General features: G+C 42.5%; 1 protein-coding gene across 4 annotated transcripts; it reads right to left on the bottom strand.

Moving 5' to 3' along the window:
- Positions 1–8,148: 8,148 nt before the first annotated feature.
- On the bottom strand, positions 8,149–35,451 carry SGCG (sarcoglycan gamma). 4 transcript variants are annotated; one of them, XM_081952686.1, is made up of 8 exons: positions 35,323–35,451; positions 26,091–26,288; positions 23,719–23,820; positions 20,518–20,605; positions 19,536–19,661; positions 13,435–13,519; positions 9,983–10,106; positions 8,149–8,334 (listed from the first exon to the last, which is right to left on the bottom strand). In XM_081952686.1, the coding sequence occupies exons 2-8, from the start codon at positions 26,283–26,285 to the stop codon at positions 8,164–8,166; spliced, it is 891 nt and encodes a 296-aa protein (XP_081808812.1). In that variant the 5' UTR covers positions 26,286–26,288; positions 35,323–35,451; the 3' UTR covers positions 8,149–8,163. The 4 variants fall into 4 exon arrangements, with proteins under 4 accessions (XP_081808812.1, XP_081808813.1, XP_081808811.1 ...); XM_081952687.1 differs by lacking the exon at positions 35,323–35,451 and adding an exon at positions 29,140–29,326 and having other exon boundaries at positions 26,091–26,285; XM_081952685.1 differs by lacking the exon at positions 35,323–35,451 and adding an exon at positions 29,140–29,324.
- Between the last annotated feature and the right edge of the window lie 19,012 nt (positions 35,452–54,463).

The raw sequence follows: 54,463 nt of genomic DNA, 5'->3' as shown, positions 1-54,463 counted from the left end.
GGTTTTTGGAGCCTAACCATTTGGCTGGAAGCCTTTTTTTCTCCTTCCAGACTCACAGCTTCCAGGCCCCGGAAAAGACAATGTCACTTGAACAGTCTGAGGTAGAGATCTATACCTGAATTTTATCAGCATATTGATGATACTTCACCTATGCTGATAGACATGTACCAGAGGTTTCCTGTAGATTTTCAATAGAAACTGGGAGAGCAAATTGAGGATGAGGTAGGATTTATTACAAACTGACAGCATTAAGCAGCAACAGAGAGAACCCAGTCATCAAAGCTCCCACAACCAGGCTTTGGGGCTGAGCACAAAGGCTGAAACACAACATAGGAAAAACGTGGAAGCTGCTTTCCCCAGGAAGAGCTCATCTCCTGTCCTCCACTCTATGTTCCCATACCTACCATATGTTTCGGAGTATAAGACACACCTTCCCCCCCTAAAAAGGGTGAAAATTTGGGTGCATGTTATACACTGAATATAGCCCCCACCCTTTGGCCTCTGCCTCCCAGCAATTTTCTGTGTTTCCCCGAAAGTAAGACAGGGTCTTATTTTCTTTTGATCCCCAAAATATTGATTGGGTCTTATCGGGGGGAGGGTTATTGTTTTGGGGGTTGCTGGGTGGCTGCTCTCTTCGGGCGTCTGAAGAGTCAGGCACAGCATCAGGGGCAAACAGCTGTGTTGCACTGTCGCAGCAGCGCAACATACCAGCCATGAGGTGACCACGCTCACGAGCAGCCACCCGGCAACCCCCCTTCCCAGGCGGGTAGAGCCCATTCACGGACCCAGTGATATCCCAAAGGCGCTAAGCCACGTGGTGCTCTGCCCTTCCCCCAGCTCCTGCGGCTTGACTCTTTAGGGATACCCTTAGGTCAGTGCATGGCGCTCTGCCCGGATGGAAAGGGAGGTTGTGTGAGCGCCTGTTCCGTCCCCAGCTGGTGTGCCTCCTAACCTCACCATGCCCTGGCCCAGCTCTCCCTGCAGGGCCACTGTGCCGCCACTGCGACGCTCTGAGCATAACCTATTCTCTGGCTTCCAAACTCTGGAAATCTGCAGCCGAGTATTTCAGCAGCGGCCGCTCTGGGAGTACGCTCTATGATTGTGGGCTGGCTGAGGTAGAGCGTACTTCCAGAGCGTACAACCATTGAGCGTATTCCCAGAGTGGCAACTTCCGGAAGACTTGGCAACCTACCTCTGTGCTTTGGAAGCTGCAGAAAAAGCCATGTGGTGGCGGCGGGCGGCGGCGGAGATGCCCTAGCTCTGCAGGGAGAGTTAGGCAAGGGTACAGCATAATCCTACTGCCCAATGAGCAGAAAGTCATATACACAACATAAATAACAGCTTTGGGAAATTATTTTTAAATTGAAACACTCTTTGTTTGGATTATTGAGATGTTTAGTCATCTTAGTGTTCCCTTGGCAGGTTACCAAAATATGCAGATTGATCAAAGTTTCTTTTTCACATTTCTGTTAAAGCTTGATAAATAAGGAAGGTCTTGAAACAGTCCCCTGAAAAATATCAGTAGACTTTGGCAGTAAATTGCTATTTTCCAGGGCGCTGCTCTGGAGAGTCCAAAGAAGGGTTAAACACAGCCAATCTGCCCAGAACTGAATTGAAACTTTAAGCCACGCCTCTGGTGCCGACTCTCCTCAGATTTTTTCAATTCAGCTAGCCCAGTAGACGCGCTTTAAGATTTTCTCCAGTTCTAAGATTGATTCCTTGGACTCTCCAGAGGAAGAATAATTTTTTAAAACAGTATATTTAAGGATTTTTAGAGCAGGCTGGTGAGTTTAAATTTAAGTTTGTTTTTTTCCCTTTTTAATTGGGTTTTTCTCACCCTTTCGGCTCTCCTGGAGTCCGGGGCTTTGCTCTGGCTCCTAGAAGCCGCAGGCAGCTGTTGGGGGAAGCGCGTGGGTCGGAGTGCCGACGCCAGCGCTGTTGGGGCACCCCTACTGGGGGCCGATTCCCACTGGAAGCCCTCCGTTGCAATTTGTGCTTCTAGCAGGTCAAATTGCTGCGTGGGCTTCCAGGGCAGCCATTTTGGCTTCTTCCCTCTTTAAAATTGGCGCGCAAAGCTCCGGTGAGTTCCGGCCGCCATTTTGGATTGCGCAATCTTCCGGCTTTACTTTTAAAAGTTTTTGCTGCAGCTGCCTGGTGCCTGGCTCTTTTCAGGAGCCGCGTGGAGTCAGACTTGCCCGGTGTGACCGGCGACCTGGGCCCCAATCCAAGCAAGTGATAGCGGCGTGGGATCGTGGCCTGCTGGGTCGCCTCCTTTACTCTCCTGCAGGCGCTGGGAGCGAATTCTGCTCGCGCCTAAGAAATTCCAAGCTACTTCAGGCCTTGCAGTTTCTCTGTCTCCTCTGTTTTCCTTTCTGGAGGTGGTGAGTGGTGGTTTCCCATCCCCCTACTGCCCCAACCAGTGATTGTTACCATGGCAGATCAGGTCCCTGAGACTTCTGAGGGTGTCTCTTCCAGAGCCCCTGTAAGACAGGCCGGGAAAGCTGCCAGGGAGGCCATTAGAGGGAGTAAGCCTTACTCCAGGCATGGCCCCAAGCAGGGCTCAGGCCTAGACAAAGATGCATTAAGGCGACAGAAGGCCTTAGAAAAACAGTTTTCCAAAGCCCAACAGCAGGCCCAATCTTCCCTTTCGGTGTCTCCTGGGGAGCCCTCCAGGGAAATTCCTCCAGCCCAGGGAGGCCCCATTTCTGATAGTGAAGAAGAAGGGGATTCCTTGGCCATGGCAACTTCTCCAGGCCATTCCATGGCTGATCAGGCTGATCTCTTTGCCTGTCCCTCTGATATGGAGGAGGGACCAGCTCCAATGGGGCCCTTAGCCCCTCAACAGCCGATCCCCGGGCCCACTCAAAGGGTTCGCCCCATTGAGGCCCAAGGGCCTAACCTATCCACTGAAATGCAGGAAATAATTAACAGGGCCATTTCCCAGGGCATTGAGGCAGGCATGCGAAAAGGTGGCAAGCGCACTCGCAAGACCCACCATTTGCAACCCCAGGAGGATTCCAGAGAGATGACTCCTAGCCTTCCACCTCCGTCCCTGCATTCTTCAGTGGCCTCCGATGAGTCAGACTGGGAGGAAGAAGAGGAATTTCTTCCTAGGCAGGAAGCTGAATTCTCTGGGGATGAGGCAAGCCCCGCCAAAAAGCCGGCCTTTTCAGGCTTATTTAATTTGGATAATTTCAAAACCATTTTAGATAAGGCTAAGATCTCAACTCACATGGGGTCCACCACCCCCAGCTCAGGTGGTTGTAGACCCTGATGATCTATCTGGGGATCTCTTTGAGGAACCCATTTCGGTCCAGGAAATAGTTCCTGTACCCAAGATGTTCCTCAATTTAGTTCAAAGACAGTGGGCGCAGCCAGCTACCATGGCTACCCCCAGCAGCCATGACAAGAAGCTATATACGGTGGATGCCAGCCTGGAGGAGCTGCTCAAGCTCCCTCCTATCGATCCCCCTGTAGCGGCTCTTACCTCCTCTTCTGTGCTCCCTCCTGACCTGTTGGAGGGGCTCAAGGCTGAGAACAAGAGAACCGAAACTGCTTGTCACAAGACCCATCAGGCAGCTGCATGGGCCATTAAGTCCTCCGCTTCAGCCTCCTTTTTCTCCAGGGCGGCTCTCCTGTGGCTGAGGCAGTTGTTGAGGAAGATACCTGCCAAGGACGTTAAAGTCAGGCAGGATATCAATAAAATCATGGCAGCCACAGAGTACACTGCTGTTGCCACTCTGAATGCTGCTAAGTTTGCCTCGCGTGCCCTAGCGTCTAATGTTACTTCCAGACGCCTCCTATGGCTTAGGCACTGGAATGTGGATATGCGTTCCAAATGGAAGCTTGTTACTGCCCCCTTTAAAGGGGACAAGCTGTTTGGTGAGGTCCTTGATCCAGTCCTTGTGGAAAACAAGGACAAAAAGAAAGTGATGCCATCAGTCACCAAAAAGCCTGATCGTAAAGGTCCTGGCTCTTACAGGAGGGAGGCCTTTCGGAACAATGAGCCCTCCACCAGCACCGCCCCCTATCATCGGGCGTATCCCCAGCAGGGTGAGCGGTCTCAGGACCGTCAGTCCTTTCGAGACAGAGGTCGCCAGCAGCCCTTCTCCAAGCGGCCATTTCGGGGGGGCTCCGGCTCCCGACCCTTTAGGAGGTATAAATGACCATCACAGGTCAGCTCCCATAGGAGGGCGGTTGCAGTTGTTCCACGCCAAATGGGAGCAGACCACGTCGGACCAGTGGGTTCTTCAAACGGTCCGCATGGGTCTCACTTAGAATTCGCCCCCCCCTCCCCGCCACTTCATCCGGTGTCCAGTTCCCTCAGGGTTAGTCAAAAGATCCCTCATGGAACAGGAGATAAGGCACCTCAAGGAGATCAGGGCCATAGAACCTGTCCCAGCAGGCCAGGAAGGAAGAGGGTTTTACTCCATCCTGTTTCTGGTCCCCAAAAACTCAGGAGGGTGGAGGGGGATATTAGATCTAAAGAGGTTCAATCACCACGTGACATATCGCAGGTTCAAGATGCAGTCCCTCCAGTCCATCTTGGGGGCATCAGGCCAGGCAATATACTAACGTCCATAGACCTCAAAGAGGCCTACCTCCACATCCCTATCCGCAAAGCCCACCGCAAGTTCCTGAGGTTCTCTTACGCGGGCCTCCATTACCTCCGGGACCACGGGTTCACCATCAACCTGGAAAAAAGTCATCTCGTTCCCACGACCAGACTGAAGCATCTAGGGGCCGTCATCGACACCACCTCGGGCACGGTATCCCTGTCCCCGGAAAGGGTGGCCAGCCTTCGGGAGATGGTCGTTCAGGTGCAGCAGTCACGTCTAGTCAAGGTGGTTCAGCTCTCACAGCTCCTCGGCAAGATGATCTCGTGCCTGTCAATCGTGCCTTGGGCGAGACTTCACTCCCGTCCCCTTCAGTGGCTCCTGCTTCCATATCAAAGAACAAACGAAAGCAGCTCAACAAGACTGATTCCAGTTCCAGCATAGGTACGTCGCTCTCTAAGTGGTGGTTGTCTCCGGCCCTGTTAAAGGGGTCGCCATTCAAGGAGCCAGTCAGGCTCACCATCACAACGGATGCCAGCCTGTTCGGTTGGGGGGCCCACTGCCACAACCAGCTCGCACAGGGCATGTGGTCCCCTTCCGAAGCCGCTCACAGCATCAACTGGCTGGAGCTGAGGGCAGTCAGGCTTGCGCTGAAGCACTTCCAGAGCACCGTTCAGGGCCACCACGTGCGCATCATGACAGACAATGTCGCCACCAAGGCGCGCATCAATCGACAGGGGGGAACGCGCTCCAGATCCCTGATGAAGGAGGCGGAGCTCTTGGGTCGATGGGCGGAGAGGTATCTCCTTTCTCTTCAGGCGGAGCACATCTCGGGCACGAGCAACACCCAGGCGGACTGGCTGAGCAGATCCACAGTCGACCACTCGGAGTGGCGTCTACATCCGCTGCTGTTCCAGCAACTGTCCCAGAGGTTCGGCCTCCCGCTGGTGGACCTGTTCGCCACCGCGGCCAACGCGCATCTTCCGCGGTTCTTCACAAGGTTCCACGACCCGAGGGCGGAAGGAGTCAACGTGCTGCACGGCCCGTGGCCGAAAGGTCTGCTTTACGCTTTTCCCCCGCTACCTCTTCTTCCCAGAGTCATCAGGAAGATCCTAGCAGAGGAGGCGGAGGTGCTGCGGGTAGCACCGTACTGGCCCAGGAGAACCTGGTTTGCAGACTTGGTGAGTCTTCGATCACACCACCGTGGCGGATTCCTCCACAGGACATCTCTCTCAGCCAGGGGGCCCTTCAACATCCAGAACCCCAGTGGCTGCAGCTGGCCGTCTGGCACTTGAGAGGGATCTCCTAAGCAGAGGCAAGTTGTCAGACAAGGTGATTGGCACCATCCAAGCGTCACGACGGCAGTCCACGACGCGTATCTACGACGCCACTTGGAAATCCTTCGCCAGCTGGTGCACGGCTCATGGTACGTCTGCGCTTCTTGCTTCGGTTCCTGTCATCCTGGGCTTCCTAACACCCTGAGGCGCCAGGCGGCAGCCCTGTCAACCATCCTCTCAGTTGAGGGCTACGCATCTCTTGGCCGGAATCCGACCATCCGCAGTTTCCTCAGGGGAGCGACCAACCTGAGACCCCCAGTGGTCCACAGATACCCATCTTGGGATCTCAATGTAGTGTGCGGTCCCTCATTGGGCCCCCGTTTGAGCCCAGTAAGATGGCCAGTCTCAGACACCTCACATTCAAGATGGTTTTTCTGGTCGCTATCACGTCTGCTCGTCGCATATCAGAACTGGCTGCCTGTCAGTCAGAGAGGACTTGTGTCTCATTCGCAACGACAGAGTAATCCTGAGGCTGGACCCTTCCTTCAGTCCAAAGGTCAATTCCGGGTTTCATCGGGCGCAGGAGGTGGTCCTTCCGGATTTTTGTCCGCATCCTCGGCACCCGAGGGAAAAGCGCTGGCACATGCTGGATGTGCGCAGGACTATTCGCAGATACATCAAGCGCACGGCCAGTTTTCGGAAATCCGAATCTCTATTCGTCTCCTTTCAACCAGCTTCTCAAGGCAAGAAGGTCTCTTCATCTACCATCGGCGGATGGCTGCGAGCCTGCATTGCGCTTGCCCACGTTTTACAGTCCGTTCCTGTGCCTCGCAATATCACAGCACATTCGACTAGAAGCGCCACCACCACAGCTGCCTGGTCTACACAGGCACCGATTGAAGAGATCTGCAAGGCAGCCACCTGGACTTCTCTGTCTCCATTTGTCCGAAATTACAAACTGGACAGTTTTGCATCGGCGGAAGGGGCCTTTGGGAGGCGTGTTCTTCAGGGCATCCATACCAGCGGAGCGACCCTGATGGCTGAGCCTTCCCGCCCTAGTGACAGTTAGCTTGGGCATGTCCCTTCTTTGGACTCTCCAGAGCAGCGCCCTGGAAAATGACCATTGTCTTACCTGAAGGGTCCTTTTCAGGGCGCTGCAACGGAGAGTCCACCCCGCCCTGGGGTCTATTCTCCGCTGCTGTTTGTGAAGTCACAGTGTTGTTTGTTGTTTCTGTTATTGTTGTTGGACTATTTTTGACTTGTTCCATATTAGACTTCCAGTTGAAGTTTCAGCGCGCAACTGTTCCACGTCTTCATTGAATAAATCTGAGGAGAGTCGGCACCAGAGGCGTGGCTTAAAGTTTCAATTCAGTTCTGGGCAGATTGGCTGTGTTTAACCCTTCTTTGGACTCTCCGTTGCAGCGCCCTGAAAAGGACCCTTCAGGTAAGACAATGGTCATTCTATCACTGATGACCTTGGAGTTCTTACAGAAGGAAAATAGGTGATTCATTTAAACAAGACTTTAAATTGTTAAAACTCAACAGGCACAGTGAACAAGATTAAAAATATCTGCAATGAAAAGAACAATAAAATAGCTGCCAGAGTGGATATGGCTGTTTTCTTAGAAGACGAAGATAATAAGACTGAAAGGAAAGCATCCTATTCAAGAACCTGAATTCTTTTGTACTCAATTTTTGTTAAATACAGGAGGTAATTCTCAATTTATGTTTATTTAATGACTGTTTGAAGTTACAGTGGAAAAATGGATTTACGATCCGTCCTTGAACTCAAGACTGCTGAAGTGCTCCAGTCATGTGGTCATGTGATCAAAATTTGGGTGCCTGGCACCCAGCATGTATTTATAACTCAGATCAGATAATCACCATTTGGGACCTCCCCGGGGGGCTTCCAACAAGTAAGTCAATGGGAGACCCTGAATTTTTTTTAATGATCACAATGATTTGCTTAAGGATCACAGCAAAAAAAAAAAAAAAAAACCTCATGAAATCGGTTGTGATTCACTTAATGACTGCATCACCTGGCAATGGAAATTCCAGCCCCATTTGTGATAGACAAGTTGAGAACTACTTGTAGTTAAGAAGCCAAAGTAACAAAGCAGAAAAGATAATATAATCAAGAAACCTAAGACGAAGGGAAAGGAGGAGTGCAAGCTACAAATGACAAATCATGTTTATCCACCTGATATCTGATAAAACCTAAAATCAGTCATGTTTTCCAAACAATTGAATTACATTATCCAAATCTTCCATTTGGTGGTTTTACAAACCAAGCAAGAATGCCAAGGAAAATCCAGTTGTGTTCTGGTGCTTTATTGACAATCACGACTGTATTGTAAGCAAGTAGAAACTATATCAGCCACCGATAAGTATAACCTTCCATCTGGGCAAGCACAAATTTCATAGAGTCCTTCAGATGTCCCGGATTCTCCATTTGTTCCTTGAAGCAAATCCGGCAGTAGCAAATTTTGAGCATCAAAGATCTGCAAGGAAAAAGCACACAGATCTACTTTGTAGTTGTAGTGTTAACAGAGAGAACTCTTGCTCTACAACATTTACCAGGTAGAACTATCCAACTGGTTTCAAATATACCCCCAGTAACAACTTCAGTCTATAAAGGAGAGAGAAATGTTCAAAAACCACTAGTAGAATACACCCACTCTTTCCTTCGATTCATTACTGAGCAATTTGATAGAAGCTTTACTATGAGTTTGCAAATGAAAGTTCAAAGTCTCCTTTACATTATTCAATATGAGCTAACATAATATTTTATGTATAGCCTGGGAAATCACTCTGAAAGCACTGTCAAATTGTTGATGTAAATTTCCTTTAGGTGGTGCCCACAAACCTAGCAAAGTATTTCAACTTGACCCTTCAGTTAACCCAAAAGAATTGTGTTCCAATTTGTAAACATTTCAGCACGCTGCTGCTTTCCTTGATTTAAAACATTTATGTCCCCCATTTCTTCAAAGAGCTCAGAGACGAAAGAGGTATATTTTTGCCACTTTTGTTTTATTCACAGCAAACATGTCAACCTGAGAAATAGTGTTTGGGTCAAGGTGTTCTATTTCAGTATATTAAGAAGACAATATTGCCTGTTCTTAATGGAAAGCCAATCAGCACCTTTTGTTGCCTGCATAATACTTTATACACATAGAAAGTTTCTATTACACATTTCGAATGCATTTCTAGTGCATTATCCAGGGGGCTTTTATTGGTAAAGCAGAGATTCTAAGGGTTGATAATAGGATTTTAAGAAGATGATGTGCCATTTCATAAGTTGGCTACTGCAATGAGTGTCACTGGTTACAAAATATTAATTCACCAGAAGACAAACTGGTGAATTTGTTCCCCCTTAGCCTCCCAATCACCTTAATTTATTTCTGACTTTTTAAATTTTATCTCTCCATTCAGCATTACCATAGCTTTATACTGCTCAATCAAATTGTGCAAAACAGGAATCTTTCACTGAAACTGTTCAAATCTCTCTGTGCAGCAAATGTAAGGATTTTTGAGACATGAAACATTTGGCAAAGTAAGGATTTTAACATGGGAAATTAATAACATTAAATAGAGAACACTGCATTTAAGGAAAAAAAATATCCCTTTGAATACTATGTCACCTCTCACCCACCTACCTCCTGAATACTGTTGACATTGATAATATCCTAAGAACATCTTAAGCCTTTATATAAATTATATATTTCTAAAGGATCAAATAACCTTTGTTACAAATCTGAACTTTTCAAGGTCAGTAGCAATGGTGAAATTCAAAATGCTTTTACTACTGGTTCTGTGGGTGTGGCTTTGTGGGTGTAGCTTGGTGGGCGTGGCAGGGGAAAAATACTGCAAAATCCCCATTCCCTCCCTACTTCTGGAGAAAAGATATAGCAAAATCTCCATTCCCATCCCACTCTAGGGCCTGCCAGAGGTGGCCGGTTCACCGAACTACTCAAAATTTCTGCTACCGGTTCTCCAGAACCTGTCAGAACCTGCTGAATTTCACCCCTATGGTAATCTTTATTTACTGGAACTAAAACTGATAGTTTGACTCGTGTAGCAATCACTCCCCTTGAATACCAACTGTAAATAGGAATTGTATTGATGTTAAATAAATCTTTAACATCTCACCATCCCATTGGTACTATGGAATGCGATATCCAAATGAGAGAGCCCGATAAGATCTCCATTTTCTGCTTTAATCTGAATTCCTTTTGGAGCATTCATGGTGAGAGATCGGGTTGGTGATTCAAGTCTGAAATCAATCATAAGAAGCGTTATCTTAAACAGTGCAAAAATGTATCTTCTATTTCAAAAGATGCATGTCTCTTCAAACAATAGCTGGGTTTTATAATAACATCTTCAAAGTGATTCTGGAGGGAGATTTCCCCAATGTGATGTCATCCTGCCCTCTTAGATTCTTATGGTAAAATGATAATCTCAACATTAATTTTCCTAGGAGAATTAATTCTTAGGAAGTTCTCCATGCCTGATCTATATCATTATCTGTGTATAGCAGCAATTCTCAATCTAAGCAACTTTTAGATGTGTGGATTTCAATTCCCAAAATTCCCAAACCAGCTGGTCTATAACATGGCAGCTTAATCATCTGGCTTGACTGAATAACTTTATGATTGCAAAGGGTCAAACATCCCTTTTTAGAAACTAGACTCAAATTACATAATTTGCTATAATGGGACGAGAGGTACAGTCGCGGTAGGCTTGTATATATATTTGGAAGCAGTAAAAACCCCACTTTGAGTAGCTGGCACTAAAAATCAGTTATTCCAATTTTCTATTAAATTGGAAAGTACATCAGCCGTGTTAATGTTATTATGCAAATGACACAAACTGCATCATTTATTTCACTTTACATCATTTTACAGATTTGACAAACTATGTAAATGCAACAGGAATTTTACTACTTGTGTTTGATGTCCGTTGCACTGAAGTAATTACTAATCTTTTAAAACCTAGCCCGCAAATTTATTCACAAATCCTTAAACCTCAAATGTCAAGTAAAGCTATTTGTTATTTAAAAAAAAAATCATTTAGACAATAGTCATAACAACATGTACTGCCAGAAAAGAGGCCAGAAAAGAATTGCAAAACTTTTGATATGTTTTCTAGGTTGTTTGAAAACTTAACCGCAATGAAGTTGTGCGCAATCCAGCTTTTGCCCAATGGATTTTTATGGGAGAGTTAATACCTGTACATATTTTAAGAAAATAATACAACATGTGGATTTGTTAGAGGTGACTTGCTTTTATATACCAATTTGATTTGCTTTTTAATACAGGAACATTACCCAAAAACAAATGGATGTTTTGTTTGGATGGAACAATTTTTCAAGATAGCATTATTATTTTTTTCAATTTGCAAACAACAAACAACCGCACAACCAATCAGAGACAGTACTGACCCTCAACCAACCCACGCACCCCCTCCAACAATTCTCTGTTGACCCTGACCTGATGTAATCTCATCCCAAGACCCATCCCAAGACCCTCACTTGAAATACACACACCTGAAGCCCTTATGAACAGAGTGAACCTTCACCCTCATCCTACATCCAAGCTACGGATAGTCGCACTATTGCACAAGCAACAAGCTTGAGCTGAAGGAAAAATATTAGACATTTGAACCTTAGAAAATATGGACCAAGTACGGAATAGAAATGATACTGATGTATCTTCATCCAGGGTCCCCACAGTTTTTCAACAATGAAGAGTCATTGTTTATATTTATCTGCTGTTTCATGGAATCTACTGCTTTACATCTTACAAGTAATATATAAACAATCATTCACACCATTCGGTCTTCAATTAACTGGCTCTGTTTGTTTAGGGTTGGATATCTCATTTTATTCTTTTGAAAATTTCTAATTTTAGCACTGTATGTATGTATGTATGTATGTATTGATTGATTGATTGATACATATTTTAGTATGTTTACATATTTTCTTGTTACCATTTCTTGCATATGATTTTATACATGCACACACATTGATCAAGTTTTGGTTTAGTTAATGTATTAATGTATAAAACAAAACATTCTAACATTTTAAGTAAATAAGGATCACTAGAAGGAATTCGGGTGGTTCTTGACTTAACTGTAAAACCACAATTGGGACCACAATTCTGCTGCTAAGCAAGACAGTTGTTAAGTGAGTCATGCCCAGTTTTATGGCTTTTTTGCCACTGTTAAGGGAATTACTGCAGTTGTTAAGTGAAACTTAGTCATTAAATGAATCTGGCTTCCCCCATTAACATTGCTTGTCAGAAGCTGGCTGAGCTGGTTGCAAATGGTGATTACACGATTCTGGGATGGGGATGGGATTCAGCTGGTTTGGACTGGTTTGGGCGAACCGGATGCTAATTTTACATCTGGTTCACCAAAACGGTAATTGCAAGGACTGACTGGCCCTGCCCACTCCACTCTGCCCCTCCTAGAAGTCTCCATGAAGCCTGTTTTGGATGTCAAGTAAGTGCAGGGCCCACGCGGAGGCTCTGGGAGGGTGAAAAATGGGCCTCCATGAAGTTCCAGAAGTCCAGAAACAGGCTCGTTTCTGGCCTCTGGAGGCTGTGGGAGGCTGTTTTTGCCCTCCCAAAGGCTTGAGGAAAGCCTCTGGAGCCTGGGAAGGGTAAAAACACCTGCCTGCCATGATGCAGGAGGTTGCGTTTGCCGCGCATGCATGCACAATTGAACGTAATTAGTCAGAAAAAAAGGAAAACAGTTGGGAAGCAGTAATTCAAACTGCCGCCCCAGATCAGCTGGGTTTCGGAAACTGGAATAAAGGTAAGTATTACTCAGGATCGGGCAGGCGGGCCCACTTTTAAAAAAAACAGAGAACTGGTTCGCTCTCTGTTTGAAGGCAGCACTACCAGTTTGGGAGAACCGGTCTGAACCAGTAGGAACCCACCTCTGCTCCTTTTCCTATTGGGTTCTTTTTCTGTATATTATTGATTACTTACCATGTTTTTCGGAGTATAAGAGGCACCCTTTTCCCTCAAAAAAGAGGCTGAAAATCTGGGTGTGTCTTATACACTGAATACAGCATTTTTTTTGCCTCCAGAAACCCCGCCCCCTTCACCAAAATGGCCGTGCAGAGCCTTAAGGAGGCTTTCAGAGTGCTCCTGGAGGCTGGGAAGGGCAGAAATGAGCAAAAACCAGGCATTTTCTTTGCTCAATTTTGCCCCCCCCCAGCCCCCAGGAGCACTCTATAAGCCTCCTAAAGGCTATGCATGCCATTTGTTAAAAAACTGGCCCATTTTCATGAAAAACGGGACATTTTTTGCTTGTTTTTTGGGGGGATCACCCCCCCAGGAGCACTCCACAAGCCTCCTAAAGCCTATTCATGCCCTTTTTTGAAAAAAAAACAAAAAACAACGGGTCGTTTTTGGGAGGCCTGCTGACTGCAAAACCTTTTTTTAAAATTTGCCTCTTCAAAATCTTGGTGCATCTTATACTCCGAAAAATACGGTATCTTACTGCTCTACAAATGTAGCGTTACTAAGGAATACAGCAAAAAAAATTATGAAAACAATAATCAACGTTTACTCATTTTGGAGAGCTATTCTTACTTAAGTGTTAGATTTTTGACATCCTCTCCCACACCGTGAACAAGTGGTGTTTCTACAGAATGTTCGCAAAGGGCACCTTCTGGACCTGAAGCAGAAAAAAAAAAATGATTGTCACTTTTAAATGTCAAATTAAGTGCATTACTAGTGGAAAACAAGTTTTTCGTCACCATTGAACAAAATATCCAAAGCTAATTGAAAGGACATACTGTCTTAAGCATCTAAGATTCCTCCATATTTTGAGTACTTTGATATTTGTCCTGGTTTAAATATTTGGGATTCTAATGTAACACTATGGACTTTGGAAGTTTTGCTAAGCATTAGAATAGCACATGTTTAAGTAAAGGTAAAGGTAAAGGTTCCTTCGCACATATGTGCTAGTCGTTCCAACTCTAGGGGGCAGTGCTCATTTCCGTTTCAAAGCCGAAGAGCCAGCGCTGTCCGAAGACGTCTCCATAATCATGTGGCCAGGATACTAAACACTGAAGGAGCATGGAACGCAGTTACCTTCCCACCAAAGGTGGTCCCTATTTTACTACTTGCATTTTTATATGCTTTCGAACTGCTAGGTTGGTATAAGCTGGGACAAGTAACAGAAGCTCACTCTGTAATGAGGCAATGGGGATTCAAACCACCAAACTGCCAACCTTTCTGATCGATAAGCTCAGCGTTTTATCCTCTGAGCCACCGCGTCCCTTAGCACATGTTTAAAAGATGTTAAACCCAGACATTCAAAATGTAATATTCTCATAACCGAAACGAAAAATTAAAGATAAATGGAGAAGAAATATTGGATATAAAAGTTACCAGGCAGTAAAAATCCTGCTTAGAGGGATAACCTAATTTGAGCAATTTACCCACTGGGTAACAAAAAGCTATGTAACTTATACATACTCCTCGACTTACAAGCACAGTTGGGACCAGAATTTCCATTGTAAATCATTGCCATTGTAAGTTGAGTTGGACCTGAATTTACAACAATGTTTACAACAGTTGTTAACCAATTGCATGGTCATTAAGTGAATCCAGCTTCCTCAATAGGGTTGTGGGGTTTTTTTTTTGCCTAAAATTGGCAACAACAAAAAAGGCCAGAAATTCATATGATGGCACAATGCTGTAACTGGTCTTAAGTCAGTGGCGGATTAAGGCTCACTGGTGCACTAAGCACTGACAAATCTTGGTGCCCCCCTCCTTTGTACATACTGTACAAATCTTCATTGGTTTTTTTTCTTTCTCAACTTTGTGGTGCCCTCTTAAGCCTGGTGCCCTAAGCATGTGCTTAGTCTGCTTAATGGTTAATATACTACTGTCTTAAGTGTGAGATGGTTGCTAAGTGCCCCAATTACAATCACATGCAGATCCCAAGTTATTTTTTGGGGGGGAGGTCATTCTAACTGTAAATTACCGTTAAACAGAGGGTCAAAAGTTGAGGACTTCCTTTAAAAGGGCCTCCCCATTTGCTAGTCCTGTTGACCTGACCTACCTGTTAGCTAATATGGAACTATGTTAACCTATATGTAAACTTGTTTGGCTGAAAACCACAAATTGTTTTGTACGTGGGAAAGGGACTGAATCAGACAACTGTAACTGATTCAGTTCTGTATCTTTGCTCATTCATTGTACACTTCAGCCTACCACTCTGTTACGGGCCAATATGTTATGATCCCTTATTAAGAGGCTGTAAGAGGGTGTTTTTTTTTTAATGAATTCCCTCCATAATTTGACAATGGCGCATTTCCTCCACCATTCCCCAATCCTCAGAAGCCAATTTGCAAGTGAGTTAACACAGTTTTAGAAGTAAGGTACCAAAGGTGATAAAAATCTCTCTCTCAGAAATCTGTTTGGTTCATAGATAGAAGCTAGTTTCCAAGCCAAAGAAAAACTGTTGTGCATTATTGTCAGATCCAAAGATCTCATATGTCTTTCACACTAGATCATTCAATATGTTGCACAAATAATTTTTTTAAAAATTAGAAATGGTGGTAGATTTTAGGAGAAATCCTTCCATACTATCACCTCTTACAATACTAAACAACACAGTATCAACAGTAGAGAGCTTCAAATTTCTAGATTCTATCATATCTCAAGATTTAAAATGGACACCTAACATCAAAAACGTCATCAAAAAAGCACAACAAAGAATGTTCTTTCTGTGCCAACTCAGGAAGCTTAAACTGCCCAAGAAGCTGCTGATACAGTTCTACGGAGGAATCATTGAGTCTGTCATCGGCACTTCTATACCTGTCTGGTTTCTGCAACCCAACAAGACAGACACAGACTTCAGAACTGCAGAAAAAACAATTACTACCAACCTGCCTTCCATTGAGGACCTATACAGTGCATGAGTCAAAAAGAGGGCCCGTGAAAATATTTACAGACCCCTCGCATCCTAGACATAAATTGTTTCAACTCCTACCCTCAAAATGATGCTATAGAACACTGCACACTAAGACAACTAGATACAAGAACATATTTTTCCCTAACACCATCACTCTGCTAAATAAATAATTCCCTTAACACTGTCCAACTATTCACTAAGGCTGCATTACTATTAATCTTCTCATCATTCCTATCACCCATCTCCTCCCTCTTATGACTGCAGGACTATAACTTTGTTGCTTGTATCCTTACGATTTATATTGATATTGATTGTTTCCTGATTGCTTATTTGTACCCTAAGACTATCATTAAGTGTTGTACTTTATGATTCTTGACGAATGTATCTTGTCTTTTTATGTACACTGAGATCATATGCACCAAAGACAAATTCCTATCACAGAGGTCGCGGGAAGCCCCTTTACAGGGGAGGGCAGAGGAATTTGGGGAATATCTGCAGGACAAAATCGCTCAGATCCGGAGCGAATGGGTCCCCTTCAGTGATCGTGAGGAGACACCGGAGGTGAGTCTTGAGGTACCTATCTGGGAGGAGTTTGACTCTGTTGCCGCCGAGGATATGGACAGGCTACGCGGGCGACTGCGGGCCACCACATGTTTATTGGACCCGTGTCCCTCCTGGCTTGTACTGGCAACCTGGGAGGTTACACGTGACTGGCTCCTGGGTCTGGTGAACGCCTCGCTGGAGGAGGGGTTCCTGCCAGCCTCCTTGAAGGAGGCGGTGGTGAGGCCCCTACTTAAGAGGCCTTCCCTAGACCCAGTTGAGTTAGCCAATTATCGTCCCGTCTCCAACCTTCCCTTTTTAGCGAAGGTTGTTGAGAGTGTGGTGGCGCAGCAATTCCCTCGACACCTGGAGGAAATTACTTATCTAGATCCGCGCCAGTCCGGTTTCCGGCCGGGCCACAGCACAGAGACGGCTTTGGTCGCGTTGGTGGATGATCTCTGGAGGGCGAAAGATGGGGGTTGTTCCTCCATCTTAGTCCTGTTAGACCTCTCAGCGGCTTTCGATACCATCGACCATGGTATCCTGTTGCGTAGGCTGGAGGGGATGGGGGTGAGGGGCACCGTTTTGCGGTGGTTCTCCTCCTTCCTCTCCGGTCGGACGCAATGTGTGTTGGCGGGAGAGCAGAGATCGACCCTGAGGCCGCTCACGTGTGGAGTGCCACAGGGGTCGGTCCTCTCCCCTCTCCTGTTCAACACATACATGAAACCGCTGGGTGAGATCATTCGAGGATTCGGGGTTGAGTGCCATCTGTATGCAGATGACACTCAGTTATACATCTCTACCCCGAACCACCCCAACAAAGCCGTCGAGGTGATGTCCCGGTGTCTGGAAGCCGTGCGGGTCTGGATGGGCGACAACAGACTCAGACTCAACCCTTCCAAGACGGAGTGGCTGTGGCTACCGGCGCCCCGCTTTAGCCAATGTGTTCCATCTCTGGCCATTGGGGGGGTACAACTGCCCCCGGTGGATAGGGTACGCAATTTGGGCGTCCTCCTAGATTCCCGGCTGTCGCTAGATGATCATGTGACGGCCGTGGCTAGGGGGGCGTTCCATCAGGTTCGCCTGATGCGCCAATTGCGTCCCTTACTGGAGCGGGACGCCCTTTGCACAGTCACTCATGCCCTAGTGACTTCTCGCCTTGATTACTGTAACGCTCTCTACATGGGGCTCCCCTTGAGATGCACCCGAAGGCTCCAGCTGGTCCAGAATGCAGCTGCGCGGGTTATTATGGGGAGTACTAAGTATTCCCATGTAACACCTCTCCTGCGCGAGCTGCACTGGCTACCTGTGGCCTTTCGGGTGCGTTTCAAGGTGTTGATTGTCATCTTCAAAGCGCTCCATGGCTCGGGACCTAGTTATTTGCGGGATCGCATTCTACCCCATACATCCCTGCGACCAATCCGCTCTCACAGAGAGGGCCTCCTCCGGGTACCATCCGCTAAACAGTGCGGGCGGGCGGGCGGTGCCTAGGAGTAGGGCCTTCTCTGTGATGGGCCCAACCCTCTGGAACGACCTCCCCCCCGATATTAGAACCACCTCTGATCTCCGCTCCTTCCGCAAGAAACTCAAGACCCACCTGTTTCGAGTAGCAGGTCTGGCTTAATTACAACCATAACTGTAACTGCATTTAACATCTATTCAAACCTTCCTGGATGGCTTTTTAATTTTTTAAATTTTATATTGGGGTTTTAATGGGTTTTAAAATTGTTCTTAATATTTAATTGGTTTTGGGATTTTATAACAGACCGTGTGTGTGAGTTGTTTATGTTGCATGTCTTATGTCTTATGTTATTTTATTGTTTTGATTACGAATGGTCTGTACACCGCCCCGAGTCCCTACGGGGAGAGGGGGCGGTCTATAAATTAAATAAACTAAACTAAACTAAACTAAATTCCTTGTGTGTCCAATTACACTTGGCCAATAAAGAATTCTATTCTATTCTAATTCAATGCGGCACTTCACTCATCAGCCAAATAAATGATTTTGCAACTTCAGTATTCAACAGAGCAATGTTGCCTAATTTTGACTGATAACTCTACGTCCACATCCCATAATTTTCTTAGCAACAGCAGAAATAATCTGCTATATCCTTGTTCTGGGAAGATTTTTCAGATTTTCCAGTGTTGCCAGTGGTTTTCCATCCAAGGATTAACCAGATCTAGCCCTGTTTTTTTCCTTCTTTTTTTTAAGATGCTACCCAGCATCTATTTAAAAATGAATTACAAGTAAAAAATAATAATTACCAATTAATCAAAATAAATAATTTTAGACCTCAATGTAAAACACAATTTTGAAGATGTTTAATGTAACATTTTAGCTAAAAATATCAGTAATAAAATATTCAATGTTCTCTTAAATTCATTAATAAACAAACTAGCCGATATTCCGGCATTGACCAGGTATTTACCATATTTTTCAGAGTAAAAGACCCACTAAGATTTTGAAGAGGTAAATTTTAAAAAGTTTTTGCACTCTGCAGACCTCCCAAACCCTCTGCACGCCTCGTTTTTTGTGAAAAATGGAGAATGCAGAGAGTTTGAGAGGCCTAAAAAGTGCTCCTGGGGGCTGGGGGGGGGGGGAGGCAAAAAAGAGCAACAAAGGCCATTTTTGCTTGTTTTTGTCCTCCCTAGCCCCAGAAGCACTTTGCAGGCTCCCTAAAGGCTAAGCCCGTCCTTTTTTGTGAAGGGGTGGAGTTTCGGAAGCCAAAAATACTGTATTCAGTGTATACGAAAGGACCCAGATTTTCACCCCCTTTTTGGGGGGGGGAGAGGGGAGAAAGGTGCGTCTTATATTTTAAAAAATATGTTATTTATAGGGGGGGAAATGTCCAGACCAAATGTAATTTCTAATGTTGGATTTTCTCCCTTACCAGAGGGAGTCCCTTGTGGAGTACTATGAAGCCGTTACCATGGCAACTCCAGTGTGCTGCACAATAGAAGCCATTTTAAGCCACAACAGGCTGTATCTTAACAGAACACACACCCCGGGTTTGTAGGGGTGTCTTACCCCCACAATATTTTTCTCCAGAGGGTAAGTCATCTGTGTACCACATTTGGTTGAAATTGCTCAAGGATTTCCAGAATTATGCTGGAACATACACACACAGAGCCATTTTTATATTACTGTTATTTATATAACCAGTTTCAGATTACAGTCTTCATCTTCACAATAACATTTTTTGTAGTTTTAGACTTGCAAACAAACCTGTGACTCGAAGTTTCTCTGTACCAATTGCAATGTCACTATCATGCGCAGTAAAAATAGGTTTTTCATCAAGATTCACAGAGTTGATCTGAAATTGTTGACTATGAAAGTGTACCATATCCGGATCTAAAAAAGACAAAACATTATAAAATGGACTTTCTTTGTTCATGTTTTAAAAATACATACTTAAGTACACATCCTCAATGTTGCAATATATAATTATATAATTGGGATGCTAAATTTGTAAACGTATACTCAGTAATTTGTGAGTAAGACTCATTACATTGATCAGTCGATACATATATTGAACTACAATGCAAGATTAGCATCTGGTTATGTTCTCTCTTTCTGGTTCCTTTGATCAGAAAAAGCAGTGTGTTCTAAACTGAATGGAAAGACAAATTATGTAGATATCAGCATGCAAAAATATAAACCTAGCTCTTTGTGAATATATACAATGTGGATAAAGTAAGCTAAATTATAATTCCAGATTTTATATAACTTGAAATTCTTAATATGCAGCATCTTGTCTCTTTACACAGAATCTTTAATCCAAATGGCTGTATTTCGAATGATGAATTTATATCTAATTTATATTTTTTTATAATTTATATAAATTGGATATTAATATCTTCCCAGGAATTAAACCACTAAAGAGAGATTTATAAATGAAGGCAAATTATTCATATATTCATTTTTTGATAATGGCATAAAAATATTTTTCTTTATGTCAGGTATTTGACTAGCCAGGGCAACTGACATATATATATATATATATATATATATATATATATATATATATATATATATATATATATATATATATATATATATATATATATATATATATATATATATATGATATTATATGAGATCATAAATATATATCAGATATTGTGCAGGATCATAAAAAGATACACATTCATTTCTTTGGATATAAAACTTTCAAAATCCAAACTAAAGCAAAATATATTACACCTACCTACGCTTAATCTGCTTGTGACATTTCCATCACTATTGCGTGCATTCAAAGTCACATTATGAGAAGACTGCAAAAGTAAGGGTGAATCCTAGGATTAAGAGAAAAAAGAACGTAAATATTTAAGACTTTTGGATAGACCTTACTGAAAAGTAACAAACACATTCATTTTTTTCCAACTCTTACAATGATATATGATCAGAGGTTCGGCCCGGTTTGGCCGAGTAGGCCGCCCACGCATCCAAACCGGTTCTATTGTGGGCGGCACCATTTTTTCTGCTTCTGCGCATGCGCAGAACAATCTCCATTGCAGAAATGTAATCCTCCCCCCTTTCTTTCTAGGTGTAAATGCGCACCTGTGCTGGACCGGCAAGTAATGCCGGAAGCAACTCACCTCTGTATATGATGTATATCTTACATAACTTACAATGATATATGTTATGTTATGTTATTTATGTTATTTATGTTATGGTATGGTAAGGATAGGATAGGATAGGATCCGTGATTAGAGTGCAGTACTAAGACTACTTCTGCTGACTGCCAGTTGCCTGCAATTTGGCAGTTCAAACCTCACCAGGCTCAAGGTTGACTCAGCTTTTCATCCTTCCAAGGTGGGTAAAATGAGGACCCAGATTGTTGGGGAAAATATGCTGTGACTCTGTAAACCACTTAGAGAGGGCTGGAAAGCACTGTAAAGTGGTATATAAGTGCTATTGCTATAGGATAGGATAGGATGGGATGGGACAAGCAGGACTGCTAATTAGAATTCCTTACAATGCTTGGCTTTATTCTTTTGTGTGCTGTAGTTTCTCTTTTTTAATCTTTCTATATTTCATGTCTGCATAGTTCTTGACACTATTTTAATATCCTGTCAGGAAATTCTGAGCATTTCAACTGAGCGAGGGCATTTCCAAAATTAAGCTGAAGTCTAATATCTGTGAAATCTACCCTTCTACTTTCCTTTGCTCCACAGGGAAAAAACAGTCTAAGAAATATTCACTACCATCCTACATTTTTGCTCTGCCTTACAGACATGGAGCACAAGAGACCTTGTAGGAAGAGAAAGAATGCTGGCATCTGAATACCCATTGAGTATATCCTGTTTGAATTATTTGTGGGAATATCCCTACCTACATTTTACTTCTTTTACTAAGTGCCACTTCAGTTACTGCCAGTGTTCTCATTCCTAATGGCTCACTGTAGCATAACTCTTGATCACAGCTCTTACTTAATCACCAAGTGTGTGTTTCAATGTCACACCAATTTTGCATCTACATTTACTTCACCTGTCACCATGGTTCTATAAAAAAACAACCTGCTGAATTTAATCTATATGTTCCACAAATCCAATCATTAGTTAATATAAGGCCCAAGTAAATCATCCCAGATTTGATTTGAATTAGATATCTGAGAGTCAGCAAAAACATCCATTTGCATTTAAAATTCAAGATTCAGTAACATATCATTTCAATTTTAATCCCTTTGATATTTGATTTGAAAAATAGTTCCCCTATCAATTGCAATGGAGAAGTATCAACATGCCCATAGAAGCTAAATGTTTTTGGAATAGGAAGAGCAGAATTCCTGTGAAAGGTCTTCAGCTGAAGACCTTCAAAACTTTCACTACAATATTTTTTTGAAATATCCCCCCCCCCCCTCAGATGTAGCAAGTCCAACCCATCTTAAACCTAAAATTTACAAGACAACCATCTGCCCTGTTGCACTGTATGGCAATGAATGCTAGGTAGCAACAACAGGGACCAAAAGCTATTTCCATGCTATGGAAACGCGAATGCTCTGTTGGATAGTGGGCATCTCCCTTCTCGACCACATCACAAATGACACCATTTGACAACATTTTGATGTGGCACCAATTATAGAGAAGATGAGAGAAGGCCGACTCTGCTGGTATGGACATGTCCAGAGAGCAGCACCTTCCACCGTGGCCAAGACTGCCCACCAACTAGAAGTCAATGGCCGGCGACCTCACAGATGTTCAAAACGGAGATGGCAAGATACCATCAACAAAGATATGCAAGCCATGGGCCTGTGCCCTGGAGATGCAGCTGATTGTGCAAAGTTAGCATTCAATGATCCAAAAAGCGGACCCTGCACCTGGGGGAATATGCTAGGAAGAAGACAACGTAGGAGGTCTGAGGATAGTACAGGAAAATACAGCACTATTCAAATGATTGTGCAAAGAATTTCAATTGTGCTGAAGCAATGTGAAAACTGCCCTGTTCCAAATTCATTTAAAAAAAAATCTTTAAAGGGGAATATCTTGCTTTTCCACTTGCTTTTCTGGGGTGCTTGATCCCTGGGCTTTCTTGAATGCCAGGAGAATTGGAAAATCCCCCCGTTGGTAAGCTCGGTCATTCCTGGGAAAGACTCCCTCAACACTAGCAGGTCTCAGCTGCGTTAGGAAACAGCATTTTCTAAAAACAGTTAATTTGGACGGGAGTTTATAACCTTTAGCTTGGTTCACTTTTACTGACAGGTGTAAACATACCCTAACAATGCAGAATTTAAATGTTAAGGTTTTTACATGAATGCATTTTCATTCTATCAAAGAATACATACTGATTTGCCTCTCCCATATTGCAAGAGCTAAGTTGAATGCTCATTTGTGTTGGCAAGATAAGCACAGATGTGTACTATTCCATTAGTAGAAAACCAAAAACGTTAAAGTTATGGTTAGGAGCTGCAAATTGAGAAGATGAATGATGACTAGTTAAATTTTACCTTGGCGGCACAAAAGAGCCCTAGAAATACAAAATATGGGGAAAAAACATATTGACTAGCTATGCTACTGAATCAATCCAAGAATTAGCATTCTTTGTGTATTTTGTTGAAATGGAAAGAGAAATTACAGAACTGAATACTACTGGAACAATGCCAGAATCAGCAGGAAAAAAACATCAGATCTGTGCTGTGTTCAAAGTAAACACCCCGAAGTATTTTCAGGCATGTGGTATATATTGCTGCTTTGAATCAGGTCTCTCCTTCAATTTCAAAACAAAACTGCTTTGAAGGGCCGATTTTATTGAAATTCTATCAAATCAAAACAGGCTCTGCATAACTCTAGTAAATATGACTTTTTTTTCCAGACAAACCACCGCACATTTCTATGTGTATTTCCTCAGAAATAAGCCTTGTTAAATGGGATTTGTCTCCAAATAGCTGTGCATAACATTGTATCGTTACCTTTCTAGAGTGAATTTCTTTGACATGTAATGGATATAAAAATTCAGACTCTCCTTCCAGACGAAGCCCATCGCTATTAACCTGTAGGTATCCCATTCCAGTCTGCAAATGCAAAACACATTTTAAATATTAGTTGTATAAGTCATTGTCAAATTCTTTTCAAAGATGCCACATTAATCTTTTCCCAAATACTGAATGGTTTATTCAAGGCAGACATCCCTGATGAAAAAGAAATTCAGAAGATAAATATGTTTTGAGTGGAAGAAAGGTGATCATAAAAACATCTTTTCACACAAGGTTTTGATCAGGGGTGGTATTCGTTTACTTTCCCTACCGATTCGCAAATGTGAGAGCATGCAAGTGCACGCTCGCTTCGCTTGCATGTGCCCCGTCCATGCATGCGCTTGGCCTTCCACGCATGCACTTTGACCATGCGCGTGGCTTGCACGCAATGCATGTGGCTTGAAAATGTGCCTAAATAGAACCAGGGTGGGTGGGCAGGCCCACCTGCCATTTCCACTACCTGGTTCAGGCGAACCAGTTCGAACCGACTGAATATCACTTCTGGTTTTGATAAGAGCCATCTGCAAGCATATCCAACCAAGAGGGACTGCACTTATAAAAAGGTGCTGCACACAAGGACGTCTTCTCCAGTCCAGATACCAGCAATGTGTACACAAGCCCTCTTCAAAAAGCTGTAATTCAAAGAAATAATGTAAGTTGCATGACAGCAAGGCTACAAGTTGTCCATTTCCTCTTCTTCTCCTTTTGGAGTAACCATACATTATTGTTATTTGAAATGGCGCCATACATTCATCATTGTTGGCATGCAACTAAATCTACATGGTATCTCTCCCATTAAGGATTTAGATATTTGAGCACTTCATTAGTAACACTTCATCAGATGAAACATCTCAGTAACGGACTCAGAAATGACAAAGTCACATAAGAATTGAAGAATAAATTTCAAATAATACCAGTCAATGAACACAATTCAAAGCATGTTAGCAGTGCATTAAGTAAGGCTTACTCTAAAGTATATTTAAGACTGCAGCCTCTGGCTGAGATTATATACCAGCAACGGCGAACCTTTTTTGGCTCACGTGCCATAAGTGTGGGGAGCGCAGGGGAGTCGTGCAAGGGCGTGCCGCACCCATAATGCAATGCGTGACCCCCCCCAGTGCGCATGCGCTTATGAGAGGCGCTCCCCCATTTTTTGCATGCTTTTTTCATCCTTTCCAGGTTCCAAAGGCTTTATAGGAGCCTGGGGAGGGCAAAAACAGCTCCCCCCCCGGAGGCCCTCCAGAGGCTTCAGGGACTTCAGGAGGCTTTCCTGAAGGCTCCAGAGGACTAAAAATGACTCTATGAGCAAACTTTGCTTGTAGGGCCATTTTTAGTCCTCCGGAGCCTTCAGGGAAGCTCCTGAAGCCTCTGGAGGGCCTCCGGGGGGAGACAGAGCCTGGGGAGGGTGAAAATGGCTTTAAAAAAGGCTGAACTCAGCTGGCCAGTATGCGCATGCGCGCTGGCCAGCTGACAGGGCAACACCTCACGTGCCCTGACAAATGGCTCCATGTGCCACCTGTAGTACGCGTGCTATAGGTTCACCATCCCGGTTATATACTATACTAAGTGATGGTTTCTTTAACATGGGTTTACAAATCAAAACGATTGACTATGAGCAACTCAGTGATTTGCAAAGTACACAGCTGGGGGAGATTCACACATCAGGCTAAAATGAAATTTAAAAAAACACATAAAGAATTGGTGTGATATACAAACTCAGCTATTGAAATAAGATAAAAGCAGGGGGAAATATCACATTTGCTGCAAATAACTATGTTAAAACTAGGTATTGTGTTTTTGTTGTTTTTTATATAGGAATTCCCCAGGATCTGAAACTTATTTCCAAAATTCTTCTAGGGCAGTGTTTCTCAACCTTGGCAACTTGAAGATGACTGGACATCAATTCCCAGAATTCCCCAGCCAGCGAATGCTGGCTGGGGAATTCTGGGAGTTGACGTCCAAACATCTTCAAGTTGCCAAGGTTGAGAAACACTGATCTAGGGTAAATACACTGAAGGATCAGTTCGGTAAATACACTGAAGGATCAACCGGTTCTTTCCAGCATGGGTGAGCTGGTAGTGGTGGCTGCAGGAGGCTCCACCCACCCACCCCGACATAAGGCACGAGCACTCTGTATGCGCAGAAAGTGGTGCGCATGTACAGACATTAGCGAACCGGTAAGGGAAGGGAAATGAATCTCACCTCTGTGAAGGATGTTTTACAGAGCAGAGAAAACCTCAGATGTGACAGTAAGAATATAAGCAAAAGCAAGAGCAAAAACCCAATTAAAGTGGGGGGAAAACACTTACTGATGAAAACCACATTACTTTAAGAATCCAAATTGTCAGAGCAAGATTCACAACTAGGATGATGATCAAGAGGAGGAGAAATAAATAAAGGCAGCGTTTTCTCCAGCCGTAAATGCCAACATTGTAGGCATACTGAGGGTCTGGTCTCTGTACGTCAGTACCTGGGGTTGCTGAAATATACTCTTCACGTACCATCTGCTACAGGGGGAAAAAATGATACAATTAACCAAAAAATAAATATTTCAAACAGGGCATTCTACTTCCAGTTTGAAAACAGAACCACTGTTAATTAAAAGTAGATTTCTAAGAGGTAAGAATTTAGCACGCTATGTTGTTCTGCTGACCCTCTCCCAAACAAAATAGTGAGGCATTGCTGATTAATAAAACATGAATTATGCAATTTCATTTAATAATCGTTATCTCATTCTACAAGCAATTAAATACAATACAATACAATACAATAGTAGAGTTGGAAGGGACCTTGGAGGCCTTCTAGTCCAACCCCCTGCCTAGGCAGGAAACCCTATACCGTTTCAGGCAAATGGCTATCCAACATCTTCTTAAAGACTTCCAGTGTTGGGGCATTCACAACTTCTGGAGGCAAGCTGTTCCACTGATTAATTGTTCTAACTGTCAGGAAATTTCTCCTCAGTTCTAAGTTGCTTCTTTCCTTGATTAGTTTCCACCCATTGCTTCTTGTTCTACCCTCAGGTGCCTTGGAAAATAGTTTGACTCCCTCTTCTTTGTCGCAACCCCTGAAATATTGGAACACTGCTATCATGTCTCCCCTAGTCCTTCTTTCTATTAAACTATTTAAAATATTTAAAATAAGGTATTTAAGGGCAAAAAAAAGTACAAATAATTCAGGCTGGCATGGAATAAAAAGCAACAAAAACTTAGGTAAAGTTTCATTTGAGTCAGTCTACAGATTGTCCTCGCATTATGACCCTAACTGGGATTGACAACTCTGCCAAAAAGCAATGTGGGGGAAATGTCAGGTGACTGTTTTGCTTAACACTGGCCATTCCAGCAATCACAGCTGCTGTAGTTCAGTGACCCTCACACCATTGTTAAACATGCATAACATTAGGATGCAAGTCATTTCTTGAAAAAAGTAAGGGACTTTTTATATTCCCTAATATGTATATTAATATATCCTGGAAACAATATATTTTGATAAGAAGGAATCTAACTATTTGTGTCACTAGAACATAGAACCTGATTCTCAGAGTTGGGCATGCCATTCCCTAGATCCGCGATGGCGAACCTTTGGCATGCATGCCAGATGGGGCACTCAGAGCCCTTTCTATGGGCACGCATGCCGTTGCCAGCTTCTCTTCTGGTTTCTGATGCATCGGCCTGCTGGTCTTTGCAGACACCGGAAAACGGCCTGAAAACCGGCCTGAAATCAGCCGAAAAAACAGTCTGAAAACGGCCTGAAAAACAGCCTGAAAATGGCCCCCAAATGGCCAAAAACATGTGCACACTGGCCAGCTGGTTTTTGGTTTCTGCACTCCGTCACAAGCACATGTATGCACATGAATGCGCGTTCAGATTTGGGCACTTGGTGCTGAAAAGGTTCTCCATCTCTGCCCTAGATAAAACATTAGGGACACCAGTATACATATGTCTGAATTAAGCATCTATTTGGTGCCCAGGCACATTCAAGAATTAAATATCAGAAACTTATTGGGGCTCACTGGTATGCAGTTGGCCTTCCAAGGATGCAATATTAGGTACAAATGATTAGAAACATTTGCTAGTATTAAGAGAAGAACCTATAGATTTACTGCAGCCTTAAGTACTATGTTTCCCCAAAAATAAGACAGGGTCTTTTTTTTTTCCCCTGAAATAAGCGCTTAGCTTTATTTTCGGGAAGGTCTTAATATTTTTGAGGTGCAGGAAGAGGCGAGTATGGTCAGCTCATGGCTGCTGCTATGTTGCAATATTTTTGGAAAAGGCTTATTTTGGGGGGAGGGCTTATTTTAGCGCATGCGCTCAAAAGCCTGATTGGGTTTATTATCCGGGTAGGTCTTATTTTCAGGGAAACAGAGTACTGCAAACCCAGTCCTAGATATTCAATTGACCTTTTACTGACGTTGTCCAAACAAAAATAAGTTATGAGGTAGCATTTTAAAAAATAAATCATTAGGGGGGAAAAACTAAATTATAACTTACTTCCCTATTATCCCAGTTGATCCCAGATGAATTTACATTAAGGGAAGTTTCTTTAGATTATTCCTAATGAATTCAGGAACTGTGATCCACTAATGGAAACAAGTTTCCTTAAGTTATAATATTAAAGTGCAACAAGTATTTGTGCAACTAAAACGTAACTAATGCATCATGCAAGCTAGTTAACATGACTGACAAATAATACTCAGTCTCCATGAAAAGACAGCTGAAATTATATGATTATATATCGAAGACCTTATATGGCAGAAGTATCCATTATTAAGTAACATGATCATTCTTTTCCATAAAAGATCAGCCTTGCAGTTGGAGCATGGAAAAAAAAAATCCTGGAAACAAGCAAGGAAAAGAGGCAGCTCATTGCATGAAAAGCACACTATTCCCCCCCCCCCAAAGAAATAACATTTGTAATTTTGATATTGCTATTTATTTCATTGCACATATGCAATGCCAAAGACACAAAGTTAGAGCCAGATGTTGCCACATTTACACAGTTACTATAATCTAAACTACAAAAATAACTTTTCATTGCATGAAAAGCACACTATTTTCCCCCCCAAAGAAATAACATTTGTAATTTTGATATTGCTATTTATTTCACTGCACATATGCAATGCCAAAGACACAAAGTTAGAGCCAGATGTTGCCACATTTATACAGTTACTCTAATCTAAGCTACAAAAATAACTTGTGAGTTGTGTTTCAAGTTAATATAATAACAACCCAACAGTAGGGGAAAAAAATAGAGGGGCTGCAAGAATTATCATTTAAAAATACCACAACTTATTAATCCTTTATATTAATTGTTTCATAATTTATAACACCCATGCAAATAATGTTTGTCTAAAAGACTTACCTTGGAAGATTTTAAACAACAATAGCAGAAATTGCAGATCTAACTCGGATCAAACGCCTTCAGCCTGACAATGAATTTCTACACTTGTACCCACAGTGGAAAATATTTTAGGCGTGGCTGAACTTGTTTACATGTTTGGTCACATTTCACATTCCACCCCCTTTCACTAGCGGCACAGACAGGGCTAATTTTACTCTATGACAAACTAGCTGGTGCTGCACTAATGCTTTAGGAGGTGAAAGGCTGGGTATAATTCGCATTTTCAAAATAGCACACACCTCTTATTAGAATGTTACTCACACTACCCTGAAGAGGGGAGAAAAATACTATCAAACTGTTAGCTATTAAAAAAACCACTTAATTTTGCTCATATTCAGTTTACTGAAATAAAAGTTCAGAGATTGTTGTATATGTACAATAGCAGCACACAGCTTTTGAGGAAACACAAACATGCAAGTAATTTAGAACAGGGCTCTCAAACTCCTGGCCCATGGGTCGGATGCGTCACATGCTGGCCACACCCACGCCCGGTTTAGTGAAGGGGGAAAATACATCCATCACGTGACTCACAACATGAGTTTGACACCCTTGATCTCGAAGTATATGCTTACCCAAAATAGGTAAAACCAAGGCTAAGAAATAAGTAAGCTCCGGAGAAAAACTATATCTGATTTAACTGAAATATATACTGAATGCAATTACCCTACAACTATTATTTCCTAATTTTCTTGTTTTGTTAAATTAAGATTTGTCAATAGTGAGAAACCTTCTCAATTTGGAGCATAGTGCAAATGGCTGGGCTAGGGGTTTCAAACATTTATTTATTGAACAAACTCATGCAGTCTTTATTTAGGAAACTCACTCGGAAGGCTCACAAGAGTTATATAAAGCATTAAAATACAATAAAAACAAGGAAGGATGAAAGGAAGGGAGGAAGGGAGGGAGGAAGGAAGGAGAGCACATGCTATCAACATTTAAGTACACATTTTCCCTTCACTCACAAACACATAAAGTATGCACAGAGAGACAAAATGATCTTAGCTTTTTTCCCTTTCTCTAAGCCAGGAGTGAGAATCTTTCAGTGGCAGGTCAGGATATCCATTTTGGGCGGTGGCTGCAGCTGTAATAATTGGGTAGATAATATAAAGTGGATAAAACCAAGATTTTCTGTGGGTTTTTGCCTGGAAAGGCTGTTGGGGGGGGGGAGTTTGTGAGTTTTTCTATGAGCCAATACTACAAAGGTTTTCACACAGTGAATCACACCTCAAAATGTCAGGCTGCTAAGTCTAATCTTTAGCAATAACTATAATAAAAATAGCTCCAGGGGCTGCAAAAACAGACTTCAGCATTTTTAAGAAGGACATTGGAAACACAAGAATCATTCCTTCTCAACAATTTATTAGTTTTCTACTCCCATTAGCAGCAGGAAAATTATAGTGCGGTTTGCTCCAACAATTGGTAGGCTGACTGGTGAGAACTCTTTTCTGCTACTAATGACACCCTATAAGGAAGATTTCTTCCTGCCAATTCTATTATCTTTTTGTTTATAGCTCTCTAATTGCTGGTAACTAAACAGGGTACTAAACAGCGAATGCTGGCTGGGGAATTCTGGGAGTCCGGACATCTTCAAGTTGCCAAGGTTGAGAAACACGAGTACAGAATCATACTCAAAGGCCTACATATTTTCATCGGAAGGAAAACGGTGAAAGGTTGTGTTGAAATGAAAGATGCCACAAATCTACATGCATGTCAATATTATGAAAAGAGTTGAAAAGAGGAAATGCAATAACAGTAAATGCAAGGAAACACAAGTGGAAGTGTAGCTTGTGGGGGGGAAAAAACCGTAACACTCCTGTTCTTCTGACCCACAATCTAAATACAGTATTTTTTAGAGTATAAGACACACCTTTTTCCCTCAAAAAAGAGGGTGAAAATCTGGGTGCGTCATATACATTGAATACAGCATTTTTGGCCTCCTGAAACCCCACTCCCTTTGCAAAATGGCTTCGCATAGCCTTTAGGAGGCTTCCAGAGTGCTCCTGGTGGCTGGGGAGGGCAAAAATGAGCGAAAAACGGGCCGCTTTTTGTTGGTTTCTGCCCCCCCCCCCAGCCTCCAGGAGCACTCTATAAGCCCCCTAAAGGCTCTGCGTGCCCTTTTTTGACAAAAAAATGGGCTTGTTTTTGTGAAAAACGGGCCATTTTGGGAAGGTTTGCAGAGTGCAAAAACTTTTTTAAAAAATTTCCCTCATTAAAATCTTGGTGCATCTTATATTCTGGTGAGTCTTATACTCCAAAAAATATGGTAGGTCAAAAACAGGATGCCAGTCCTGATGAATCTTATTTCCCTTTCATTGGGAACAGTGGGAAAGAAAAATAAAAGCAAAGTCTATAAATGGATATTTAAAAATAAAAATAAAAGCTGCACCCCACTTTTCGCTCTTCTGGTATTAGAGGTGAAGCAGAGACAAAAGTGATTCCTCTACAAAATGTCTTCATTTCTACTTGACTCCCAACGAAGGCTTCCAAGAGTCAGCAAACCGAGGCCCCTGTTAGGTAGTTCCACCTTCCATTTAGTAGCCCTTGGAAGTGACTAAAAGAGTATCACGAAAATTGGATATTGTGGTGTTGGAGTAAATTTTTGAGAGCCTCTTGGACTGCAAGGAGATTCAATCAGCCAATCCTAGAGGACATCAACCCTGACTATTCTTTGGAAAGACAGATACTGAAGCTCAAATACTTTGGCCACCAAATGGGAAGAGAGGATTCCTTGGAAAAGACCTTGATGTTGGGAAAGATGGAAGGCAAAAGAAGAAGGGGACAGCAGAGGATGAGATGATAGTGTCATCAATGCAATGGACATGAGTTTGGGAAGATTCTGGAAGACAGTAGAGGACAGGCAGGCCTGGCATGTTGTGGCTCATGGAGTTGTGAAGAGTTGGACACGACTTAGTGTCTGAATAATAACAATAAAATTGGGTAACAATTTGGGGTAGACAGTGATATATTAACCATTAGGCAGACTAAGCACGTGCTTAGGGTACCAGGCCCAAGGGGGCACCACAAAGTTGAGGAAAAAAAACCAATGAAGATTTGTACAGTATATACAAAGGAGGGGGACACCAAGATTTGTCAGTGCTTAGAGCACCAGTGAGCCTTAATCCACCACTGGGGGTAGAGCAGTGGGGCACCAGGGACTTTTGGGCACCAGGGACTGCTTCCATGGAGAGAGGTTTTTCCGCGGACCAGAGGGGGTTTCATAAAGCCACGGATGGGGCTTTATCCTTTGCACAGCCCACTTTCTGGCATGCCTCAGCCTGATGCTGGTCCACGGACCGGGGATTGGGGACCTTGGAAGTAGAACATGAAAATTGAATTCCCCTGCCCACTACTCACTTTCTACTAGACAGGAAAATATGTTATAAGTTTTTTTTTTAAGTGTTACTTGGCTGCACTTTGGGAGAAGGGCTCCCATCTTCCCAGCAGCCTCTGAAGAAAACTCTAAAATGTACAAAACAGTCCTCTAGGCCAATAAACCCCTACCAGAAATGTAATTCAAAACTATCTTGTCATTAACTGCAATTTATAGTTACATTTTGACTTAGCGTTTTATATTTATTTATTTGTTTGTTCGTTTATTAAATTTGTTTGTCACCCATCTTACTGCAAGGTGATCAGCTAGACCTGTGATGGCGAACTTATGGCATGGGTCCTACAGGTGGAGCCATATTTGGTGGCATACATGCGTGCACTGGCCAGCTGATTTTTCACATTTCAGGAGGGCCAGGAGAGGCTGTTTACACCCTCCCCAGGCTTTAGGAAAGCCTCCGGAGGCTGGGGAGGGTGAAAAACGACCCCAATGGGCCAACCAGAAGTTTGGGAACAAACTTCCGGTTGGGCCATTGGGGTGGTTTTTTGCCCTCCCAGGCTAGCCGAAAGGCTCCAGAGGCTGGGAAGGCTGACAAACAGCCCCAACAGGCCAACCCGAAGTTCGGAAATGATCCGTTTCTGACTTGTGTGGCAGCCATTGGGGTCGTTTTTTGCCCTCATTAGACTTCAGAAAAGCCTCTGGAGTCTGGGGAGGGGTTGCACGCGCACGTGTGTGTGTGTGTGTAGGTTTTGCACACGCATGCACAGTTGGACAGGGAGATTGAGTGGGCACACACGTGTGCGCTCAATTTTGGCATGCCGTAAGAAAAAGGTTCGCCATCACTGACCTAGACATATATATGTAGTTTCCACCGAAGCAACTTAGAAATTATTTGCCCTTGCCTTCTTCCTGGATTTTCTCCATCTAGTTCAGGGGTAGTCAACCTTTTTATACCTACCGTCCACTTCTGTATCTCTGTTAGTAGTAAAATTTTCTAACCGCCCATCGGTTCCACAGTAATGGTGATTTATAAGGTAGGGAAGTAACTTTACTTTATACAATTTATAAAGCAGAGTTACAACAAACCCCTACCGCCCACCATGAAAGCTGGAACGCCCACTAGTGGGCGGTAGGGACCAGGTTGACTACCACTGATCTAGTTCACAGCCCTGGCATTTTATCTACCTTTCAAGTTGTAATCATTGTTTGTGCTTGCTTAACATTTTCAGAATCAGTTAGGTGCTACCATCTGCTCTTACCACTTGAACATAAGCATGCTTTCTTTTAAATGTGAAAAGCAATGGGCATTGCTTATCACAGCACAATTGCAGTATGATATTTTTAAGGAGACTAAAATACTTAGAAAAGGGAAATATTCACATTTTCTTAGACACTCCGCACAGGGAATAGCCATAGAACTAGATGAGAAAGCTTGGCCTAAAAGAACTGGCCACAGAAATGACCAACAGGTTTGCCAGAAGATGATTTGTTAAATGAGGAGCAGAATCATTTTAACTTTTAGAGCTCCCTGGACAAAAGGGAATAAAAATGTAGCAGAGATGCAAATACTTTTGATATATTAAACTGGAGCAAAGTTGTACATACCACCTTAATCAAGGGTAAATACAAAGATTGGGAATGTGTTGGACTACATTGATCTTCCCAAAATCTGTAACTAGGGTTTTTGTGTTAAGGAGCACCCAGGAATAGAGAAGATTGTGCTGGACAGGGGGGCATTTACAACCTACCATCTATTGCTTTATAAATCCTTAGTAAGGCCACACCTGGAATACTGCATCCCGTTTTGGTCACCACATTACAAAAAATATTTTGAGACTGTGGAAAAAGTGCAAAGAAGAGCAACGAAGATGATTAAAGGCCTGGAGACTAAAACACATGAAAAATGGTTGCAGGATTTGGATTTCACTAATGTAGAGAAAAGAGGGATGGGTGGGGGAGGGACATGATAGTAGGATTCCAGTATTTGAGAGGTTGCCACAAAGAGGAAGGGGTCAACTTATTTACCAAAGCACCTGTAGGCAGGACAAGAAACAATGGAGGAAACTAATCAAGGAGAGACGCTACCTGGAACTAAAGAGAAACTTCCTAACAGTAAGGACAATTAATCAATGGAACATCTTGCCTTCAGAAGTTGTGGGTGCGTCATCACTGGAGCACACAATAGATACAAACTCAAGGTAAACCGCACCAAACTCGATTGCAGAAAATACGACTCCAGCAATAGAGTGGTCAATGCCTGGAATGCACTACCTGACTCTATGGTTTCTTCCCCAAACCCCCAAAACTTCAACCTTAGACTTTCTCACCCCATTCCTAAGAGGGGATGGGGCGTACATAAGGGGCTTACATAAATGCCTAAAGTCCCTGTCCTACTATCCCCATTTATTTGTACCCATTTCCTGTGTTCTTATTCATGTTTATTCTTATTCCCCATATCTTATACATAAGTGACAAACTAAATAAATAAATACAATTAAAATCAAAACACTAGACTAGACAGTCCCTTGTCTGAAATGGTATGGGGTCTCCTGCTTGAGCAGGGGGCTGGACTAGAAGACCTCCAAGGTCCCTTCCAGCTCTATTCTGATTGGTCGATTGATTGATTGGTGCCTCCAGAGATACAACGTTACATGTTAACTCTCCTAAACCCCACCGCATCGTCAAGGAACCCACGACTTCTCCGCTCTCCCGCAACCCTAAAACTTGCTTATTCCGAGCAAGCCCCGTTAGTGTATTTTACTCCTCAATCAGTCCGCTTAGGAAAGTCAACCGTGGCAGAGAGGACCGGGCTTTACCTGCTCTTCCCCACGAGCGTCTTCCTCAGGGGGGCTGAACGAGGGCGAGCGGAGTCATCGCATCTCCCTTCTTCGTCGGGCGAGACTGTCGTCCGCGCCCAGGATCCCCAGCCGTCCTCCGGCGGCGGTTCCCTCCCCTTCCTCCCCTCTCAGCCCAAAAGAGCTCGTCCAGCAACAACCGCTGCTTTTTCGTCTGGTCGGCGCAGCTCCGTACATCGCGTAGGAGGGGAAACGCTCCTTCAGCGCCCGCTATTCACCGCTGGAGAGCAGCGGGCGCCCACTCCTCTTGCCCCGCTGTTCCTTTAGCCAGCAGAGTCCGGGCGCTTCGCCGCGCGCAAACCGCGCGTCTTGCTTGCTTGCTCGCCTGCAAAAACAGAAGCGCCGCTAGTGGTTTAGCCAACGCAGCCAGCGGCTCTGAAGAAAATGCACCTCTTCCCGATCCCTTAACAGTCCCAAAGATCCTTTCTCCCCCCCAAAAAAGCAGCTGGATTTTGTTTTTCCTTGAAGACGTTTCGCTTCTCATCCAAGAAGCTTTTTCAGTTCTGGCTCAGAAGAAGCTCCTTCTCAGAAAACAAAACCCAGTTTGTCTTTTGAAAAGCACCTTTGGGACAACCATGACTTGGATCCGGGGTCTCCAACTTTGGCAATTTTAAACTTGGCTGACTTCAATTCCCAGAATTCCCCAGCCAGCAAAGCAAAGCTGGCTGGGGAATTCTGGGAGTTGAAATCATCCGGGCTTAAAGTTTGTCAAGGTTGGAGACCCCTGACCTGGATGACTGAGACTCTCCATAGGCATGCCCTTTAGCAGGTCGCTCACACTGGAGGCTTTTTGCTGTCCAACAGCAAAGAATCTGGTGGTAATGTGCCACTCTCTTGTAACTTGAATTTATTGGAAAGAAATTCTTCCTGTATTAATTTTGACCCAGAGGGTTCATTAGTTCCTTCTGATGGCGGTGCAGCGTTCTCTTGAATTATATTATCGTTATTATCCCTTTTATCCATTAAACATGAAACTCAGTCAACTGTTTTATTATTATAATTGAGTTTATGATTATGATCATGAACATGGATCATCGCACAGTCTGTCAGATGTTCAGACTGGGTTTGGAATTTTTGTTTACCTATCGAGTCCTTACCAAGGACCTGGGATAGGCAGATCCAGATGTCTGACACAGTTACAGATATCGTTGCAGGATGGAAGCTGTCCCAAGTAAAGCTGCTTTCTGCAATTGACTGATGACGAATTATTATTATTGTTGTTGTTGTTATTGGAGAAGGCTTTGAGGAAATGTTGCTCCTGGTGAGTGGACACATCCCTGCAGTTTTGATGGTAAGAATGAACAGTAACAGAATTGGGAGGGACCTCGGAGGTCATCTAGTCCAACCCCCTGCTCACTCAGGAGACCCATACTAGGGATTCGAACCACCGAACTGCCGACCTTTCTGATCGACAAGCTCAGCGTCTTAGCCACTGAGCCACAATTGAGAAGTGGGTTTTCCATTGCCTTAACAGGCTGACAGGGAGTGACCGGCCCGAGGTCACCTTAACCACTGCACCAGACTAGCTCTCACTCTGAATTACATACCAATGGGAATTATCAGAAAGGTAACAGAATGTATTGGGCAATATTAGAACGCAGTTTCACAATATTCTGATGTACTCACTTCACCTTGTACATGGGAACAAGTATTTTATTGCTGAGAGCATCTTGTTGGAGAACATGTTTTCTTAGCAACATGTTTGGAGGTGGTTTGTTCTTTCTGGTGCTTCTTCCTGGAGCTGCGAGAGAGTGACCCAAAGTCCCCCAGGGGGGTATCATGCCTAAATCAGAACTCAAACTAGAACTCACAGTACCCTACTTTCAAGCTCAGTGCCTTTAACCACCATGCCAGCTCTTAGTTTCTAAGTTTAATTTCCTATTTGTGTTCCAACAATTACTTTTGTTTAAAGCATAATAATTATAAAACAACATGGATATATATAATGCTGGTCTGGATAGTTTTTAATTGCAGAATATGTCAGACTCCATGGACGAGTTTAAGGAATAAAGAACTAGACCAAAGTCAGTAAACCAGGGGTGTCCAAACTTGGGAACTTTAAGACTTGTGGACTTCAACTTCCAGAATTCCCCAGCCAGCCATGCTGGCTGGGGAATTCTGGGAGTTGAAGTCCACAAGTCTTAAAGTTCCCAAGTTTGGACACCCCTGCAGTAAACTGTCTTGAATGCTAATCTGTGTAAATATAGAAACCTCAGGTTGCTCACCCTCGTTTATAGTGAACCCATTAAAGCAGTAGCTGTCTGAACAACTTAAAATATAATCTTCCCAAGTTTCTTGTCACCAGGTCTGAATTGCCAATTAACTTTCCTTCTGTCCCTTGATTGCTTTTATCTTCTTTCCATTCTATTCCTTCCCAATCCCTTATTGTTTTAAGGCTGAATGGGTTTTATGGATTTCTAATAGATGTATATTGTAAGCCGTCTAGAGACATAGAGACCTACCGATCTTTGCAATAAATCAGTGAAAGCACATGTATAAATTGGATGCACACAATCTGCTAAATCGCAGCATTTTGGTTTTTGAAACTACAGCCATGTTTGTACAACATGCTAGACTGAAACCAAGTAAATCACAATTATGTTGTGTTATATGAACCAGACCATAGGAATTTTTAAAAGGTGTCCCTATTAGACTGTCAGTGTCTGGGAAGTAAAAAAAATAAATAAATCTGTAGCCCAGAAGGTTACAATCTACAATCCTCAATCCATTGCGTAAGGTGGGTGCCATATACTTGGATGAGTAGCGAAACATCTTCAAGGAAAAAAACTCCAGTTGGCTTTTGGAAAAAAAAAAAGCACTTTTAGGATTCCCTTTTATTTCGGTTCTCAGAGATTTTTTTTTATTGCACTGTCCTCTGCGTGTTTTCAAATGCAGTTCAGATACTCCTACTGCTGTTACCTTCACCTACTCTGAGACCTGGGCAGGGATGGACTGTTGGGGGTTTGCACGGGTTCGGGTGATCCTCTAGTTAGGATTCTGCCCAGTTCTGTGAACCCCCAAATGCCACCCCTGGCTGGCCATGCCCACCCCATCCCACCTCACCCACCCCTCCCTCCCTCGCTCCTCCCAGAAGTCTCCATGTGGCTGTTCATCATGCCAAGTAAGTGCAGAGCCCACACAGAGGTTCGGGGAGGAGCGGAAATGGGCCTAACGGAGGTTCTGGAAGTCCGGAAATGGGCCTGTTTCCAGCTTCCGGAGGGCCTCCGGAGCCCGGGGAAAGCAGTTTTCCCCTTCCCAGAGGCTCAAGGAAAGCCTAAGGAGTCTGGGAAAGGTGAAAAATGCCCCACCCATGGTAGGGGGCCACGCCCATCATGGCCACACCCACCATGGCCACACCCACCCAGCAACGGGGCAGCGAACCTGTTGCTGCAATTTTTGAAGCCCACACCTGGACCTGTGCCATCAGTGCCTGAGGTTTTAAGCCGTTCAAATTGACAAAATATTTTTGTTCTTTCTACTTTGAAACATTCACAACTTGCAATGCAGTCTCTTTTTTCATTAATCTTCATAAAGCTAAAGGGAAATTCTGTGCTCACAGGACCCTTCAACTATTTTATACTCTACTCAGGAACAAAAATTCGAACTTAATTAATCTTCATTACTTCCTGGTCTTCAGATCAAACGTAGGATCTGTTATCCGTTTAATTTCATTCTCCCCAAAATACAGGAGGATTTCAAGTGGAAACCCCACAAATAGTAACGGGGATGTGAAATACCCTCCCTCTTCATATAAAACGATGTGTCATTGGACACAGTAGTTTCAATGTTTAATTCAAACAACATTAATGTTTCTCTTGAGTGAAGTCTTCTGCTGACTTTCTGCTTCAATTCCGTAGTAATTCATGGAAACTATTAGTTTTGCCTGCCAATGTTTCTTCAAGATCCATCCAGAATTCATAATTAACAACCACTCAGTATTGCAGATTGTTTCTCATTACAACTGTGCTACGCAATCATCCAGTGCTGAACTTAATGGAACTATCATCAATTTTATTATTGCCATTTAAACAGAAAGGAAGGCCCAGTTTGGTCTTAATGCACCAGGTTAGAAACTGGAAAATATGAGTTCTAGCTCAAAAGGTGCTTTTTCAAGAGGCAACTGGACCAGAGGTAGGTTGCTCTCGAGCCGAACTGGTAGTGGTATTTTGACCTGGGTTGCAGAACCACCAGTGACCCAGGCTGGCCACGCCCCCGAACCGGTTCCCGGTTGCTGCTGCCGTTGCCGGAATGTTGTTTAGTAGTGCATGCGCATGCGTAGTTCACCGTAAATTGCTCTGCACCTGCACGAAGAACAATTTACATTGAACTGGTGTGCACAAAGCGAACCGGTAGTAAAACCTCTGAACTGGACTTTCTGGTTTTTCTTTGAAGATGTTTCGCTTCTCATCCAAGAAACTTCTTCAGCTCTGAAGGTGTTCATCCCAAAATGCATAGCTAAATATCTACGGAGATTCTCAGTCATCCAGGTTGTGGTTGTCCCAAAGATGCTTTTTCAAGAGGCAATTGGACTTTCTGGTTTTTCTTTGAAGATGTTTCGCTTCTCATCCAAGAAGCTTCTTCAGCTCTGAAGGTGTTCATCCCAAAATGCATAGCTAAATATCTACGGAGATTCTCAGTCATCCAGGTCATGGTTGTCCCAAAGATGCTTTTTCAAGAGGCAATTGGACTTTCTGGTTTTTCTTTGAAGACGTTTTCACTTCTCATCCAAGAAGCTTCTTCAGCTTTCAGAAAGCATCTTTGGGGGCAACCATGACCTGGATGATTGAGAATCTCCATAGACATTTAGCTATGAGTTCTAGTCCCTCTTTAGGCATAAAGCCAGTTTTATTGAATGGAAAACCTATAAGTAGGAGCCTCAGTACTCTTAAGTATGATGCTGATAATTTTATTTAATCTTCTTAGGAGGAATGGTTCTTTCAGAGTGTTGACCCTTGGTCTCCTTGTGATGATAGAGGAGAAAGAGAACGCAAAACATTCCATTACTAACCTGAAGTTTGAGTTCTTTGGAAAAGTTAGATCATTAAGAAGAAAAACAGAACCTTAAGAGAAAGCCATGGTAAAATAATGTAATTATTTTTTTATACCTCGACTAGATGTTAAAGTCAAACTATAGTTGCTGTGAAGTTCTCACCTGCACTTTCTTTTCACTGCATCCTATATCAGATAATTTTGGTGCACTGCAGTCAGCTCAGCCAACCAGAACATCTGAGGGAATTAAAATAGTGAAAGAACTCTTGAGATTACATTTTAATTTAGGAGTCTGAATAAAGTATTAATGGATTCCATCATTTTAACTTACTCCACTATGTCTTATTCCTGATTTCCAACACTCAGGCTGAGAAGCGTGGCAAGATAAAAGGTTATTCCTTTCGCAAACAAGACGAGCATCTTCAAAAGATTTCCCAGCAGTACACTAACCACTGTTTCGGCAAGGTCATTTCCTATGAGAAAAGGAAGATGCTGGCAATGCGAGATAATTTGTGGGCTTCCTTTTTTGTTTTTCAGAAGAGCTGCTAGGACAAAAATAAGGCGTAGAGTATGTGGAGCAAACTTGGCAATCAGGGATGGCACAAGGCTCTTTAGAATAGTCAGGGGTGATAGTGGACAAGCAATTAAGCAGGTGTGATTGTCTCATGTTTCCACAGCAGCGCAGTTAAAAAAAAAGATTGAAATAATGACAACAGGCATAACAACCAAGCAGAGGAAGATTTTGAATCTCTGTCTGTCTGTCTGCCTGTTTCCCCCCCCCCTCTCTCTCTCTCACACACACACACACACACACACACACACACGTATATGTATATAATATCTTATATCTCATAGATAACACCAAGATTGTGAGAAGTGATAGTGTATCCCACACAAAATAGAGACTGGAAGGGAGATAAAGAGAAGGAAAGAGAGAAAGAGAGAGGAGAGGGGGAAGCAGAAGGGAGGAAAAGAGATGGAGAGAGGGAAGGTGTGGAAAGAGGGGAGGGGAGAGGGAGAGAGCAAGGGGAAATAGAGAAGAGAGAGATGGTAGAGGGAAGAAAGGAGGTAGGGGGGAGGAGAGGGGGAGCGGAGAAGGGTTGAAGATGAAATAGACTATAATATGGTGTATGGAAAGCAGAAGAGCAAATAAAAATTGATGGGGCTTGAAGGCAAGAGGGATTTATACTGAATATTCAAAACATTTTTCGTTAAGATGTAATGGTATACTTTGGATTATATTATATGTATGTTAAAAAATAAAAAATAAACTTTTGAAAAAAAAAGAAGTGATAGTGTATAGTACCGCTCTATATGGCACTAGTGAGGTCACACTTGGAATACTGCACCCAGTCCTGGTCACCATGATACCAGAACAGGGGAGTCAAACTTGATTTCATTGACCGCCACATCAGCATTGTGTTTGACCTTGGGGGGGAGGGCTGGGGGGGGGCAGTTCGACATCACTCCTGTTGGGGGTGCACAACCCTGTGCCAGTGAAAACGGAGCTCGGGAGGGCTGCACACAGCCCTCCCAAGCTCCATTTTTTTAAATTAACGTTTTTTTTTTCATTTTCATAACATATAATCACATGTATACTAACACAACCAACATCATATTGTATTATTAAATGTTTACATCAATTTATACATCCTTACATGCCCCCAATTTGTGATTCTGTCTTTTTATCTCAATAGTTTCCCATTGTAGGTGTATTTCATGTTCCCTCTCCATTTTTCCATACCTTGGATTGGATTACCCTTAATTATCTTTAAATGGCAATTCTTGCTGTTCAATGTTCGTTACACTTCCCTTAATCTATTATATAAAAAAACGAGTGGTAAACATATTTTGACCCATGCTTAGTTGTCTTTCTATTGTCATATTCAATCAGTTTGCAACTCAGTTTAATTATCATGCTTAAAAGTTGGATCACAAACCTCTGTTTTACCACCTCCCCATATCAGTTTCATATTTATCCATATTCCATATATTTTAACCTTTATTTAGCTATCTTTCCATTATCATATTCAACCAGTTAGCAACTCCATTTTATTATCATAATTTAGGAATAAAGCCCTTATCTTAACATAATATTTTCCAATATAATAGTTTCTAATTATCTGATTTTTTCCTAGTAAGTCTTTTGTTTCACTTCTCTGTTCCTGACTTCTCCCTTTTCTTTATTTTGATGCATCCACTCTCTTCAATTTTCCCCAGGTCAAAATAATATTTTATATTTCTCTTTGTTGGAGCATAATCTCCTACTTCAATTTTCCTTATGCCACTAACAACCTCCAAAACAACTTTTGTCTGCTTTTTATTTCCTTTTCACAATTTTCCCTACACCACTTCCAGGGCCAATGGAGTTTTTTGTCTGCTTTTTATTTCCCTCTGTTTCTACTCCTTCATTGTCTTGCCCCCCTCCTTCTTTAAATTCTTCTTTAGCTATCTGCTTCTCTGGATTCAGAATTCTATTTTGGCTTGATTGTAATGATTATAATGATTTATGCATATATTTTTATAATTTCACATAGTTCTTTGAATTCCCAGTTTTCCATGATGTCCAGTTCCAAAGTTACAGTTAGTTATACAGTTCTTATTTCAAAGTTCTGTTCCACCTTAAATTTGTCTGTTTCAGTTGCTGTGGGAGAGAACGATGGGAGCCATCTTAGTCTTTTGTTCTTCCTTAATGTCCAGTTCCAAAATTGCAGTTAGTTATACAAGTCTTATTTTGAGATTCTGGTCCATCTTAAATTTAATTCAAACTGGAAGAGAAACTGGGGCCATCTTATTCTTTTGCCGAGAGAGAAAAAGAAGAGGAAAAGAAAAAAGAAAAAAGAAAAAAACCCTTCATGTTCCCAGTTCTTGATTCTGTTATTATTCTGTTATTATTCTTTCCCTTGCGAGCTTCCGGGTCCGGTCAATTGTAGCTGCTCATAATATATCACTTGAGACAAACTTGCAAACAGTCAAATTCAGGTATTTCTCTTTGCCACCTACTTTTCCAAATTCTGATTTATGGCAGTTGGTTAATTAAAACTTCCCACACAGTCAAGGTTAGATTATCAGTTATCAGTAAGAAGAAGTGCTTTTTTTGGAGTTAAGATATATTAGTTGGAAAAAGTTCAAACAGAATAATTCTTTCAGAATGTTTGGTTTCTATTTCAAGTCCAAAACCAAGTTTAGAGGTTATATTTGAGTGGGTTTGTCACTTCTCTACTTTCTCCTTTCTGTCCAAAGTTGTTTCAAATAAATAACTTTTTGGGGAGCTGGTGTTTCAACCCTCCATTATCCCTTTCTTTCTTTTGAAAAAATCCTGATCTGACCATCAATATTATTTATGTTCTCAAGATTTCTTTGCCTTTTCCAGGTTTGATTTATAGTTGTGGGTTAGATAAATTTTCTTACTGGTCTTTCATCTCTTCCGTACCCTCTTGTACATTTGCGTTGACAAAAAGTCAGCATCTTATCAGCCATATTGCAGACTGCCGCCCGACTCTGATTTATAAGGCAAATCTCCGACCTGCTAGGGACCAGTTGCCTCCCTCTGAGTCTGAGGAGATGCTGCCCTTCTTTGCCACCACCTCCAGTGCGGGTTCTGATCCAAAAAGGATCTCAGAGATGGTTTATCAGACAGGGTTCATGTGAGTCTCTTAAGAGCCCACACACCCCACATATGTCCAGCTGAATAACTTCCTGTCAACTCCCAAGCTCCATTTTTTGCTGGCAGAGGCACCGTGGGCCAGTCCTTTGCTGTTTCCAGAGCAGCCTTGCAGGCTGGATCTGGCCCCCGGGCCTTGAGTTTGACACCCATGCCCTAGAAAAAGTCCAGCAGAAGGCAACAAAGGAGTCTTGAAGCTAAATTGCATCATGAATGTCTAAGGGAACTAGGTATGTTTAGCCTAATGAAGAGGTCTAGGGGGTGATATGAAGCCATCTTCCAATATTTTGGAGGGTTGCCACAGGGAAGAGGGTGTCAATTTATTCTCCCAAGCACCTGAGGTCAGGACAAGAAGCATAGTTAGAAGCTTGTCAGAGAGAGATCTAACCTGGAACTAAAGAAGAGCTTTCCTCCTGGAAGAAATATGTGCTGGAGATTTTCAAGAAAAGTTTGGATAACAATTTGTCTAGGATGGAATAATGATTCTTGCCTTGGGCAGAGGGTTGAACTAGAAGATCTCCAAGATCCTTTCCTGTTCTATGATTCGATGATGTATCTGTACCTACAAAGATCAGGATCATGTAAGCAATGATATTTTTGGTGACACACTATGGAGTCAAAAGGTTGACTTAGTAGAAGCAGCATAGAAAGGGGATTGACACTTTTGAACTTTGTTTTTGGAGAAGACTTCTAAGAATGCAATGGATAGCCATCAAATGGACTATTGAACAAATCAACCCTGAATTCTCACATAAGATATAAATAATCAAGCTCAAACTATCCTGTTTGGGATTCATTGTCTGAAGACCTAGGTCTCTGGAAAAGGCTCTAATTCTGGGAAAGGTAGAAGGAAAGAAAGGAGAGAACAACCGGGGTGGGCTGCTAGGGGTTTGTACTGGTTGGGGTGATCCTCTAGCTAGGATTCTGCCCAGTTCGGCGAACCCCCAAATCCCACCTCTAGCCTGCCACGCCCACCCCTCCCCTCCCACACTACCCCTCCCTCCCAGGAGTCTCCCCGTTCATCATGTCAGGTAAGTGTTGGGCCCGCGCAGAGGCTCAGGGAGTGGAGGGAAATGGGCCTACCAGAGTCCGGAAGTCTGGAAATGGGCCTGTTTCGGGCCCAGGGAAGCAGTTTTCACCCTCCTGGAGGCTTGAGGAAAACCTCTGGAGCCTGGGGAGAGTGAAAAATGCCGCCCCACCATGGTGCAGGAGGCCGACTATGTCAGGGGAAATTTCACCCTGAACTAAATGAGGTCTAGGAGTCGACAGCTTTTCCAAACAGGCATATCTTCAAGAAGCAAAAATTAAAATAAAACCCGATAACATGTTCTGATGAAAACAAACTTTAATACAAAAATAACAAAATAGAAATAAAACAAATCTATCTAATTGTTACATTTTGGCAGAAGCAGTTTGTTTCCCAGCTTCCTGGCAGACAAACAAAGATCAAAAGGAAAGAAGTCTCTGGAATGTGTGATGTATATAAACATGTTAAGCATGCACAATAAATCATTGCTGATAAAGCTTATGACCTGCGCAGTAATTCATCAGCAATTATTCAGTTCAGATCGGCTAGCAAACCAATTAACGCAGTGACAGACTAGGCCACACCCACCATGGCCACACCCACCCAGCAACAGGGCAGCGAACCTATTGCTGCAATTTTTGAAGTCCAAACTCTTATAGCTTATCTTGAGTGCGGAGGTTTGCAACCAATCTATCTTCATATATTTTTTTCCATATGCATCGATTAATAAAATTAACAATGCTTCAGCAAGGTTTATTTTTTTAAAAAGAAAAAAAATCTATTCATCATTTTATATATTTCTTTTTCTCTTCTACAGTGATTAATGTGCCTATATGCTGCACTCATTAATGTCTTTTTTATATTTAACTTTGTGGCTTTAAAAGCTCTTGAGACATATTGCAGGAATAGATAGAATGCATCAATTAGCGCAAAATAAAAAGGAGCATTTTGCTGCAAAAAGAAAAGATGTTCCAAAAGGGAAAAAAAATCTAGAGAACATTATATACCGATGTGCACATCGAATAAATCAACAGAAAGCTATTTGTGGAACAATGTTAAATAAATCTATCTACACGGTGTGCATACTGCTTTTAACCATATAAAAGAAGAGACAATGAGTAAAATAGACAGCAGAATAATAAAGAGAATAATTAGCCTCTTATGATACAGATCTGAGTGACTCCAATATAGTTTTAAGTACTATCAGAAACATTTACTGCTTAACCCACAAATGTCTACTCAAAAGTAAGATTACTACCATATTTTTCGGAGTATAAGATGCACCGGAGTATAAGACGCACCAAGGTTTTGAAGAGGCAAATTAAAAAAAAAATTGCACTCTGCAAACCTCCCAAAAATGGGCTGTTTTTTGCAAAAACGATCCTATTTTTTTTAAAAAAGGGCATGAATAGCTCTTAGGAGGATTGTAGAGTGCTCCTGGGGGAGTGCCCCCCCCAAATGAGCAAAAAATGGCCAATTGTTTGCAAAAAATGGCCCATTTTTTGTCAAAAAAAAGAGGTCATGGATAGGAAGCTTATAGAGTGATCCTGGGGGCTGGGGAGGGGAAATTGAGCAAAAAACGGCTCCCAGGAGCTGTCTGATTCATTGTATAAGACGCACCCAGATTTTCAGCCTCTTTTTTGAGGAAAAAAGGTGCATCTTATGCGCCAAAAAATACGGTATGTCCGAAGTTTATGTCCAGAGTTTATTCCCAGAAGAATTCTACAGCATGGGTTGTTCAGTCTGTCTTTTTTGGTATCACTGATTAGCTTTGTGGCTCTAAGAGACTTTCTTATACTGTATTTTTTGGAGCATAAGACGCAGCGGAGTATAAGACGCACCAAGATTTTGAAGAGGCAAATTTTTTAAAAAATAAATTTAATTTTAAACTGGAGTTGGACAGGATGCCTCCTCCTGCCACTGAAAGAAGTCAAATTGCCAACTGATAATAATATAAAATATAAGTAAAAAAACTCTAGTATTTAAGGAATTACTATTATTCACATGAAAACAGTTATGAATAATAATAATTCCATGAAATATATTTCCATGTCATAACAGAATACGAAGCTTCTTCTCTGGTAACATTGCACTGCAAACTAGAGCATTCAAAACTTTTGCCAGACCAATTCTCGAATATAGCTCATCTGCCTGGAATCCACACTGTATATCGGACATTAATACAATCGAGCGAGTCCAGAGGTATTTCAAAAGACACGTACTCCACTCCTCTGCTCACAATAGAATCCCTTGAGCCAACAGGCTTGAAATTTTGGGCTTGGACAACCTAGAACTACGCCAACTAAAGTCTGACCTAAACGTAGTACATAAAATTGTCTGTTACAACGTCCTACCTATCAATGACTACTTCAGCTTCAACTGCAATAATATACAGGCAAACAATTGATACAAATTCAAGGTAACTGCTCCAAACTTGACTTCAGCAACAGAGTGGTCAATGCCTGGAATGCACTACCCAACTTTGTTGTTACATCCCCAAACCCCCATAACTTTAACCTTAAACTGTCTATTGTGGACCTCACCCCATTCCTAAGAGGTCTGTAAGGGGGCGTGCATAAGCGCACCAGCATGCCTACTGCCCCTTTCCTATTGTCCCGATTTATTTGTCCCCATTTCCTTTGTTCATCTCCATGTTTATATTTATACTTGTTATCTCGTACATGTTTGACAAACTAAATAAGCTAAATAAATAAAATATACAATCATGAGTTGTGGAATAGTCCCTTTCTTTGAAATTCTTCTAAGCAAAATCTCTTTTAAAAAAACAGAGTTCTCCTTGTCTTCTTGCTCTGTTATTAATATTGTCCTTGGCATGAATTCCAGACATGGATAAAACGTGTGTAGCGTCTGGAGTTGAAAGGCTGAGAAATCCAAGGATAAGAGAAGCACAGCTACAGGGCTTTTAAGCAACCAATTGCAAATTGTTTCAGATCCAGCATATTCTAATTCATTTATTTTGGATTTACACACTATAGTGGATGTCAAAATGGAGGGTTTTTTCCCCCTTCTGTTTTCCCCCTCCTCAATTCTACCTGCTTCTCCCAAACTTTGGAGCAAAGTGCTATAACTCCAAGACCACTATTGATAAATCTTCAATTGCAGCAGATTTGAGTTATATGCTCAGCTTCGATCAATAAAACATTTTAGGATAGTAGCAATTTTATCTCTTCCATTAATCTAATTAAATTGACTAGATATCAGGCATGACATGGTCTTTTTCAATATTATTATGATGCACTAAGCTGCATAAATTATTACTCAAATTATTCAAAGTATTAGATTAATTAGACTATTTACTTGTCTAGGCTGTTATACTCTATTCGATTTTCAGTAAAAAGATATGATGGGCTCAAATATTTTTTTCATTTTGCATCAGTACCCTATTGTGTTCCATTATAAGAAGAAAACATTTCATCAGCAAAATAAACCCAATTTTGTATGGGGGAAAAATAACATATTAAATCTTCCTCTCACTAAAAGTATGTCTCTTTGTACCTGTATCCAGAAAAAAACAATGTCTATACATTTTATCTAACCTGATACAATTATTTTGTTTATAATTACCCTGTAGGTGTCTCTGCATTATGCAACTTTACCATTAGATGAATATAAGGAAAAACACAATTCAACTTGAGTCTATCTTCCTCCAAGTTATTAGAATAAAAAAGGGAAAATACAATTTTATAAGAGTGACAATTTTGATAGATGAGGAATTGATTCTAGACAATTCATTGTCAAGTCAATTTTCAGAGCTGTTTACTTTGCTGTTTATTTTTTAATTAATATAGGGCCAAGATGATCTTATATATGCAATCTTGATTTTGGTTGCACTGCCTTAAGGATTTTGCAGCTTTTTATTTGTGCCTACCGTAGGATTTCCTCATAATATTCAGGAAAATTTAAAGGAATAATTCCCATTCTTATTCAAGCAAATCCCCGTGGGAAAAAAATCAATATGGTTGGCCATGAATATGTTATTGAAGACCAAGCCTTTTGTATGTGCATTGTATGATCCCTCTCCCCAGATATCAGAAAAATATTTTCAATATGTGAAAATATTGAAGGAGAATTGATGTCTTGATATTAGGGAGAAAGGTTGAAATTGGCAGTTGAGAAGCTACTGTTGACACTGGTCCAAAACAAAATGAGAAAAAGTTGAGGGAGCATCAATGTATGTTTTTGTTTACTTGTTCAATTCAGAAGCCACATTAATCACAAATCAAGTGATTTTAAGTTATGTACAACATGTTGGGGAAAAAATGTAGTAAACCATGACTTCATATATACAGTGTAGAAATATTCTGTCCTAGAGTTAATTGAAAGAACCACATTTGAAAGGATTTCCTAAACAAAAGGATTGGGGGCATTCAGACTTTGGGGAAGATACTATCCCAAGGGGTATGTGGGCAGCCACAGAAAAGACACATCTAGAGGCTTTACAAGATAATGTAACTTTAATAATGGGTCTTGCAGTACTAGATCTAGTACTAGCCTGTACTAGATCCAATAGGATAGTCAAATACAAGAGATGAAGTCACACAGATAATCAAAGTTCTTAGGAAGAACCTGGACTAGTGAATACACATGAAGCACATTGAATTCATTGACAAGGAACCAGACAGAAGCATTTGCATGTTGTAGTGTAGCACTGGGGAGGTGAAAATAACTAGACCCAGATGTCAGCATGTGGAACTGTGTTGCTATTTGATTGGATGCCCCAGATTATCAGGCTACCCAAGTGTGAGGCATGTAATTATGAATGGCAACCAATAGAAAGCAGATCCATAACTTCTGCTGGGCTCATCAGCAATGTGGGTCATTGACCACTGCCTTAATGCAGGGACAAATGACATCGTCCTCCTCCCACTCTGAGCCCATTGTTTTCTGGCCAGGGGTGTTATAAGCTTTCAGAAAAAAAAATGTTCTCAATTGCTTCATTCTATTCTAGCAGCAGCACAGTACTGGTTGACTGCGATGCCTGGCATGCATCTCTCCCACTCACCCCCCCCCAACGATTTGTGAGCAGTTGCTGGTGTTTTAATAATCTACAATGGTCCAACAGTGGCCCATTAAGTCAATGAACCACTATCAATACTCAACGTTCATGCCCCATTCAACCCTTCCATATGCCAGTGAGTATACTTTTTGTCTCTGCTCAAGCTAGGTGAAGCATCATCTCCTTCTTTTCCACCCCCTACCCACCATACTATTTTCCTCCCCCTCTTTTTTAACACTTGCAACACTGGAACATTTGTGCTTTGTTTTGATGCAACTCAGCTGTCATTTCTTTCTTGCTAGAGAGTTTCTATGAGCCTACAAAGGAACACGGGAACAAAAACACAACTTGTTCCTTATTGCTTTTATTATTGAAGTACCAAAGGGGGTACCCTAAGGGAGAGAGGGAATCAGATAGGGCAGTGTTGGCGAACCTTTTCAGCATTGAGTGCCAAAACGGGAGTGTGCGTGTGCATGCCGGAAACCGGAAGAAAAGCCGCCCGGTGAGCATGCACGCGCCGGGAAGATGATCTTCCAGTTTCCGACATGTCCGTGCACACCGGTTACCCAGTCTTCTGTTTTTTGGTATGCATGTGCATGTGAAGACCAGCTGGCTGGTGCGCATGTGCACGCCAGAAACTGGAAGAGCAGCTGGTGCGCATGGGTGTGCCGGGAACATCATCTTCTGGTTTCTGGCATGCGCATGCTCACCGGCAATCTGGTCTTTGTGTGCACATGCATGGCAGAAACCGGACGACCAGTGCGCATGCACCTGCTGGAAACTGGAAGGTCATCTTTCTGGTGCGCGCATGGTGAAGACCAGCTGGCTAGTGTGCCGGAACCCGGAAGAGCAACAGTCAACAGCTCACGTGCCCAGAGAGATGGCTCTGCGTGCCACTTCTGGCACATGTGCCATAGGTTCGGCATCACGGAAATAGGGTCAGCATTAGTATTGTAGTATTAGAGATAATATGGGAAAAAGCAAAGGAGGCATCCATACATGCGACATTTGGGGAAGCAAAGCAAAGACACAGGGATTTAGTAGGAGGACAGAAAAGGAAGGTCCTCGTAGACCAGTTCATACAGAAATCTCCATTGCTGGGAAGGACCAATCAGATCTTGGCATGTTTATAGTTTTGACTAAGCACCACTTCAACCCTATTGTCAGGTCACTGGAATCTGAGCCAGTGTTTCTGAAGTGGGGTCAAGGAAGTTTGTTTGTTTGTTTATTGGATTTATATGCTGCCCTTCTCCCAAAGGACTCAGGGCGGCGGACAACATAAAACCCCCCACATATTACAAAAGTTAAAAAGGAAATTAAATAAAGTATCCAAAAACAAACCCAATTAATGTTAACAATAAAAATTTAAAAATTAGATTAAAATTAACAATTAAATTAATCATTTATTTTATTCTGTTCAGGCCAGGCCGGCTTGCTGGAAAAGCCAACTTTTTAGGGCGCGTCGGAAGGACCGGAGGTCGGGGATTACGCGAAGCTTAAGTGACAAGCCTTTAGTGCATGCTTTGGTTTACTCATGGAGTTATGGTCATATGTGCACAAAAGTATGTCATAAAAGAAAAAAAAATTATAAAGGAAAAAGAGTAACTAAAATTGCGTTGGTAGTTCCCTGGCATGTTTTAAATGGCATGCTGCATGGCAAATTGCTTTTGAAACTAAGAAAAGTTAGCAAAGAAGTTCAAGACAATGGGTGGTTGGGAAGGGAGAAAGAAAGAGAGAAAGAGAGAGAGAGAGAGGAAAGAAAGACAAAGAAAGAAAGAAAGAGAAGAAAGAAAGAGAAAGAGAGAGGAAAGAAAGAAAGAAAAGAAAAAATGAAAGAAAGAGAGAAAGAGAGATAAAGAGAGAGGAAAGAAAGAAAAAGAAAGAATAAAAAAGAAGAAAGAAAGAGAAAAAGAGAGAGAGGAAAGAGAGAAAGAAAAGAGAAAGAAAAAAGAAAGAAAAAGAGAGAGAGAGAGAGAAAGAAACAGAAAGAAGAAAAAAGAAGAAACAGAGAGAGAGAAAGAAGAAAGAAAGAAAAGAAAAAGAAAGAAAGAAAGAAAGAAAGAAAGAAAGAAAGAAAGAAAGAAAGAAAAAGAAAGACTCTTTACCTGTATCTAAGTGAATGTTTGGATCAAGGCCATAAATCCTTTTAAAGTCCCCTTTTTTCCTATAAGCAATTTGAACGTTTGGAAAATGAGTACAACCCAGTGCGTGTAAACATGCCCATTGCTCACTAGATAATGCCTCCAGAGATAACATAATTTCCCGGGTGCTATTATCAGCAGATATTTATAGATATTTGTGAGACCATAATGCCAACCCCTTTCATCTGAACATGGGGAGCTCAATTGAAGTATGAGATTTCTTGCTTATGATCTGTGGAGAGGGAGTTTGTTGATTCAGCCACAGGGCTACGGGAGACGGAAATTAAACATTAAAAATGACTGTTTCACTTTCTAGAAAAGATTAAGTTTGCTGATCTTATCTTTGGGGTACCTGACGGGGGAAAAATACAGGGAAAATAATAAATACATAACAATAAAGGGGAAAAAAACCAAGATCTCCAAGAAGGTAATCTTTGGAAGTCCTGGGATTACAATTCAGGAACTTCCCAGATGGGATCCAGGGGTGGACTGCTGGGGTGGCTGGCCTCGCCCACCTCACCCCTCCCCTCCCAGAGTCCCCATGTTTTGGTTGCGGGTAAGGGCAGGGTGTGCACGGACGCTCGGGGAGGGCAAAAAATCGGACTTACCGGAAGTTCAGGAAGGCCTGTTTCTGGGCTCCAGGGAGCCTGGGGAGGCTGTTTTCACCCTCCCGGAGGCTCAAGGAAACCCTTCGGTTAAATCAAACCTGGGTGTCCTAATTTTAGGAGGGAAGTTTGGAAATATTTTAAAAGAGGAATTGCTAAATGACTAAGTTCCTCCATTACCATCTAATATGGTTTATTAGCTTTCCACTTCCAATCAGAGGATTTTCGGAAGGCGCCAGTAAGGGTAGGACTTCAGAACATAAGAAGAGCTTCTGGAGCAAGTTAGTGGCCTGCCTAATCCAGCATTCGGTTCCCACAGTGGGTTATCAAATGATAAATCCACAATCTATTTGATTTGCCCGATTTATATGTCACATTTATGTTAAAATACCGTCACATTGATTAATTTAAATTGAAGCATTCAGGAAGAGCCAGTTCTCAATTGATTGAAATATATAGATAGGAAAAAAGAATGCAGGAAAGTCTCTCCCCCTCTCCCCCTCCCCCTCTCTTTCTCTCTCTCCTTCTCTTTCTCTCCCTCTTCCTCTCTCTTTCTCTCCCTCTCCCTCTCTTCCTCTCCCTCCCTCTCCCGTTCCTCTTTCTTTTTCTCCCTCTCTGCCTCCCTCCCTTTCTCACTCTCTCTTTCCCTCCCCCTCCCTCCCCCTCTCTTTCTCTCCCTCTCCCTCCCTTTCTCACCCCTCTCTCTTTCTCTCTCTCCCTCTCTCTCCCTTTCTCTCCCCCTCTCTTTCTCTCCCCCTTCCTCTTTCTCCCCCTCTCTCTTTCTCTCCCTCTCTCTTCCTCTCTGTCTCCCTCCCTTTACAATACCATACAATACAATAGCAGAGTTGGAAGGGACCTTGGAGGTCTTCTAGTCCAACCCTCTGCCTAGGCAGAAAACCCTATACCGTTTCAGACAAATAGCTATCCAACATCTTCTTAAAGACTTCCAGTGTTGGGGCATTCACAACTTCTGGAGGCAAGCTGTTCCACTGATTAATTGTTCTAACTGTCAGGAAATTTCTCCTCAGTTCTAAGTTGCTTCTCTCCTTGATTAGTTTCCACCCATTGCTTCTTGTCCTACCCTCAGGTGCCTTGGAAAATAGTTTGACTCCCTCTTCTTTGTGGCAACCTCTGAGATATTGGAACACTGCTATCATGTCTCCCCTAGTCCTTCTTTTCATTAAACTAGACATACCCAGTTCCTGCAACCGTTCTTCATATGTTTTAGTCTCCAGTCCCCTAATCATCTTTGTTGCTCTTCTCTGTACTCTTTCTCTCCCTCTCTTTCTCTCCCTCTCTCTCCCTTTCTGTCTCCCTCCCTTTCTCACCCCTCTCTCTTTCTCTCCCTCTCTCTCCCTCTCTGTCTTCCTCCCTTCCTCCCTCTCTTTCTCTCCCCCTCCCTCTCTCCCCCCTCTCTTCCTCTCCCTCTCTGTCTCTTAGCCCTTTGTGCAGTGCAGAGAGAGAGAGAGAGAGAGAGAGAGAGAGAGAGAGAGAGAGAGAGAGAGAGGGAGAGAGAATTTAGAAGCATAGATCTTTTTACATTCTGTAAAATATTTGGACTTTCAAAATAGAACGCCATTACCCCCTAGTGGTGGAAAAGCCTAAATTGTATTTTTAAAAAATAAATGCAATAGATTAGGACAGTGATACCTTTTCGGC

Source organism: Natrix helvetica (assembly GCF_964273705.1).
Source record: "Natrix helvetica genome assembly, chromosome: 4".
In the NCBI taxonomy this organism is placed as follows: Eukaryota; Metazoa; Chordata; class Lepidosauria; order Squamata; family Natricidae; genus Natrix; species Natrix helvetica.
This window is presented reverse-complemented; position numbering and strand designations above follow the sequence as displayed.

Bases quoted from the DNA above. Each gene is read 5' to 3' on its own strand.
- SGCG (XM_081952686.1), bottom strand. From the start codon at position 26,285: ATGGTACGTGAAGAGTATATTTCAGCAACCCCAGGTACTGACGTACAG. The intron at 19,662-20,517 runs GTAGGTGTAATA...TGTCTTTTTTAG, and splicing joins CACAAGCAGATTAAGCGTAG to ATCCGGATATGGTACACTTT. The intron at 10,107-13,434 runs GTAAGAATAGCT...GATTGATTTCAG, and splicing joins GTCAAAAATCTAACACTTAA to ACTTGAATCACCAACCCGAT.